We start from the raw sequence: 69,677 nt of genomic DNA on the forward strand, positions 1-69,677 counted from the left end.
CGCAGTGCGTGAAACAGAATTGGAGGGTCGGAGGATAACTTCCCGAAGATTCAGTCCTCGTGCTCTCGAGCGTACGCCAGAGAATGCAGACCCGCGAGGATCTGTCCATCGACGGGGTCAAGGAGGGCGCGCCGTCGGGCGCCCGTCTGGAGCAGATTTCGTTTCTTGTCCCTTGTGTCTCGGGTCCTGCTTTCGTATGCACATTCATGTCTGCGTACGCGGGTGTGCATGCGTATGGCTATCCGTAGATAGCTCGACATGTGAGAGCTGCTGCCCCAGAGTATGCCCGATCTGATAACTGGTTTTGTGTGGAAAACACTGGTAACCCAAGGCCGTCTCATCGCAGTCTGTTTCCTGCGAAAATCCGTTTTATCCATTTTCCCAGCGGCGCGATTGCGAATGTTTTTTGCTGGTCGCTGTCCTATCGTTTGCAGAGGGAGCGGGAGAAGTTGCTTGTCCCGTCAACGCCTTGTCCTTCCATCCGCAGTAGGCTCCTAATTCTAGTTGCTTCGCGTCTCTGCTTCGGGCCAGAATTCTCTCGTTGCCTCTCGGTCGTGCGTGCACAAGAACCACCCTTTCTGCGGGCTCGAAAGACTAGGAGCTGAAGTCCAAACGTTTGCCGAAAGATGCACAGGCGCCGCGGGGTCTGAGCAATCCGCGCCGTGTGTATGCGTGTCTGAAAAAGATAAACAGCGACACAGAGGAAAGCGATGAGATAATCTGGCGTGCAAACAGGGGCTGGTTGTGAAGAGAACCTTTGGGGAAGGTAGATAGCAACCGTGGACCGGAGAGTGGACGGTGAGAAGCGTGGCGCAGTCCTGTGTGGTTTCAAACAAATGGATTTTCGTTTTTTATGTGGGTTGCAGCCTTTCTCGCGTTTTTCTGTCTGCTCTTTCAGCGGGGACACCTCGTGGAAATCAAGTGGAGATTCCCGTTGCAGTGGTGTGGTTCCTCGTGGTGCTTCCCCTCTGGTGAAGCAAGGAATGGTGCTCGTCCATCATGAGTGTCTCCTTGTTCTGTGTTTGTTGCTTCAAGGTATGGCACGTTCGCCACGGGAGGGTCTGATGGAGGCGTCTCCGTGTGGGACGGCCAAAGCAAAAAGCGACTCTGGCGTCTCCCTGCTTTCCCCACAAGGTAGGACAAGCACGGCGAGTTCCAGCATTCTAGTTTTCCAAAGGCTCTTTTTTCAACTGGCCCGAAGCTCCTTTGTTTGCTATCAAGTGAACATTTCGAGTTGTGTCTGAGGGGACATACGAATGGGTATATGCACGTTCTAGGTTTCCTGTCCTGATCTCTCTGTCTATGCAGTCTGAAACCATCCCCAGGTGCCGTGTCTGTCCACACCTATAGGGCCGTTTGCACAGACTCCCTCAGGGAACAGGGACCAGCCAACGTACATATAAATAAAGCATGCAGTTTTTACGCATGTCAAGCATATGGGTTGTCACAGTTACACTTCTGTGTGAGTGCGCGACGACTCTCTCTGGGGCTTCAACGAGGCAGGTGCGCTACTTTCTTCCGTCAAACCTGTTGCGTGTGTCGCAGTGTGGCAGCGTTGTCGTTCAACCCCAGCGGCAACCAGCTGGCGATCGGCATTTCGTATCTCTACGAGAAGGGCCCTGTCCCCACAGCGCCTGCGCCTCAGATTGTTGTTCGCCTGGTTAAAGATGAAGACGTAAGACCCAAGGCACTGCAGGCATAATGAGGGTACACTTTTTCTCTGCTAGGTTCTAGAGCGCTTCGAGGTAGAAAACGGCATATTGTCTCTCCCCCCGCCCCTCCCAAGGGACAGAGGAACAGATAGACAACTTAAGTTCAAGCGGATTCGAGAAGCACGGAAAGGCATGGGGGCGAACGGTGATTTCCGTGCGACACAGTGAGAAAGGGGGACCGTCACGTTTTCTAGGGCATACAGGAAGAAAGAAATGATATGCATTTTTATGAAGACATGACTGGAGCGCGTAATTGTATGCCTCTCTCGCATTCGAGTCACTTCTTCTCTGTCTCTTCCTTCCTAGTTGTGCTTTTCCATCGCTACAATGAGAGTGTTCCGGAATATTTGCTTTTCAAATCTCCATTGTTTTCGCGGACTTTAAAGGTATAGAATAAACAAACGCTTTCGGGGTCCGGCTTTGCCATATCAAAAGCAAAGCACAAATGTCAATTTTCTGAAGCAAATACCCACGCCAGTGTCTCTCGAACGCGATCTACAGTTGCGGGCTTGATGTCCTTTTTCACTTGCGTATCGCTCATAGTATGGCGCAGAACTGGTACACCCTGGACTATTACGGTATATAGTTGAATAGATATTTGTTTGAGATAGCTAGAGAGAACCTGTGTGTACTCTACCGCAGGAAATACCGCATTTTCTGCACGAGCTAAATGTGGCTGCTCTTTGTATCCTGAATAGTTGTATGTAGTGGCGCATGCGTGTGTGCTGCTCACAACGCCACAGCCGCGATGCCCTAATAAGAGAGTCATCTCTACGAATTCCTTGAACAGATCATCCCCTTCCTATTCTTACACACACTAATTTGAAACCATTAGCCGACACTCTAGTGATGTTGACACCTCTGAGGGGTCATCTGCTCCACAACAGTTGTGCAGTGCTCTCGTGGATCAGGGAGGCGCGCTGCAAGGGAACTCGTATACACTCAGACGACGCTAGCACTACTTTCGGCGTTGCACTGCATTGAAGGCCTTCGCAGTTGGAGAATGGGCAATCAAAAAGACCGGACAAACTACGAGAATAGAGAGCAGTGAAGCAGTCTGCAGCTGCCGGGCTACCCCAGAAGCATATTTCCGTGCAGCTCGGCAAGACAGAAGAAAAGACATATTAGGTTGGATGCGGTCAAACTTTCGTACAGGAGAAGCTCACTCATCATGCACCCTGCAACAACAGAAGCTCCTGTGTCTTTTTTGTTTCTTAGTAGTTTCATCTTTCTTGGCAGCGGGAGTTGGCGCAATGACACCACCAGAAGAATGCAACATGTGCTTGCTGCTTGGCGCAAAGTCCTGGAGCTGCACGGCAGAAACACAGGAGAGGCACGAGCAGGCGCATTGCCACGGCTTTTGGCAGCGGAGGCCACATGCCACGTGCCTAGCCTCATTTGAATAGGGTCTGCTGCCAGGTAACAGAAAAAATGTGCACTGTCTAGTGGTGATACCAGGGGTGGATCACAGTCTCCCGACGGAAAGGGATGACGTAATATATGGATTACTGTTACCACTCGTATTGAAAGCAAGAGAAAACTGCTTCTGAGATGCTCGTATTTATCAGTCTGTGTACTTCACTGCCACCATACGAGGTGTGGCGCCTTGACAAGGCACACAGCACAAGAAGAGCCGTCTGACTTCTCCCGAAGACCAGAAACGAGCTAGAGAGGGCGGCAGCCCAGGGGTCTGGTGGACACACACCAACCGGCGGCCGCATGAGGAACACGACTGCTGACACCGTGAGAATGGGCACGGACAGAGTTCGGAAATGCGCATTAAAACAGAAAAAATACATGTGATAAAAGCCGTCTCCGTACGGTTACAAGTATACCTGCAGTGAGGAAGCCTCGGAATCCAAGCCAGCGCTCTGCAGGTATGCCTGAAGGGGCTGTTTAAGGTGAAGATATGACTCTAATTCTTCCGCAGTGATGAGGCTCGCACGAGGACGGGTAGGTGTTGTGAAGGCTCTTGGCACATATTGAGAAAGAATTGTAGCAGGTTCCAACGGTTTTTCCGCGTTATTCATCGTCGCTTGGTGTGACGTGGTCAACACATTCCCGTACGCATAGTAAGGACCATCCATCGTCTTCAGATTTCAAAAACAAAATGAAGAACAATGCCGATACACGGTTGAGTAGAAACAAAGAGGTCTCGAGTGCAGGCGTCCTGCTACCTACAGTCGAGCTGGCCTCTGGAGCGCACCATCCGAGAGATTTGGCGATAAATGCCCATCACTAATCCACAGGTCATGCGCCGCAAATCCCAGGCTTCAGAGAAAAGAAGGATTTGAACGGTGATTTCTTCCGCCAGTTTTCGTATTCACCGTGGGCCACAGAGACAATTAGGACGGGTGTACCACAGGGTTGTTCTTTCGAAATGGGAAGCCCAATAAAATGACACGCCGGTAATGCGGTTGTCTGCGATTGAATGCCCATGATCCACCGCAACAGAAAAGTTGCAACATCAGCGGCGTCCACGGAAGCTGAGGTCGTATTTCGAAACGCGAAACTCCTCTGGATCCCCAACACAAGGAAAGTGTTTCGTGACAATTTTCTCCACCGACTTTTTAGAATGCACGTGCTGGCCTCCGAGCGGTACTCAGATGCACATGCTTAAGCGTGGAAAAGAAACGAAAAAGAGACGTCGCATTATGATGGTCCAAACATGTTGCTAAGTCATCCCTTCAGTATATGCTTATTAGGAACAATCGATAGACAGACCAGAAAAAATGTAGATCGTTCGCGTAAATGCAAACTCAATGAAGCTCCCCCCGGGGAATTCGACCCCGGCCACGGCTAGCGAAGCTAACAAAGCGGAATCCGCCTGCAGCCAGGAAGACGTGACAATCTTGGCATGACGCCGGTCATGAGTTTCAGCATGAATCTGTAAAGTACAGAAAACGGACTGATACAAAGCATGCAGGAACTACGAAAACCATGAGTCTGTTGCAGGGACGTGCAGGAAAAAACAAGACACCCACGCCCAGTGAGACTGGCAGGTTGCGCGCAATCAGTTTGCCACGTGGTTCCCGGCCCACTGGTCCGCTACAGCAGTACGAGACGGTCGCGCAAGGGCAATTGCCCCGAACATTTTCCATCCTGGGAAAAAGCACAGATACTTCTCGTGCGTGTCTGCCGAGTGGACTGTGGAAACAAGTGTGAGTCCTCGTCAGAGGGCATGACGAGCAGTATCATGTGTCTGTCTAAGATACGGTGCTGCCTCGCGGCAGGTATGTGCCATTCGATCCTGCAGCATCGGCGATGAGTACATGCCTGCATTTTATCTCATCAGATGTTGTGGACGCTGCTTTGTAGTTGGATGCCCATGCGCAAAACGGCGCCGCCGCTTAGAACGTCCGGTAGTCCTCCTTCGTGCGAATATTTTACTTTTGTGCAGCGGTTCTGCGCTGGAGGGTATGCTCTGGTATGCTCTCTCTTGTCAGAGCCTGGACGAAATTGCCCGAGTTGTGCTTTGCGGAAACACCTTCAGTCAAAAGGGGCTTCAGGCACACCTTTGAAGAGCTCATCGCATGCCTCAGTCCGTGGTCATTGCGCTAAGAAATGGTATCGGACGGCTCCTTGATGGCACGAAGTACAGAACCGTAAACTTAAGCAAGCAGGACAATGGGGCCGCGGCACACTGCCACAGAATTTGCAACGGAAGGAGCGTTGAAAGGATCAACTAGAAACAGAAACACTTTTCTCATGGAAAAGCCCCCTGCTCTACATGCTCAGGAACTCTTGCCGTAGGGCAGCAACGAACAGAAGCATTCGCTGCTCTCATACAGCAGAGGTGGACGTTCTTGTTGCGGGAGCCTGCGATCGGTATGCGCCACGGAACGAGGAAGGGACTGAGGAACTGCTAGACACGAACAGAGAATTTGGAAACGCTCAGCGTCAGGTCAAAAGAAGCCCCAACAGACTGCAGGTGCCCTACAGGGGCCGTGATGTAATACAGGTCAAACTTAGTGACACCTACTGCTTTCGCGTCCAGATGATGAAGAAAGTGGTGGGTAGTAACTTCCGGTTGGAGCGGGCGTGGCGAGTTTCCTACGAATGACAGCGAGGTTATGTCAGGATGACTCCGTGACGACGCACCCAAGAATGTATATCTGTTTTGCCTTCAACTAGCCTCCTCAGCACTAGTCGATGAGGTCCATGCGCAGCACGTTTCAAACCCTCCTTGGACAGAGTCGGACTGCTTTCCGTGACAACCGCCAAAACTTGAAGTCCCACGTTCAGTGTGTAAACGTCTGATGGGCATTTTGTCGAACCAGGAACGTTCACCTTCAGCCGGTGTCCGCTGCTAGAGATCATTATAAAGCCTTTCGTTGCAAAGCACATGCGGCTCTCCCAATGCAGCCTGGATCCTCCCATTGTTTCTCTCCGATCTCCGACGGGTGACGGCACTATTACCATGATACTCACTTTGGTAATCTCCCTGCTGCACGGTGGGGTAGTGCTTATGTCGCGATGCTAACTCGTTGACTGTAAAATTGGGGCTGGAGAGTGTAACCGTGCTCGTAACTCTGGTATGAATCGAAGCGTGCATGAGAGGGGGCAACTGTCCGTTACTGGGTCGTCATTGCAACCTCTATGAACCGCTACAATGCAGTTCTAACATGGTTTCCTCTGTACGGCTTTTGACCCGAACGTTTCTCTACGGATTTCGTTACCCCATCACACACGCCCCTATCGTCAGTCCCTGCTCCCAGCACCCTTACAGCAGCACATACTGGCACTGCAAGTAGCACTCCTTCCCGGTCAACAAGAATGCGAGTAAATCCGTTAGACTTCCACATAAGCACATTGACACTCATGGAGAGAGGCAGATGGATTCGAAAAGGGCCACGGTTTTGTGTAGTACATTCTCCTGTTCATTCTTACGAAGTGGGGACTTCCTGCCGTCTGCATAGCAACAGAGTATACTCCTCAATTCGCAAGGGCTCTCTGTACGGCCAGCTCCCTGCAGTTTCCTCAGATGCTGAGGAAGGGACTAGAGAAGACGTGGCATTATTGCTGAAAGGTGACTCGAGGCACATTGAGAATGGTCTCGGAAAGGTGTATGGCTTCGGTATACACAGAAGAATATGTAGACACTCGCATCCGCCGCTGGCGTACTGCAACCGCTTGTTGTGCGTTCCTACCTCCCCGACCGATGAAACCCGTGTGTCCCCAAGCGCACCTTTTCTTCATTTTCAAGGAAAATCTAGACTCTCGAAGATATGAGGAACGCCAGTCGTGAATTCCTCTCCCTGTGGATGCAGTCCACTCGACAATGCCGTGACCGACAACAGGGGCCGTGCCTGTGGACAACGGTGTCTGTTCCACGATGACACAACGGGGGGGGTGCGTTGTTCGAAGTCCATCTTCTGGATCAAGCGGAAGAACAACCTATTCCTTCATTTTTACTCGCGCGCTATGGCTACCCGGGCGTTAACCTTCATTTTAGTTGCAATGGAACTATGCCCGTAGTACGGGCCGGAAAGTGTGTCTTGCCGCTCTCGCCGAGGGGCGTGCGGACGGCGCGGCCGGCCTCGTACGGAGAGCGGCAGGGTCGTAGGAGACCCGTATCGAAGTATACGCCATCAAGAACTGCAGTCCCACCTCCTCCTGTGCCCCCCGTGACAGAAGTGAGCACAATTAAAACTACCACGTAGACCCGCGTTTCTGATCGGTGCTGACCAGAACTTTTTCTTTCCCTGTGAGCAGCCTAATTGCGCACCACGGTGCGTAGATACGAGAGTTTCGATACACGCTACTGGCTGCCGGCGCAGTGCCGTATCGAGGCGCTGTCCTGCCAACAGAGTGTCCGTGTCTCGGCGGAGACCCCCGCGCGTCAACACGACTCGTGGCGGTGCCTGCTGCAGCTGTCCACCGGGTTGTGTGCTAAACACGGTACAGGTCTTCGGAGTAATGACGGCCTTCGCTAGGCACGATATATACGGATAGCGAGTATCTTGCTCTACCAGTAGTCCTCCCGTCCTCTCTTCCTTTCCATCGAAAAACTATGTTCCCGTCCACGAAGAAAAGGAATTTGTCCGCAGTCGGTTCTGTTGTGCTCCCGAATGCTGTGTGGAGACTCGAGCCTTCCGTTGCCTCCCCGGGGACTTGGCTTAGAACGTACGCGGTGTCTTCTGGTTGCTTCGCCAGCGCGAAAGCTTCCATCCCTACAACCGTTATAAAGTTCTAGAAGGACGGAGCACAGTGGATGGCTGGACGCCACACGAAACTCTCGGGGGCGGTGCCAATCGTTCCCGCTGCGAGAACCAGCCAGAGGGCCATCATGTGCGGCGCATGCTGTGTGCCTATCGGGTGTTCGAGAAACGCCATTGTCTGGAGGAAAGGTAGGGAGCTGGTAATTATGGATCGGCTCCGCAGTGACGGGCGGGTCAGATATCGTCATGCCCACTTGGGTCCCCTCCTCGCTTTTATCTCTCTTACGCAGGCGTTGGCTCTGCTGGCTTCGGCACTCAACATTGCGCCCTTCGAACTGTCACTTCGCTCACTAGAGCCTACAGGTAACCGTGAAAAGGCGGTGCTATCAGCTGGAGAACACGATGAGCCTGGAGAGCAGGCGACAGCGCACGATGGTCCGAAAACCGCAGTCACTACGAACAACGGTTCCGCGGCAGATGCTGATGGGTCTGCGCTGGCACCTGCAACGACACCAAAGACAGAATCGGAGCAGACATCTTCCTCTCAGACGAATCCGTTGACGTGCAAATTCGTTAACCTCGGCGAGACATGCGGATATAGCGAGAAGTCAGGGGTTCCACTGTACTGTCTCCCGGGTCAGTGCTGCGTACAAAGCCCTGACAGCGCGTCTCCTCTTTGCTCAACTGACTGCAACGGATATGAAAAACCGTTGATCGGTTTCGAAATCCCAACCTGTACCTGTGAAGACCAACACTACTACTGTGACGAGCATGCATCGTGTGTGGACAGCGCTACTGCCGGCAGTGGTGTTTACTGCAGGTGTGCCAAGGGGTTCAAGGGCAATGGACTAACTTGCGCGCCTACTTATTGTGAGGGAGAAAACCCGTGCGGAACTCACGGGACATGTGTTCCTGATCGAGAAACCACTGTTGGATACACATGCACGTGTGACCCCGGCTACCTCCTCATTACTTCGCCGGCCCCCAGGTGCGACAAATGTGAAGGGGAGCCCTGTGGGCCTGAAACGGCAGTAAAAGAATGCCGCCCCGGTACTAACGGTTCTTACTCATGCTTGTGCCAAGAAGGCTATAGCCTCTCCGAACTTAATGGACGCAAGCTATGCCACAAATTCTCATCACGATGTTCTACTTCTCCCTGTGGCCCGGAAGAGGCTGTACAGGCATGCAGAGATACTGGTGAATCGTACGAGTGTCTTTGCAACGTCGGCTACAAGTTCACTCGGGAGTCCGGCGAACCGAAGTGTGTCGAACACAGCATCTGTGACACAGAACCTTGTGGGGCTGCCCACTTGGTCAAGGAATGCAGACCAACGGACTCTGGGTATACATGCACCTGCCAAGATGGCGCCGTTCTTGTCGGAACAATTCATCAGCCGCATTGCATCAACAGAAACCCTGTGCCATGGATAATCGCCATAAGCTCAGTGCTCGGGGTCATCGTTCTTTCAATTCTAAGTTTGTATGTGTATCACCAATGGCAACGGAGGGTTGCAGCAGCGAGAGGAAGAAGAAGCCAGGAACAGCCTGAAGATTGAACACTCCGGTTTAGTGCCCGTCCTACCGAGTGTGCAATTGCTTTTTCCCGAAGAGGTTCTGGGGAGGAATTGATTGTCTGACAAAAAGGGTAAACGCTTGATTTAATTTTACGCCTGTTGTGCCTGGTTTCCTCTGGATATAAGAAATTGACGGAGTCCCACAGATCACAACAAAGGGGTGGGATGAAAAGGACCAAGTACCGCTACAAGCTGGTCGACGCTTGAACGCCTCAACCAATGAGTGATGGCGCAATGCCAGTGGAGGTCCGAAGGCATGCAAGTACTCGGGAGTGGCACTATAATGCTGTCTATTGAGCTCGCGTGCTTGGACATATTGTCGGAGGAGGAATCAACCCTGACGGGCCAAAACCGGTTTCGGAAGAGACTAGCAGTGGCCAGACTGAAGGGAGAGGCAAAGAGTTTAAACCCAAGGTTGGCCTCAATGCCTCGAGACGACATCGCTGACCATCATTCGCGCCTATCAAACTGGTCAACTGTGATGCGTTGTTGAAATTCGGAGTGGCTCCTCAGGCGCCCTCTCATCCATAAATGAAGTGTGCGCGACGCGTGTGTCAGTCGCCTCAGCTCGAGCATACCAATCTTCCTTCCCTCGCGGTCTTCCAATGTCAGTCTCTTTTTTTCCTGTCAGGGAAGTGATTAACTGTGCGCGGGCGGTAAAACGACCTGCCTGTCACCACCGTCTCGGGTGTGGGGCTCAACTCAGTTTCATACGTGTATGTGAGCCTCGATATCCCAGCTGCGACGCGTGCAGTTCCGTACTTCTACGTTTTAATGAGGACATCACTGGGCAACGCTCTCAAGTGTAACATCCACACCTGGACGGATAAGATACTTTCTACGTGGATCGTACCCATGGCAACGGCGAGCTGGCCTACTAGTTTTGATCTTGGATGTCTCTTTTTCCCCGATTCAAGTTTTATTGAGGTAGCATGGTTTCGAGAACGGGTCCAAATCCACTGCCGTTTACGCAGGTAAACCCAAGTATTCCGTACAGACCAAAATCAGCAAGGAGACCACAATAGTGAACATCGTCACGTTCGCTCAAAATTGCAACATTTGCGTACCTTTGCCTTGAAGTTGTATCAGCACTGACATGTGGCCACTATTGCTCCCTCGTCCCTAGCTGGAACACCGCATATGCGGGTTTTTATTCAAAACTCGGCAAGTCACTGTGTCCGCTGCGTCGCCTGGTTTGTGTGTACAATATACAGCCGGTCAACAGCACCAGCAGAACGGCGACCCTTCCAGCTGTTTCTGTAGTCTCGGGTGGTTTGTTGCTCTTTTTACCTGCGAACTTGTGTAAGCGCTACTATGAAAAATTAACTTCTCATTCTTCCAAAGACACGGCACAGGGGGCGCCTACCTGTGGAACGTAAGACACCTAGCAAAGAATTCTACCGCAACGAGCAGGTACAGACAAACGGCACGTTTTCCAGTTGTACAGCTGGCGGAGCCGCTGGTCGGCGACGGCGGTTGCGTTGTGCCGGAAGCTACCAGCCGAAACTGTCTGGTAACCTCCCAGGGACAACCAAAAGCCGCCAGATCATGGCACAGAACTTCTCAAAAGAAAAACGCGTACCGGATAATATAATAAAGGGACGCTTCTGTTTCCTGAAAGGACGTATTCGATCGTCGGCGTCGTTCGTTCCTTGCGATGACGAGCGACGGCGTCCGGCCTGCTCACCAACTTCGCGTGAGGGCATCAGCTCTGTTCCGCAGCGCAAGCAATCGGCGTTCCGCGTGTGTCGGGCAAACCAACGACCTGCTTGATTCGGCCGCATGCGCAGCAACAATAACGCCTCAAAAAGGACATCCCGTCATTTGGCACCAGGACACGTTTCGAATCAATGAGATGTAGTACTTTTGTCCCGATTTCTGCGTAGCTTACTCGTCCATGCTGTGGCCGTGGGATCTATCGATGCTACACCTGCCGGCTGTCGCTTGAACTACCGCCGCCTAGCGGTGACGGCGAGCGATGCACAACATGTGTTGCGCTGTTTGAAATGAGGCGACGGTGGCTAATGTGTCGAGTCAATTCTCCTAGCAATGAGGGTTTCCTTTGGCCTCCCGCTTCATCGAGCTAGTTTCGGCCTTGTTGGTGTCATTGTCTCTCTGTACGGGTGCGTAGTGCCTGCTCCAGAGGGTGTGTTCCCAGCCACGGGTCTTGGACCCGCTGCTTGGAATCACCAGGGATCCCTCGCTCAGATAAAGGCAGAGTCGAAGGGCGCCCTTTCTATTTCACTCTGCAACGGAAACCCATGCGGACCCCATGGCAACTGCATCCCAAATGCTAGTTCGTACACTTACAGTTGTTCGTGTGAAGGAGGTTACGTGGAAGTAACAACTGGCAACAAAGCAACGTGCCAAAGAAAAGATGCCTGTGACACCAGCCCATGTGGAACCAAGGATGCGGTGAAAGAATGCAGGCCTAACGGGCAGTATTACGCGTGCATTTGTCAGACTGGGTATCAGTCAGTCACAACAAATGCAGGCCCAAGATGCCAGCGAATCAAATCGACAACTACGCCATGTTCTTCTAACCCATGTGGCGGAACAGAGGCAGTGGCTGCTTGTCTCGTGACGGGAGCAACAACATATTCGTGCACATGTCAGCCAGGCTATGAACCGGTAACTACGGACCAGGGAGAAACGTGCCAGAAAACAGATCCCTGTGTAAGCAATCCCTGCGGATCGTCGAAGTATGTGCTATCATGTACTGCCACTGACGCCGGCTACACTTGCGAGTGTGCACAGGGAGCGCAGAAGACTGGTTCCGAATCAGCACCGACGTGCGTCGCTAGTGACACAGATATGACCCAGTGGTACGTGATCGGTGGCATCGGCGGATGCCTTTGCCTGTTTGCTGTGGTTTATTTGGTGAAGTCCAAGCCATCACCAAACCCCAACGATCCATTGTATGCCCACGATTTCGAAGGTATGTATTGACTGGAGCGTGGTGCCATGCTCAGTATCTGGGGACAATCTGGGCGTAGGGCTGACAATGCACGGTTGAATAGGCGGGTGGCTGCCGCCGTTGCCCGGTGCCGGATTACGGGCCACGGCAGCCGACGCTCCAGAAAGAATTGCCGACTGCAACTCTTTGGAAGATCATCCAACACCATATGAGTTCCTTATCGTGGGTCGAAAGCAAATCGTGCGTCTTCACCTTCCGTGAGTACAACGTTCCTCCGTAGGGATATCTTCTTTTCTGTGCAAATGTTGAGGGCAGTGTAATCTCCCTCACCCCCCGCCAACACACACATGGCTCGGTGAGCACATTCTGACCGATGAGGCAAAACAATGACAGTCGAATGTGTGTTAACGAGACTGACTGAAACACGTGTTCCACTGAACGGGTCAACATCATCGTCATCCGTTTCCCTACTGATCTGCGGCATAACCCACATGTACTGGGAACTTTTAGACGCCTGTACTTAAAACTTCCACATCTTGAGGAGAGGCCCAGGCACAAATCTGCCAGAGAAACACGTCACGAGTGTGAGGGCATGACAAATATGTTTAAAGTCTCGCCTATTGTTGAATGAATGACTTCAAACACGATGTTGTCTATTGCTTGGCGATTCTCGCCATCCACACAACCGGTCCTTTGTCTCCTCCGCGGCCAGTGCAAGCTGATGGGTTGTAGCCCTCGTAGCAATGGTAGTCTTTGGCCACGGGCCATCCCCGCTTCTGCTGTGCAAGCCGAGGACTCATTCAGCACGCACTGTGGAGACACATTGCGCAGTATGGCTGCATCCCGAGCTTCCGGTAAACCAAGGACCACTTTTGGCGGCTCTTTACACTTCTGCTGGATGAAAACGTTGCTTGCCATTGCAGTGGTCATCCTAGCAATACAGTATCACGGCCTTCTATGGCACATGGCCTTTAATTGGCCTCTTTTCTGGGGCGGGCCCCTACTGGAAGCGGCCAGCTCTTCGTAGCGTTGAATATTAGCGCATGTAACACTGGCGCAGCTCCGCTTCAGCACGAATTCAGAGATAGCAGAAAGTGACGGGTATTACCTTCTTTACAGTGCCCCTTTTTATCCACGTATTGTTCGTCGTGCCTCAAGTATCGTACAACGCGACCCGTTCGACAGTAGTAGAGGCACAGTACACATACACCGGCATGGAAGATGTGACGAACTCTTAAGATTGTGATTGAAGACGGCCAGTGCCTGCACCGGTCCCCATAGGAAGCGTTAGCTACAAAATGAAAAAATTGGAAACCCTTGTTTCTCGACGGAAAGAGCTCGCTGCCGTAGCGAATGGCCAACAATTCCTTTCCGACATCAAGCTTTCAGTTACTGGGAGAAAAGGGCCATCGTAAGCCAATCTCTGTGTTCGCCGATATTGCTGGTCCGCGTCGCAAACATTCCTACAGATATCGATACGCGTAAAGAAAATACAACAAGATATTGCGCGACACCAACGGTAAACTGAGTGACCACGAAACGTAGGGCAGCGTCCCAACCAGCATATATCCTGCTTGCATGGTCTGGGATTGTTTATTCCCCTCGCCAAGCAGCGGTAGTGGATGTGCTGCAGTTCAGTTGCTGTTACAAGCGAAGAACAGTCCGTGGAGTGTACCGAGGCTTGACGCTGCGCCCAGAGACTGATGTGAACAGCAGCGAGTTGCAAGTTGTGACTGGAGCGACAGACCGTTTTCTTCTTAGGTGCCCACCGGCTAGCTACGTCGAAACTGTAGGCGGCCCAGTTGTTTGATGGTAAAGAATTGTTTCCGTTTGTATACTCCAGGAATGATAACGGTTAATCACCCGAGTGGTGTTTGGCTGTTTCGAACTCCATCGGACTGATCCGAGGGCGAACCGTGACCCCAACCGATTCGTAGTGATGAGCAGCGACGCCACGAGCGCATATCTGTGGCGACTCCGCTGAGAACCGCCGATTTGCTTGTTTCATCTGTTTCATATGCCGTTTTTGTGGCCACGGTTTTATGCGAACAAGGGGAAGGGCTTTTTTCCCCTTCCATGCAGTGCAGCCCAATAATGCAGCTGTTGTGACAAATGCAGGATTTCCTCATCTGTTTCATGGGCGGGAGGCTTCGCACACTTCAGTCAGATCCGTTTCTTTCATCATCTGATAGCGATCTCTCTCGTTCCGTGACTTTTTTCGAGACAGAATGAAGGTTAGCCGTATATGGTGTTTTTTTGCGTGGCATATGGTTGTGCAGGTCTCCGTCCTCAAAGAGACGGGCCGCATTTTGGTCTCTGCGATCCGACAGGATCTCCAGCATACCCATGCTGCCCTTCTTAACGGTGTCGGTGAGCCTGCAGGCCCAGAAGATGAGAATTCGTGGCTGTGTCGGATATCTAGAGGCTTTGAAGCATGTGGTAGCAGGAAGTATTCGGAGAATGAACGCACAGGGATGTATTGTCCGGAGGGATTCTGCTGTAGCAAGACGGCATGTTTTTACGGCTCGTGTGGGAGTTGGTGCCACGACAACTGGGCTTTGTGCAGCTCAAATCTAATCTACCACATAGAGTACAGCTACGGGAAATGCAATTGTAAGCGATTCCAAGAAAAATGTGATGTGAACGCCAGTTGTGTAGATGCAAACAGAGACGATGGAGGTGCGTATTGCCAGTGCAACGACGGATATTGGGGTGATGGTAAATCGTGTAAGATTGACTTTTGCAAATATAAGCCCTGCGGCGCAGGGACTTGTACCAGAACGGATGATGGATACACGTGTGAGTGCCCAGAAACTCACAACCTCGTTGTCATTGAAGACAAACAGACGTGCAAGGAGAAGCCAGACTTTTGCTTGGCAGAGCCTTGCGGACCACCGTTCATGGTTGAGAAGTGCGTGAACCACGATGAGGAGTACGAATGTGTTTGCAAGCAAGGGTATGCAGCCCGGAATGGCAGGTGTGAGGAAATAGATCTGTGCGCGGAATCACCATGTGGCTCCGAAGAAGCCGTGCATGAGTGCATAACAGAGAAGGAGCCGAAATTAAGGTATAGATGCACCTGCAAGGCAGGATTTGATTTGTCAACCCTGTCAGATGGTATTTCCCAAAAGTGCGTGAAGAACTGGTGTTACGACGATCCCTGTGGACCCCGGGACCAAGTCGAAAGTTGCAAGTCAAAGGAAGACGGATACTCTTGCTTGTGTGCGGAAGGTTCTGAGGTTCAAGAAACTCATGGCAAGGAAAAGTGCGTCAGATCTGACTTGTGCCGCAATAACCCGTGTGGTTCAGAGGAGGCAGTGAAGCAATGCTACTCTCATGGCACGAGTTACGGGTGTTTGTGCAATACGGGTTACACTGAAGTGCCTGTAGACGGAAAGAACATGTGTCAGAGGGGAGACCCCTGCACTCTGCAGATGTGTGGCAGTAGCGAGGCGGTTGACGAGTGCACAACTGATGGTTCGTCATATGCGTGTACTTGCAAACCACGATACACGATTGCCGTTAAAAATGGCAAGAAGTTGTGCATCCCAGAAAAGGAGTGTATTTCTCAGTGCGGCCCGCCAGAAGCAGTGAAAAGCTGCGAAATCCTAGACTCTGGCGCATATCATTGTAGCTGCAACCCAGGATACGTTATGAGATACAGCGGGAGTGTAAAAGGATGTGCCGCGGGAGATCAGTGTTCTACTAATCCTTGTGGGGCAGAGGACGCCGTGCGCAGTTGCATTCCTGATGGACAAGGCTATGATTGCGAGTGCAATACGGGGTTCGTCAAAAGAGTGTTGCCTGATGGGAAACCGATCTGTGCCGATCCAGCGAGCTGCGTGGGAAATCCATGCGGGAGCTCGGATATGGTGGAGGCTTGCGTCGCCGGGACTACTACTTACACCTGTAGATGCAAAGAAGGATACACAGTTCAGTTAATCCGGGCAAACTCCCAATGTTTTCCAGTGGGTGGGACTGACAAGCAAAAAGCGGATGAGCAGGAAAGACAAGAGAGCACCGGTGGATACTCGACTGCCGCTATTGCAGGGGGAGTTGTGGGGGGTTTGGCCCTTCTCGGTATTGTCGCCGCAGGAATTTCTAACTCAAGGAACAGAGGATATGCAAACGATGACGACTCGCAACTACCCCCGCATCTCGCACGACCAGGAATGCGCCCATCGTTGGAAGCAATGGACGATCGCGCATGGGCATCTTCTCCAAGTCTGGTTCCGCCTCCGGGTGCGCGGCCACCATCAAACAGTATCTGGGGCTAATCAGCAGAGGCTTTGTAGTCTTGCTTGCTCTTTGCCTGCTAGTGACCGGCAGAATAAGTGAGCAGGTGTTGACGAACGGACGGGTAATGTAATGTCAATGTATAGCCGAAGCAGGCCCAAACACGAGACACGCTTTTCTGCCCCGCACTTGGTGGTCACTGATGTTCGGCAAGCTCTACCGCACAATAATATATCTCCGTCTTCGCGTCCCCTGTTTGAGATGTATGGAAGAAACAACAGAAACAGGAAATACTTTCCTCCATTATAAGTTTCCAAGTTTTGTGCCTATCTGCACTACACACTCTCAAAGAGGAGCGAAACTTGTCCTCACATATATTCAGCCATACAGGCATTGATGTGATGGTTGGCGTCTATGTTTCAAGAAGCTCTTGGGGTGGTACATCGAGTCCCCAAACATCATAATGTAGACACTTTCTTTGAGACTTCTGCCGTCAATGAGGACTGTCGTTGTGCGCCTGTGGGCTACTCGAAAACTGCGCTATCTACAGAGTGTCAAGAAGCGAGTCGTTTTCGGTACTGCAACACTATGTTGTCACGTGTACTGATGTTTCGTGGAGTCCTTGTTCTTTCTCGGTTTCATACCCACTGACCATCTTGTTGCTTTCCTTATTGACTGAGTCTGTAGAGGTATTGCCAAGATGAACCATTGAAACAGTCTTAATCGTCAAGGGGGTGTGCGCATCCGGAAGTTAGCAATGCTTGGTTGAGCATGTTCGTGTTTTTTCGTTTTATGGGGATGAGCGAATTTCTAACGGATTGCGCTAGGTGGAGGTTTCATCAGCCAGAGTGTCGCTACTGTAATGCTCTATGAGGATAGTGGGCAGCGGAAGAGACCTGTGGTGAAAGATAGTTGCTTAGTGGCGTCGGCAGACGATTGCCAGGGAGACTAACAACGGCTGTAAAAAATACTAACGAGACCCAAAGAAATGATGGACTTTGGTTTGCCACTGTCGTATGAATGCATATATATATATATATATATATATATATAATTATGTAGATGTACCTGTATCTATACATATGTACGTGTGCCTTGATTGCTGCACCATGCCGTTTTGTGGCCTGTTTTACGAAGGAGAAGGGATTCCCCTTTCATTTCATTTGCAGAAAATTGACAAGAGCTGCAGCCTCACCATTGCCATGTGGTTGTCTTGCTACGATGTCCGTAGATGTCGGATGATGTAATTCCTTGGAAGCAAGGCTTGAACCAGAAATCGCGCAAATGCGATGCTATGGCGACCATTTCTGAACTTGTAAACAGATAGACTCGAGAGGAATGTACTTCGGCAGAGGAAGAAGAAAGGAGAGGTAGTTCTGCCTTCGGAACCATAATCATTTGATGCATTTCCCAACCGTATGATGCTGTGTATCGTCTGCATAAATTTCTTCCTGGCATCACTCCATCCGGCACCACGTGCTGCATGAGGGCACAGCGTCGTCAGCACAAAAGCGGAGCATACTACTGCCTGCTTAAGACAAAAGATTTTGATGACAGGTTGACACCTACGCCGAGATAGTGACCCAAAACGAAACCATCGAAACACTCGTGCGTCAGAGCATGGTCTGCGGTACAGGTTCCGGTCCACAACATCGGATCAACACAGACAGAAGACTCCTTCGTTTACAGAGCACTACTGAATATTTTGTACGTTCGAAGAGTGTTATAGCGGGAAAGGAGCAAGCGAGTTTTTTTCAGTGGGCAGAAGAATGTCGTGTTCATGAGTACGGGGGGTGGACACGCATTCGAAGCAACCTACGAATCGGCTGCGTCGACTGAAGAGGCACGGATACAGAAAACGTTCAGGAACAAAGGTAGAAGAAGAGGAACGGCTAGCTAACTTAGAGAAGACGGCCTTCGGGGGAGACTACAGAAAGGAAAGGAGGAAACATGCAAACCTCCGGTTTATATAAGGGCTACACTAGCAAACTGCTTACGCACACGAAGAATGGCAGTTTTGACCTAGATGCACGACGTTGGGATGAGCTCGAGACGATTTGTTAGCAAGACACCTAGGACCACTCTTGAATACTAAACTCAGGGTCAGCCCCTTCGATTTCCGACTGCGACGGAGTTGATAATTAATCCAGGGGACTCTTGGGTTACGACAAGACCACGTGAATAATGCAGTCGTGAACGTAGACGATTTCGGAGGACAATTTGCGGCGACACAGAATTTGTGATCGACTTCTCGTCTTACCCGAGCCATGTTCGGTAGGACATTCTCCAAATATATTGCCGCACTCGTGGTTTTCGACTCCCACGCTGTCATTTTGGTGAAATAGTCCTGGTATGTGTCGTTCGAGGGCAATCGGCTCACCACGAATTCCACGCAGCTCCCCGGCAGACAGCAATTCGATGCGCGGACGCTTCCACCGTCCACAAGGGAATGCAGTTTAGCACTAGCATTCTGTGCAGAGTCAATCTTCGAACAGCGCAAGTCCCTTCGCGGAACTCTCAAGAGCTCCTTGTGGTTGACAGCGCAACCACAGTGTACATATTTCTGCATGTGGTGAGTCTGCAGATCGCGACTCGTCTCGTCGGGTGTCTCACCTTCTCCACGTCCCACCGCGAAGATTTTCCTGTGCGTAGTTATTGCACTACATGAATGTGTAGGAATTTTCCTTTTGCGTTTTGCGATTTCGTGCCTACTTTTTGCTCCGACAGTTTCGGGCCAGAAGGTTACACAAGCCTTTGTTCTATTTCACGGTGGACAGGATTTAATTTTCCTCAGATCTCCTCAGAAAAAATCACAGGTTGTGTTCTGCACACACCGAAACCTTCCACAGTTGTTATGTAGTCCCCCCTTAATCAGAAATGCTTACGTTTGTCGAGCACCCTTCTCTACTCCTACAGCCAAGAACAATACCGAAACCGACGAAGCCACGACTCCGAAATGCGGTTGCGACATCTGTTCCTGGGTTGTCCTTTGCACCCGCGTGCACCAGGTCGGCCTTCGCTGATTCACTCCGTCCTCGCTGTATTTTTGTGCTCCATCGTAACTCCGTATATATATATATATATATACATACATACATCTTTCTGACACACGCAAGCACATGGCGAAGCGGACGGCACTGATAATACGAAAAGCAGAAAGCAGATCTACATCCATGGGTAAGTAGATGCACACATGCATCTGTAGTCATATATATATATATATATATATCTACGTGTGCCGTAAATACAAATTTGCCAATTTGAATACGCAGATGCTTTCTGAGGGCAGTTAACCCCCCTGTGACTGATGATCCGGAAGTTGATGGCGGGGACTGAGAGTCTGGCACTTTTATTCCTTGACGACCGGTGCCTTGTTTGCCGCGAAAAGAACAGCAGCGTCTTCTCAAGCGTTGTTTCCCAACCTCTTCTTTCGTCTGAGTACACGACATCTCAATTGAATCATTCACTTCGTGAATAAACACTCTCCTTATCATCTTCCACACCTCGCGACGTTGTCAACGGATCGATAGGAGTGTTGGTCGAAAAAAAGCTTACACGAACGCTTATACGTATGTGTATGTATGCAGTGGTACATCGATGCAAATGCTGACATTCGTAGAAATATAGCGATGCATGAATGCATATAGATGTATTCACGCATGGTGAGTGCTGGAATACGCACGAAAGTGCCGACATTTATGCACGCAGACGTGCTTGTGCCAAATACATACACGCATATTTACACAATAAAAACATAATTATACGTTTGCTTGTATCCACAAACATCTGTAAATGACCCGTTCCCAAAATGGCACGCTACAAATGTGTATGTTTCCTTAGTTGCCCATTGATGGGCGTTCCTTTTCGTACCCCGCCTTCATACCGGTTTCCCTGCCTAGTGTGACCTTACACATGTGTATTCTTGTATGCAACCAAACACACGGTAAGCACACGTAAGGCCGAGATTTCCATTCGCCTGTAGGCATCGTCGTCGAGCACATGTTTATCTGCCGCTTTCCCCCAGGGGTATCACCTCTCCTTCATTGCATCTCCATTGCACACCTCTGCAGCCTTGTCTCTCCTCTTCCCTCACGCCTTCAAGCAACTGTTCCGTCGGCGTATGCAGCGGCTTCTCGCTGCCCCCCTTTCCCTGCTCCCTTCTGTCCCCCTGTCTTTTTCGCAACGCTTGCTCCTCTGTCTCCCAAAACACCGAGGGCTGGGGCTGCCCTGGGTGCGCTTTCCGAATCCAAACCGGAGGCACCCGGAAGCGAGGGCGCATTTGTCGAAACACGTGACGCGCTCCTACGCTGCTGCCTGGGCCACTGCGGCCTCAAATGTGCGGGGAGCAAATGCTTGGCAAAAAAGAGATGCAGCTTTTGGACAAAAAAGCGCCGTTCAGTCGGAATACTCGGTCCGTGACGGGACTGTGGAAGGCAGACGAAATCCGCGGGGAGCTGTGCAGACAAGAGAGACAGGGAGAAAGGACAGAGAAAGATGCTCGAGATGGCCGACACGCAGTAAACGTGGGACGGAACAGGGAGTGAAGGACGACGAAGGAGCACGAAAGGCAAGGAAAGGAGTGAACAGACAAACAGCAGGCGAGGATACTAGGGAATTCCACCTCACACAAGAGCGCTGACGGAAACACGCTGCCCACTCCAGAACGATGTGCACGGGTTTGCTCTCTCCTCTTCTTGCTTTTTCAGCTGCCGCCTCGCCACTCTGCATGCACATTCGCGCCCCACATCCACCTCCGCTCCTCGATTTCCTTGTTCTTCGCCGATTGTCTCTTCCCCCAGTTTCCGCGGTGCGCCACTCCACCGACACGTATCTTTACATTCATAATGTACCTTGGTACACCTACATCCCTTACTGGGCCTATTTGTACGGCCGCACATTCTTTAGATGCAAGCATGCATGCACTTGTGATCTCACCTGATGCCGTATCATCTTATCGAGGAGGATGAGACTATGTTGCATGTGCACATTTTCGTCGAGATATCCATGAAGAAGTTTAAGTCGATTGGTTTGCGGTTCCAAGAACTTGACATGGTTCAAGACGCTGCTTTGTTTGTAGCCTTCGGAGTTCAGACGCGGAAGCGACAGATATCTCTCCGTGTAGTGTGTGCTGTACAGCTGCAACGAACGAACGGCAACGAACACGCAGAGTTTCGAGCGAGACGTGGCAGACCTCGTGGTTTCCTCCTGCGGCGACAGTTTCGAAAAGACAAGCTTTCCTTGGTGCCCGAGGCATAAGACTCCGACGAAACAAACGGAGAGCCCAACAGCGCAGCCCTCCAGCTTCAGCTAGGTTCCGGCATGTGCGTTTTCATGCAAACACAGGTGTACGTACATGATGAGGGTGCCAGTCAAACGGATGCAAGAACCTGGGGGATTTCCCACCTAACTACACTGAAAATCCACATCTCCATGTGGCTGTCTATGCATAATTGAGTCAAGAGATTCCAAGCTCCACGTGCGTACGTCCGTCTGCAAATGAATAGCTCGTCCCACTTGTGTAATCCGAAGGCGTTCATCTTCCGTTCCCCCGAATATTCAAAATTCTGCTCCCTCTCCCGGAAGAACGACGCAAATCTGTCTCTCTTGGATTCTGCTCGTATTCTTTGGAGCATTCCCTCCACCACACATACATGCTTACATGGCCTATATATACGGTGCATCTTTAGATCCATTGATCCAAATATATATATATATATATATATAGATATATACGCATGCTCGGTGACGTTTCTCTACATTTCTGACCACGTGTAGGCTCTGTTCGCTGTAATAGCTGAGACCTCCATTTTGTTTCTCTGCGATCCGTACCTCCCAGGCAGTCACGGGGGCGGCGCTCCAGCAACAGGTGAAGAAATCGGGGTGCGTGAAGTGGGCCATGGCGGCCAGATATCCTCCGTAAGAAATTCCGTAGATGCCGACGCCGTACTTGACAAGACTGTCTCCTCCAATGGCTCCTATGTCTGCCGATCGTTTCCTTGCCTCTCTTTCAAGGCCCTCTGCTGCTTTCTCTGACCGCCCGTCTCGCTCGTTCTCTTGTCCTGTCTCGGCTACCTCGTCAAATGGGACTTCCGCCGGTGTCCTCTCCGCGTTGCAGTCCAGGCCCAAGATGCCTTCTGTTTTCGCTCTCTTCCGTCCCCGAGGCGAAGCTCTCTCAACTCCCCCTCTCTCGCTTGCCGCGACTGTACACTGAGACGCATCCCTCTCTTCTGCCTCGCCTGCCTTCCCCCTCGCTCCGGCATTGCCTTGAGGCGCCGCAGCTTCTCGGCCTCTCTTCTGCCTGAGTGCATGCGCGCGAGCCTGCTGCGTCTCTTTGGGCTCTGCGGCCGTGTCCAACGCACACCCGGGGACCGCGCAAGGCTCAGAAGCGAGGCCAGACGGAGACACGTGAGATACGCGAGCAGCCTCGTCTGCGTGAAGAGCGACAAGACCTACGCGGTAGAGATGCATGACTGCAGCTCTCTGGTCGGAAAGCTCGGCAACGCCCAAGCGCCGATGAATCGCCGCCTTCTCAAAGGCGATGGACCTTCCATACGACCCACGATTGTCCACTTTTACAACGATCAATCCTGAACACCCACGGAAGACAAAAAGAGCGCAAACGCACCTCAGACACGGCAACAACATCGCCCGCGACACCGCCACAACTATGCGTACATTTTCTGCTGATATACGTACATCCACATGCACACAGACAAGTAGGCGACAGTTCTCTCTGCTCCACTGAGATAGTCCCATGTGAACGTTTTTCCTTAGACGGAGATCTATCTATCTCGTTTTATACGCGTAGGGGGGATATGCACGTAGAATCACTATAGCCTGACACGGATGCCTCTGTTTGGTGTGTGCAAGAGTTAAAAATCGCTGTTTTTCGAGTGTTCGACGCAGCTATTCGTGTACCGAGTTTCGCCAGAGCTTGGGCTCGCATGTCCGTAAGCAGGTCGAACGCGTCGGGGACAAACTGCAGCGTGGGTCCTCCATAGAGAGACACAACAGCGCGGTACGGGCCTGGACACACACGCGCGCAGACAAACAAAAGAAAGTGCTTCGCATCGGAGAATCGACGAAACGGGAAGAAAGCCAAAGAGGGAAAGCCGTGAAAAAGCAACTACAGAAAGGATCTCCTGAGATAAACAGAAACGACTCTTTGCACACACGTCCCCTTTCCCGTGTCGTGTGAGAGGCCCCCGGCGAATATGTACAATCACTCAAAAATAGACCGCATGATCACCCTAATCTCTAGATAAGGATAAATGGATTATATATATATATATATATATATATATGTCGACCCCAACACATATGGACAGACATATACGGTCACATCTGTCCTCCGCACCTATATGTATATAATTATATATATATATATATATCTAGGTATATATGGAGAGGGACCGCATGTCACACCTGGTCCATGAACCTCCACATTTGGGCGATAGTAGCACCCAAACAATTTTTCTCCTTCGTTCTCCAACTCGAAAGGAACGGGAGGCACCAGAGAACGGACGACGCGAAGATACACGCGCTGGACCTGCTGGAATTCGTAGAGAACCTGAAACAGCGGAAAAGGGGAACCACACTTTACAAATTGCTTGATGAAAACCACCCGGGACTGCTCTGATACATCAAAAAATACATATATACAAACGTACATAAATATATATAACTATATATATATATACATAGGGATGGCGTTAGATCTAGAGAAAACTAGCCGAGTGCGACTTCCTCACCATACTCGCACCAAGCACAGAAACTCAAGCGTACATAGATCTCTGTCTCCGCGTCGCCAGAGTGAGAGTTCCTCTGAAAGTGAATGTTGAATCAGCTTGAGTTCCCTTTCGAAGACAGCTGCGTTCTGGAGGCTTCACTTTTGCGAGCAAACGCTCAAATGTGCGTCGCGACTCTGGGTCCTCACCTGTCCAGCTGCAGCGGTGTCTCCATACGCGTAGCTCAGGTGCTCACATCCCTTCAGGAGTTGCAGGTCGGCTTCTTGGGGTGAAAGCCTTTGTTCGCGTTCGTGCCCTTCCTTAGCGCAGGTTTCCTTCGTCTTCTCTCCCGTTCCCGTCTCTGCGCACGACTGCTCAGCCTGTGCGCGTCCGCTCTTCTCTGTTTTGTCCGGAAAAAGCTCCAGCTGTTCGCCGAAGACAGCACGCCCCCGTGACACTGCAGCCGCGAGGGAATAGTGCAGCTGGGCACCGGGCGAGGCCGGAGAGACGTGCGCGTGGCGAAGCACCGCGTCCCAATCGGGGATGTAGCGAATCCTGGGGACGGAACAGGACACACAGAGCGAAGTGAAAAGGAAACAGGCACTGAACGCGAGAGGCCCGCGAGCGACGGAAGAAAAGGAAGAGGCAGCGGACTCCTGAACCGCGAACCGGGGGGAGCGAGGTCGCTGGCAAGGAGACGGCATATCGCAAGGAAAGGGGAAAACGACAGAGAGACGCAGGACACAGAGAAGAGACAAAAACGTGAACATGCAAGCAACGCGGATGAGAACAAACGCACACCGATCGCTCTTCTGGGGCCTTTCCAGTCTCCCCTGTTCTCTCTCGCGCTGGGGACGACTCCCCAATCGTCCCTGCGGGACTTCCGCCTCTCATCGATTGACACAAGGAAACGCCCCTCGTTACTTCAGCCGCCCAAGTTCCCGCCCCTTCGATTCACGCTTACATCACACTTCTCCCAATCGTTACACACACAAATGAATCGGGTTTATTATCCATATATATATATGCACATGCGCATATATGTAATTGCTGCTGCGTTTCACTAGTTAGACAACGCATGTGTTGCCGTTCCTCAACTCGGCGCGTGGGCCTCTATAACTCCCGCTATGAGATTTCTGGCTTTCCGCGTGTTTGCATTTGTTTTTGCGCTTCGCGCTGTCTTTCAGTTCCCGCCTTCTCTGTGTACGAACCAAATCTGTCTGGGAGAGAGACGCGCGTGGTGCTGGTGCACGACGAGAGGCGCCTTTTCCGAGACGACGAACGAGTGCGTGCCCTCGACGGTTGGATTTGTCACGAACGCCCACGGTTGAAGCAGATCTCGAATCTGCAGAGAGACCAGCGAAAGAGCAAGTGCGCAGCGACAACGGACCGGGAAAAGATAAACGGTGACAGCGACAGGCGAGAGCGGAGACGGAACTCCGGGCGAACAGGGGACTCGAGAACCCCCGAGAGGAAGTAGAAGGGCGAAAACGTGCGCAGGAAATCAGACACAAAGAGCGTAAGGCAGGGACATGAAAGAGGCGAAAGTGCCAAGATCAGGCTGCTTACCTCAATTTTCCATGTCCCGCGTTGGCCCCAGAATTTGCCGCGCTTCCGCCCGGCTTTTCCGTGGTCCTCCGGCTCCATCGCGCCGTCCCCAGACCGCTTTTCCGCCTGGCCCTCGCTCTCGTGTCCACATTTCCGGCACCAAAGTTGAAGAGCTCTCAGTTCACTGTCTTTGGGCAGCCGAGCGAGACAGACAGAAGCCGAAGCTGGCGAGGCTTCGCTCTGGAGATTCGCAGAGAACAGAACGTAGCGATGGCCCGACGAAGAGAACAGCGGAGACGTGGGTGGTGCAAGGACGGAGAGGAGGCGAACGCGGGGGGCGCATGCGCATACGCGGAAGGATAGCCCTGGGAGAGCCAGATTCTAACAGGAGAGGAGACAGAAGAGACTCAGCGCCTGTTCAACGAAGCATCTCTGGGCAGAAAACAACCGCGAGAACGCCTTTGCACCACGACACAGACGCGAGGCAGGGGAGAAGAGCCGAGACACTTCGGACGTGTGTCGCCACGCAAGGCAAAAAGACACGAAACAAGGGGACGAGAGACGCGAGAGACGCTTGTTGGTCGCGACCTAGATAGAACTGAAGCTCTATTTGGTAGAAAGGTAAAAGATTCCTTTGGGTGAGTTGAGACTGCTGTTTGTCTGCCGCTTCGCACTTCCTCACTTGCAAGTAGAGCTCGTTCATCGTCTTCCTTTCCGCAGTCCACAAGTACCAAAGGGATTTGCCCAGCTGATGCAAATCGTCGTGGAGATTGATCCAGTAGTGCGACCTCTCCGTGAAGCAGACGACGCAGCGGAGCTTCTCGTCCTCCGGTTTCGCGCGTGGCGTCTCCAAAAAGTCCGAGGGCAGCCAAGGCAAAGCCGCGCAGATTCGCAGTTCTTGTTGAAGCCGGTCCTGGAGTTGAAGAAGAAGCACTGGCGGCGGCGATACTTGGCTGCAATCCAGACCCGCTGCGTCCTCTCCAGAGGGACCACGGCCGCGTGCCTGGGTGGAGTTCGCAGTGCCACGCCACAGGAACACAGAAACCGCGTCAGGCAATCAAAGACGAAAAACCCCAAAAGACGGCCCCGATCTTCTGTGCAGGACGCATTGAGTATCAAATCGAGACAAAGGCGAGGTAAAAACACACCGGTTGACGCTACCTAAGCGGGTCGCTGTCTCGATGCGTACACAAGGCAACACGCACAGGCAGCGGCGGAGAGAAACGGTTCTATCCGCGGCATCGTCTCTTCATAAAAACGTGGCGAATTCGACAGGTTTCACATGTCCTTTCTTCTTCCTGTCACGGCCTGTTCCGCCCTCGCTCCACGTGTCTCTATGTGGCGCAAAACAGGCAATGCTGGCCTCCGAGAGCGGGGTCACTGGGGCAGCCTGTACTCCCTTCATCGCCTAGCCTGGCCTCACGACAGACCGCAGAGCTTACCTCGTCGTAGCCTGCGGCGTTTGCAGCTTCGTTCCGTTCGCGTTCGCGGCGGCGAATGCCCGCCTGCATGATTTCGACTTCTTCACGTGTAAGGAGCTTGAGAGCCACGAGGTCGCTCCACTCCGCGATCGAGATCCACTGCGCGCGAGCAACGTAAAAGTCTTTGTTCCAGTCGTGGACGGGCAGATCAATGAACCGTTCTCGAGTTCCCCGACGATGAGAACAAGCGAGAGAAGGACACGGAGAAGAGGAAGCGTTGGAACGCCTCTGGAGGGAACCCGCAGAAGCGTGGTCTTCAGCGCGCGCCGCAGGCAGAGAAGGGGAAGAACACAGCTGAGAGCTAGCCGGATTTCCCGTGGCGGACACGCATGCACAGCAGGCAGTGCACCTTTCACAAGCTTCCAGAGGGTGGTCAAGAGAATACCCCGGCAGGGAAGCGGAGGAGAGGCGGCAAACCGACAGCGTAGACGAGTCTCCATTGGCAACGCGCTCGTCGCAGGACGCGAGGCTCGTCTGAGAAGACGACTCTTGCGCTTCGCCCGACACAGCGCAAGCTGCCGCTCGTCTCAGTTCACTGGCCGAAGGCACCTGAACAGAATCGGGACACAGATGACACAAGACACTGCGAACGCGCGAAAAGACAAAAGTAAGGCGGGATATCACGCGGAGGCACGTGGCACAGGGGTGACCGGGACACTCTCATGAACTCGTTTTTCTTCAGTCACGAAGAAAAAAAAAACACGGCGCCGTTCTCTTTGCCGCTTGCCGACCTCTCAAAGAACAAAACAAGGACGGCCCTCTTGTTTTCGCGGACCAAGAAACAGTAGATCAAGAGAAGCCGTCTCGCAGCACTAGGTGGCCTTGCGTAGGTTGGAAATCTTCTGTTTCTTCCCATGGAACAGGGAGGCAAAGGAAAAGAAAGGGAAACGTAACTCCAGGGACTTCAGAAAGGCCAGTCGCCACAGTCTCTCCTACTGACTCGATCAGGTATTTCTAACGATCCAGTTCATCGCTGTTTGTTCGGGCGTCTGCTCCTGTGCTGCTCGCGAAATTTCAGCTAGTCTTCACCCATGTGCCCGTTCTCGCTTGGAAGACGCCGGGGGATGTGCCCTACTATCTGTCTCCGTTAGCAAAAAGGGACTCTTCCTCTTCGCTGCAAAGCGAAGGCGCGACTGACCTGGAGAATGCCGACGCGAATGCGGACATTTTCCATGCCAGCAAAGGGGAAATGGTGCTCCTCCTGAACCAACAGGTCCTCAGGTTCTTCTGAGTGTTTTTGCTTTCCGTCTCGAATCGACGTTTTGTCTTGCGCCTTCGCCTTCTCGCCGGGACGACTATGGCCATTCCTTTCCTCTCCGACAGCGCCCGGAGCCTCACAGCCTCTACTGGAGAGCTCATCTTCACTCCACTCTTCTTCCTCGGATTGCCTCACTCCCCCATTCGCTTCCTCACCCAGTGCCGAACCGACGCCCGCTGCGCCGCCGCGTCGGCGGTCTCCAACGCGCTCCGTCCCTTTTTTCAGTGCGTTTTCCCCCTGAACACCTTCCCCGGCCATCTCAGCGTCCTCGGCCGTTTCTGCATGCGACAACTGCGTCTCTGCAGAGCCCTGTTCGTTTTCTGAAGAGGGGACTTGTTTTCTGCCTGCCGACTGCCCCGGAGACGCCTCAGTCTGTTCCTTCCTGGCCTCGGCGGCAACCCCTGCAGGGACAGTCCCCCTGTCAGAAGCTTCGCACGCCTGGTATTGCGGGAGCCTGACGCGCTGCAGACAGAGCGGCTTGATGTGGTCTTCCGTGAACCGGCAGAAAGCAATAAAGTCTCCACAGGGCGACCTGAATGGGGCAAGAGTGAGCACAGACCACTGCCACGCTCCAGACAGGAGGCATCGGGAAAATGTAGGCGCAGGCAACGAAGGATTCCAGAGTTCGCGCCTTCGTAAAAAGCCCGCGACACTGAACAGTCGAGTTTCAAGCAAAGCGGATGAGCAGACGCTTGCCCGCCCCGAGGGTCGACGGCAAAACCGACGCGTTCCCGACGGACGCTGGGCGCGCCCGCGCGTGCCGGAAAACCGGGACGGCGGATGAGCTCCAACCCGGCATGACGCCACTGAATTCGCTTAGACACTACATAGAAAACCGGTGAAAACCAAAAAGTGCGGCAGTGCGATACGGGCGTTTTTGCGATGCGGAGACACAACAGACCCTCTGCACACGCGACAAAAGGGCTGGGCGGCTTCTGAGAGCCTACGGAGAAGACACTCGAGATTCGAGGGTCGCCTCTTGGCAATTTTAAAAGAAGGAAAAGACAGATGCCTTTGTGAGGAAAGGGACCCACCCACTACGTCGCGAGTCAAGCTTGTCTGGACCAATGCGCGGCTTACCACCAGTAGCCTCGAGTGCGGTACATTTCCTCCTGGGCCACGTACTCCGCCAGACCGTTCACGACCTTGCCACTCCTTCCGCTCGTTGTGAGCATGCAGAGACCGTCGTTCAGTGCTTGCCCTCTGCTGCCTTTTGCCCCGGACACTTCGTCTGACGTCGCTGGACCAGTTTGAACTGTGTCTCCCTCCGGAAGCCTCTTATTTTCCGAGGTCTGAGGCAGTGCGACGACATGGATATCTGACTCGTGGACGAATGCCACACGAGTGGCGTCAGGCGAGAAAGTACAGTCCAAGATGGATCTTCCTCCTTCCTTCTTCCGAGGCACGAGAAGCCGCGCAGTCCCAAATGCGTGGCTGCGACCAGAAGGATGGATCGCGACGCGAGGCCGCGAAGCAGGATCCGTTGAGGAGCTTTGATTTCTCGCGAAAGATGGCGGGTTCCGGTTAGAGAAATGCTCATCCAGCGCAGATACCATTGCTTCCGCATCCAAACGGCCATCCAGTTCTCTAAAAGTTGTTTCCACTAAAGAAGTTTCCGTTTTCGCAGGAGACGGACCCGAAACACCACCGGAGCGCCCGGAGCCGGAATCGGTCGCCGGCACCATGTAGGCGGCCGGTGATAACCGGTTCGTCGCAAAGAACGTGGCCACGTTGCTCGATGCAGGGGCTGATTTCTTTCCCGTGTGTCCTGTGGCACTCACGGCGCCGGGTTTAGTACCGACGTCCAGTGACGAAGAAGCGGAGCAGGGATACGGCAGCGGCAGTGTTCGCGGGGCCTCTTTGGCGAGAAGAGATTCAATAGCTGAGCAGCCATCATAGATCCAAACTCCGGAGGAATTTGAAAGCATAATCATCTTCCCCTGTTTACTCCAAACATAGCGGCTGATGCCGAGGCATCGGCGCCTTTGCCGCTCGTTCAAAAGTTCCTCCTCGAGACTCTGCTTTGGCGGTCGCTTTTCTCGCTGAGAGCCACCTGCGGTGGGAGCCGTGACTCCACCGCCTGTTCCACACACATCAGCCCGGCCTGAAGCTGCACTGTGCTTCGCGTTTCCCTTGCACTCCCCGGGGACCGGACCACTTCTCGCTTCAGAGGTGAACTGATCCTCGCGAGACCGACTTTGCTGGGACTGCCGACCTGGGACTGAGGACTCCGCCGAGTTCGTGTGCGAATCAGCCTCGTTGCCTGAACCTGTTGGAGACGAGCACCCTCCCGCTCCGCCTTCAGCATTCATTCGTTGAGCGGAAGACCAAGCAATTTCCGCTTGCCTGTACAGCTCCATGGAATGGGGATGGAGGTCGTCTGGATGAACGAGGAGACAACCACCGTTGTTGAAATAGAACACATCCGGAGAAGCGGGTTCAAACCTAGGAGGAGTCGTTGACAAGGCAAGAGCGGAAACGGGGCGCGAACAGGGATAAGCTGGCGGGGCATCAGCTTGAGTGTATTCTATGGGGAGAGGGAAAATGGGGGACTTTGCCTTCCACTGGAGATCCAGGGGCAACCGCATCGAATGAGAGGGTGACGGCAGCGACGCAGCATCGGCGGTGGCGAGGATCCCTGCATCTTTCGTCACTGTAGTTGACGAGACGTGCTTTGCGAATCTTGATATCAGATTGGCACAAGGAATTCGGACAGGCGCTCCGTAAAGACGCTTGTAGCCTCGCTCTGCGCAATCAAGCCAGGAGATCCAGACACACAGCGCTGAGTCGGAGGGGAATTTGTCGCAGTTTTGCGACAATCCAGGGGCCGACACTCCCTCGCTGAGAGACTCGAGCCGATCAATATCTGCGCCATTAACCCCGAATGCAAAACTGTCAATAGCAGAGGAGCAACCGCCTTCGCCGGTAAACGCCCAGAACGAATCTGTTTGCCGATCATCCATCGCGCCGACACGGTTTCCTCGTCAGTGACAAGGTATCGAAGCCGAATTACTACTTGAGGAGGCGAGGAACCTAGTCTGGAAGACAAGTTCACCAGAAACACATATGTCCACCTGTCGTTTCGACGGTTGGGGCCGTACTGTCACTAAAAGCCGAATAAGACCCTTGCGGCGACAGGGGTTCACGCGCCGGACGGCAGACTTGCGAACTATCTGGCTGTTCCTTAGATCAGTGCAGACGTGCAACAGCTTATCCGGGCCACAGACATACTGACGTCAAAGCGCGGACAATATGCACCGAATTCAACAGAATAGAGTAACAAAAATGAGGGTGCCGACCTGAGGTCAACTTTATCGCGTCTGGTGTGTAGATACACTGGCAGGGTCGGGCCGGCGCCCCTACCCAGGTCAAACGAGAGAGGAAAAAATATGCCCTATCGAGTAGTACACATACAAGACTCATGCTTCTTTCTGGCAACAAAGTATGCTGAAACATCAAATAAGAGACTTTTTCGGAACGATGTGGATGTTCACGCCCCGCCGTTCCATTTGAAAATTTTTGCATGCCACCAGGTAAGCTGCTGGGAGACACGACAAGCGCTTTTGCAAGTCCCAGATGAAGAGCGCCACTGCATGTGCAAGAATTCGGGAGCCGATTACGTCCATGTCAGGCCTGCCCTGACATTTTTGCTTTCTAAGGAAAAATTGTGGGAGGGGGTTGCGAATCGCATTCTTTTTCCGAGTAGACGGCTTCTTATCCTGGCCGCCGTCGCGTTGTCTTGCCGCCGTGATCTATGCTGTGCGCTGCCGTTAGGACTCTCAGGGGGATGCCTGTCAACTCACAACGAAACCTAGGCTCTCTACCAGGCCTCGACGAAACGAGCCTGATGCTTCAATGGGATCTTCTGTTCGGGGCCAGATGGTTTTTGCGACGTTGTTTCTTATCGAACACGGATCACTTCGAGGCGGGTAACACATCCTCAGTGGTAGATCTGTTGAGTGATCCCTCATTCATGCGTCTTGGCAGTCCTGTGTCATCTCCAGGACACACACACACACGCTGCGATGATCCAAGTGCCGCGCCATGTCATCATGCTTCTGGTTGAAGCTCTCTGTGTCTCTGGAGACTGCCAAGCGGCACCTTCTCGGTAACGGTTCGACAACGGAAACAGGTGAAGGACGCCCTCTCTCAGAGCGCCTGGTACCCTTCAGCTGATTCGTTGCACCTCCAGTAACCAAACATGAGTATGCGATGAAAGCCTCCTCGAGCTACGCCGAGCAACCGCGCGCGCGGGGCTCTTTGTTGGACCATCAGTGTCGTATTGACGACAGCATCCAGGCAGCATTGCGGATTGCTGTGGGCTACAGCTTTCGCTGGCAGGTTTGTCAGCGCATACGACTAGGAAACTCGACTATGAGATGGGTTTCGTTAAGAGAGACTGACCTCGATTTCTGCACTACCGCAGCAAGAATAAAGGTCCTTTTCGACGTGCGACGTGTCTCCGACAGTCACTTGTACAGAAATCCTGGGACGTTGATCCTCAAGCAGCATGCACGGACGGGAACCTTTCCCTCCCGAATTACGCGCTACCTTTTATTGTCGGCCCAACACGCCTGACAAAAAGGCGTAATGATACATGTTTCATTTTACACATTGAGCGCGAAGACTGGAGGGTAACTTCGGGATCGAGCACACCGATATATAGGATGTGTCCAGATCACAACCAAATAACTGTGTGTATGTGGAGACACGTACCCCGGGAGGAACTGTCAATATTCCTGTTTTTTTGCCGACACGGGAGGTACCATGTCTATCGTAGCCGGCCCCCGCATGATTTGAAAAGAAATCAGAGCCACGGCAACGGCCGAAGACACGATACAACTACAAGGCGAGACAAAATACAAGAGCGAAACAGAAAAGAAAATCCTGTCCACATGATTGACATGGGGCTATCCTGCCTCAGGATAACCAAAAAAGTTCATCGGGTTCTCTTTCCCGCTATACGAGCTCGGAAAAATACGAACACAGCAAACGAGGACACCCGCGTACGAGAACTGAAAAGAAGTGTTAGCAATCACGGTAAAAACACACGGATAAGGGGCAGATGTCCGTCAGAAAAGATCTTCGAACTTTGAAGGAAATGCAACAAACTGGTGTAGGAACAAAAAACATTTCAACGGCGCCTCCGCCTCACATCGAGTCTCAATCGGCATCACCAAGCCTGGCAGCGGCAAGCCCGACACACACCAAAGACGGAGTAGACAGTGTTTGGGTGCGGCAGAAAAAGCTACAGAAAGTTTTTCCCCGGCAAAGGAAGCACCTACGATGGAAGACTCGCTAGCATAAATCGTTGCTTGTCACTCCCATTTCGCTACGATATCAAGAAACGTTCCGGAAGAACGCTGGAAACTTTCAGCCTCCTTCCAGGCATGAGAAAAGGATGGCACTGAAACTGGAACCGACACACGTGAGCCGGCAAGTTCTTCCTGTTCATCAGTTTTATGAAACAACGTCTGTACGAGAGCTATCCTTTTCCAGAGTCGGGATCTGACGGGACGGAAACAGGGTTACCCTAAAGATGGAAAGCAAGATGCAAGCGAGGGAAATCCCAGCATAGTCCCTCTTAACACCCTTGCTCTTCTTTCCACTAGCATTCGTTTCCCCGGTTGCCTTCCAGATTTATCTACAGTAGTTTGCTGACTATCCCACCACCAATCCAGACATTCGAGCAAGGCACATCGCGACCGTTTGTTTCCTTGTCGGAAAAATCGCGCATCGATTCTCCTATTCATCGGGTCGATTTCCGCTTCGATACACAAAAGGAATATCGATGACTGAGCAACACTGCTACCCTTACACCTGTGCGCCGATTCGAATGCTCCACCGGACTATCCCAACCTGGCGACGACAAAAGTGAGGTGTTCTAGCATTTACAAATGGAACAGAAAACCGTATATCCTTTTTTCCCTCTACCATTGCTCATGTTTTGCTGGCGCCTTTCCAAAACCTTCCGTCCACATCGCATCTTCGACGACCGGAGGGCTCCCAGGGGCATACATCAGCATGCGCACAACCCCCAAAACTTGTCCATGACACCTCTCCGGCCTCCGTTCAAGTCAGATGCTCCGTCTACATGCACCAAGACGCCTGGGCACATTTCCCCCGTAGATGAGCATCTGCAAAGATGGAAAACCGTTTGTGCACACCAGCAGAGAGAGGCAGACGCGCACGGCTCTATTGGGAGATCCCCCCCGGTAGCGTCACCCCGCGGACGAATTTCCCCTTGCACAGGTCACACATGTATTTATACGCTGTTTCGAAAAAGATCGCGCGTTTCTCGGTCGTCTCCGTTCTCCTTTCTTTTTCTGCGAATGCTGGTTCAGCGCTTCCACCGACTCCTTTGTCCTCGGTTTCTCACCACACTGGGAAAGACGAAGAGGCTGACGAAAGTCTCAGAAAGGATACAGATCGGTTGGGCCAGAAGTGTTTCGTTCTGAGTGCCTTTTTTGTCCCTTCTGTGAACGCCAGCTTCTCTGCCTTTCTGCCTGCGTCCTCTTTTACTGTTCAGTTTTCAATCCGTTCCGTTGCCTCCTCACTGCGCCCCATCTGAACCAGGCCTCGCGTCGTTTGCGGCGATGGGACGCGCGGACGGATTGGCGAGACTCTCGCCCGTCACGGCGCCGCTTGGCGCGCCGTCGAGTTCTTCCTTTCCGCTTTGCTTCTCCTCCTTTTCGCACTCCGCTCCCTGGCCAGAAGTACCGAGCGAGCGCGTGCCCATGCCCGAAAACCGCCGCGCCAAGCTGCGCTGTTCGAGCGGCGCGGCGCTGCCCGATCCCACGTCCCGCCCGTCTGCGAGGCGTCCGAGAGGGGAGTTGTCGGCGGCGCTTTCAGGAAGCACGGAGGAGTACAGACGGTTCGACAGAGAAGGATTCACCTCTGAGGCTTCAGGCAGGAAGCTCTGGCTCGGCTGCCCCTCCAGGACAGCTCGCATGGAGCGTCGGTGCTGGCCCCAGCGCGTGTGGTCCTGCAAAGTTTGCAGAGGAAAGAACAGGAACAAGAGGAACACGGTGAGTGGGGAATGCGCGAGGGACGAAGCCGGGTAATTCACCGCGACTTGGCTCCAAAGACATCGGCCACCGGAACGAGAACATAGCAGAACGGAAGCGAGGCAGCGCCGTTGTTTCCCTCTTTTGCCATTTGTTTCTGCTTGCAAACACACACACACGCGCGCGTGCGTCTTTACTGCGCCTCTTGGGGACGGCGACGGACCTGCTCGGCGAAGGCGAAGCCTCTCCATTCATTGGAGACTTTCTTGGGCACCACAACGGCCATCTTTTGCCCTCCCCGAGGTGCAATGACAACGTCGAAAACGCCCTTGGCGATGCGCTCGCGAATCACGCACGGCGCTGACGGCCGGAAAGCGACCTAGGAACAAAGGGAAGAAACGGGAGTGACAAAAGCGCGCCTCGGGCAAGACAGATTGGCAGCATGCGCACGGGTCCCCCTCCGCGGGATCCCGTCAGATTCGACACCTGAATCCCGTCAGATTCGACACCTGAATCCCGTCAGATTCGACACCTGAGGTCGGTGAACAGAAGAGACACAGGCGCAGCGATGCCCCTTCCTCCAGAAAGGATAGACACACAGATGCAGGGCATTCGGACCAGAGCATGCAGACGAGCATATGTGTGTTTACGTCGACACTTGCGTGTCGACGCCTGCGAATGCCTAGGCCGCTCTGTAGACAGCTGTGTGGCTTGGCGGAGTTACCTTGAAGAACCAAATCAGATACTGGGGGAAGAGTGCGACAAAGACGGCGATGATGCAGGCGAAATAGTAGCGAGGATCTTGGTGAATCGCCTCGACGCTTCCAGCTAAATCCGTGCAGAAAGTATCCGACATTCGCGGGCAAATCTCCAGCGACAACCACCAGAACCCAAAGTCGACGAAGATGCCCAGCCAGATGAACCAGAACCAGGTGTGTAAGAAGGGGACCATCACGAGGTTGCAGACCTGAAAACGGCAGCGCAGACGCCACCCGATAGAGTAATGCCGCCAGCCCAGCTGTCTCCGAGGCGAACGCCCGGCCCCGAACCGACTGTAAAAAGCTTGCCACAGAGCCCCCGGATAAAAACGCGACGGCAGGATTCACACTCGGCGGCCAACGGCATCCTAAAGATAAATCTCGACCGTCTCTGCTACTCGACTGAAGACGAACCACCGGAAACAAAGTTGACACAGCTGTACGCTCCGATGAATACATATATACATACACATTTTTGTACTCATACACACCATACATTTATTTAGGGATGTTGCCTGTGCATGCTCGGAAGACTGGAGCGGTGCGGCGTTCACTTACCAGAATGATACACCAGAAGACAACCGCGCCATAGAAGGCCAGAGGGAAGGTAATGATCCCTTCATGACCGGTATACGCGAAACCCCACCCCATTCCGTAGAGAGGGAAGTAAACGAGAGCGGCGGAGACGTAGAAGCCAAAGAGCAACCATTTCCAGAACGTGCGCGTTCCCGCAAACATATTGACGCCGAGCTCTGCAAAAAGAGAAGCGGAAAACCAACGAAACAGTACGTCTTCCGGTCACCGGCAATCCCTTGGCCTCGAAAGGGTCGTTTCACTGGACAGGCCGCGCGAAGGCAGAACCGACACAAAAAGCTCTTATGCCCGGGAGACGCTTCTTGTGACGGGTTCCCATGTTGCTCTCCGGCGCCCGCTTAACAAAACCGGAAACCGCGCGCCGGAGAGAAAAGCGAACCACTCACCTGTACCCCATCGTAACAAAAACGAGAAAACACGGCACGCTTCATCCGCCCCCGCTGTGCAGATGGAACTCAAGTCCTGCCTTCTGCCCGGAAGAAACAGACAGCTTGCCTCCATCTTCTCCGGTCTTTCGACATGGGGTCTGTCCACGCGCACTCGTCAGCGGAAACCGCACGATCGTGTGCCTCGACCAGGCAGAACGGAGGTGTACAGACACGCCAGCAAGTGGCCACGATCAGTCGCCCGTTTCCTTCTCCTCTTTTGTCGAGCACGCACACGTTTTCCGGTCGCCCATCTCGCTTCAGTGGAATACGGAATCTTGACCGCACAGCGAATGCAGAGAGAAGCACGGCTGTTACGTTTTCGCCCTTACTGCTGAATGCTGGATAGAGGACAGGGGTTTGCAGGAGGACGTCGTAGGGGAGTTGGCGATCAAAGACGGTGAAAAGCATGACCGGGATGCATGTGTAGAGCACGTTGTACAGCTGCTTCAGCCAGGGGTTGAACATATCGGAGGCAGCAAAGACCGAGACGAAGGCGAAAAACAGATCTGCGAGGCCGAAAACGACGTTCTTGAAGATTGTTTGGTACATCTGGAAGGCGTTGCGGCGCAGCGCTTCCCGACCGTGACAGAACATCAGATTTCGCACGAATCTGCGCCACAAACAAAAACCCAGCGGACACCCGGACGCAACGTAGGGGACTGTGGACCCCACAAACACTGGCTTCGCGACCGATTGAATTTGGTGACTCGCCTCTCTGGTGAAGTTACATCCCAATCTGGCGTCGGTGCCCCCTGGAGTTCTGCATCTGCGTGTCTCCTTTTTTCCCCCCGACTCTCGAACGCCCCGTCGACACACGTGCCGGCATCTGTGTCGTTCCCGTTCCTTGCATCGCACCGAAAAGAAACAGCTAGCCGCTGCATCCTGCCCTCGTTCTCAGCACTGAACCGTCATCGGGGCGGGAGTCCAACCCCTACATGCGTTTCGTCCTTCTCAAGCCACGCCTAGACTCTCCCTCTTTTCACCACGGCCATCCATGCAGATCTGTTGCGCTCGTCTCCAAACGAAAACAGAAAGTATCTTCGCTCTGGAGGCGACACCCGGTGGGCCGCGCGCATTTCGTTCCTCCCTCTTACTCTCCTCGATTGCTCGCAATCTACCTGTCTCTATCTTCGCTCTCCCTGCCTCTCTGTTCTCTCTGGAGCAGGTGGCGACGGATACGATAGAGCAGAAGAAGCCATGGGCCTGTTTACGCCTGTCGCTTACTTGAACTCGCCGATCGCGAAGTCGGCGGCTCTGACGGCTTGCAGGCCTTCCTTGCCTCGGATTCCGACGCCGACGTTTGCAGCAACAAGCATCCCCACGTCGTTGGCGCCGTCCCCGATGCCGAGGGAGACAGTTCCGCTCTGGTACCTCTTGCACTGCATGACGACATCGCTCTTCTGCTTCGGACTGACTCGGCACGCGATGACGGTCGAGCACAAGTTCGCGAGACCGAAAAAGTATCGGCGATTCTCGGCTGTGGACAGCGCGTGCGTCAGGGCTTCTCCCGTGATCGTGATGGCGCAACTGAGAAAAAACAGGCAGAAAATTCGCAAACCCGAGCGTGCGCCAGAAAAAGAATGCCGGGACGACTCCCCACACACAGTTGTCTCTGTGGCGACACTAGAGCCCTCGCTCGCGTTTTCGCTCTGCCTGTTCGACGGGCCGCGCGCTGTGGATGGTTTTTCGCTCTTGCCTCTCCCATGTTCCAAAAACACCGACCTTTTTGGTGATGCATAGCCGAGGTGAACCTTTCCCCTCTTCCTGAGCGGTCTCCTGGACTCGGTCAGCTAGGATCTCTGCTAGCACCTCAGGCCCAGCCCCTGTCACCCTCGTAGCTCTCTCCGCGGTCGTCTCTACACCTCCTCGGCCCCGCCATGCTTCTCCACCTCCCTCCTCGATCTCCGCGTCTCTCTCTCGGCTTTCCTGCGCTGCCTCCCGTTCCGCCCCACACAAGCCAAAACTTACGCTTCGTAGCCTTCAACGGCGGCTTCGCGCATCACCGAGTTGGTGTCTGCGGAGCTGAGGGGATGCTTTGACGAGCGATTTTGATCGTCTCGTGCGAGCTTGTCTGATCGACTCGAGTCCAGTTCCCCCCACGCGCGACAGGACGACTCTTGCGGACTGAGCTCGCAGCTCGAAAACGCTTCGCTCGCGTGCGACGCCGCCTTGCCGAACGCTGCGTCTCCGCGCCCGAGGCCGTCCGGGTCTCGCTCCTCGCCCGCATGGTCTTCGCTCTCCTGCTCCTTTTCCGAGCCCTCCGGGACTTGCGGCGCCGGCAGACTCACGCTTCGCCCTGGCCGCCCGTCTCCGTTCTCCGCGTCGCGTTCAGACTCCCCGTCGGACTTGTCGGGTTTGCCGCGCTGGCCGCGCTCCTTCTCTCGCCCTTTGCTCGCCTGCTTGCGGTTCCCAAACCGCGAATACCCGGACGAGCATGCAGCGTTTTGCAGGGACGACACAGCCCCGCTGGAGGGTCGGCTCGTTTTCCCCGACGCGAACTTTCCGCGCTTCGACCGCTCCTTCTGGTTCTCTTCACTGCTCTTGTCAAAGTGCTCCAGATACTCCTGGACAATGTCCTCGACTTGCGCAGGTGACAAACGCTTGTTTTTCCGTCTGAAGGGCGCACAGGCCGCGAGGGGGTCAAATTGAACAGGGACACGCAGCCCCAACCACAAGCATGTGGACATCGCCGTCCCTCAAAAAGGTTGCCGTTGCCCGTCGATCGCCCTCACAGGTGCGGGACCGCGAACGTTTCTAATTCCTATGTGCATAGACCCACTTGCATGCATGCAAAAAGGTGCAATGGAACGCGCAAAAATATATATACGTAGAGAGACGGAGGGGAATCGAGGTAGACGGATACGTGACTAAGCCAAGAGAGAGAGATCACTCCAGACAGGAACATGAGCGGCCTTTGGTATCTGTCACGTTCGTAGACAGACTACTCGTGGAGGCATGGAAGGATGCGCAGAGAGGACAGCAGAGAGCACACGCCGGCGGACACAGACGCAAACGTTTCTCAGTGAGGTTTGACAGCACGCCCCGTCTCTTTGAGACTCACTGCTTCGGATCCGCTTTGACGACCTTCCTGTTCGCATTGAACGTCAAGATTTTCACAAACTCCTCCCAGGGCATCGAAGGGGGAGCGTGGCGAGCCCGTCGAGCTCGAACCGAGTCGGCTTCGCTGCGCGAGAGCGGGAAGGAGAGGCCAGGGGCAAGAACGCGGGGAGTGGCAAAAAAGAGAGACAGCCCGCGAAAAACGTTCGGGAAAGCGCTTGGCGCGAAAGCCTTGAAAGGCGCGGAGAAAAGACTTCTTCTCTGGGGAAAAACAACGGCGAGAGTCCTATTTGAAGTGGTCAACGGAGGACTCGCCACACGCTAGGAAAAAACGACAGTCCTGTTGACCTCGCTTGTCCCTTCACATTGACTCGAGTCATCTGTGTCGCCCCCTGTAGGTCAGCACTTTGTTCGCGTCTTTGACTCAACCGGTGGACGCATTCAAACGAAACAAAGACGTAACAGGCGTCGCGGAGGCCTCGTTCGCCGGCTGGCTGCGCTTACCTGTCTTCGTACGCCCTTCTGCCCACACATCTCGCCTTCTGCTTCACAGCGCCAGCCAAACAGTGGATGCACTGGCCGGGCGTTCTGACTCGAAGCGCCTTCTTCTGCGAGCCTCCCTTCTGAGACGAGAACTTCTCGCCGGGTCCTCGAGCGCCCGGGTCGGCGCCGCGCCGAACTGCAGAGCTCGAGACATCGGAAATTTCTGACGTTGCCCTGTCCACCTGGGAGGCCCACACAGCAGAAAAGGAGACAGGACTGAACGGCGGCGAAAGGTGCGGCGCGACTCGCGCCAAAATCGGCCGCGGCGCAGAAGGGACAGACGCGGAGCAGCCGAGCACGACGGGACAGAGGGAGGGGCGAGACAAAGGCGCCCAGAGGGCCGGAGCCGTGCGTGCCAGGAGACAGACACCAGGACGGGGCAAACGCAGAGGGACACCGGCAGCTGCACAGAGACGCAGATGTACGGATGAAAAAGGTCTCCAAACTCACAGATGAATTCTAAGCATGCAGTGGCAAATGCCTCGGGGCATGGGACCCAAAGACTCGAGGCGACTCCGACATGCAAATGGGCGACTGCGAAGTCGCCGTTTCCTTCTTTTCGAACACCCTTACCATGGACTTGAGGGCGATTTGTTCAAAGGCCTCACTCGCCAGTTGCGCAGCGACAATGTAACTCATGTACTGATGCAACTGTTCCTTGACCATCGCTTCGCTGGTTCCGTCCACAATCGCATTATATGTAGCATCCGTGAGAATCGAACACGAGTGGCCGATGGCGATCGCCGTCTCCATCTTGTCACCAGTCAACACCCACAGCTTCACACCTGCTTGCTTGATATCAGAAATCGTCTCGGCGACTTGATCTTGAAGCCTACGATGACAGCACAAGAACCAGACACCCAGGATTTCGACTCTCCTCTCACAGCCACAGCTCACACTGCCACGCAAACCTAACTAACTACCTACTTATCCGTATCTCTATCTATCTACCAATATCTATCTGTCTATCTACCTGTCACTATCTATCTATCCATATCTAGTTACGTTTCTAAACAGGTCCAGCTGTGCGTAGCCAGTCCACGGTCGGACGCCGTAGATAGGAGGCCGAAGTCGGCAGCTCCACCCCGTTTCACGGAGGTCTTCTTTGAAAGCAAGCTGCGTCGAGGGAGAAGGCGCGAAGGGCAAGAACGCATACACGCCTCCTCCACACGCTTTTCTCTGTCCGTATCAAGACAGAGAAGTGGCCGCATGGCAGAGGCAACCAGGATTCGCGCTATCCGCGTCGCTGCATGCAGCGCTGGTCACGCGCTTTCGTGTGTTGGAAAGCGTTTGCGTTTTCAGCGCGTACTTGTCGTCGATTCCGCTGGCTCCAAGCAGTTCGATGTTTCGTTCGATTTCCGAGAGCGCGACATTCATCGCCTCTTCCTTCCGGTCGCCAGTCCTCGCCTTCGCCTCGAGGAGCAAGGTGCGGTACCTGTCGAATTCCTGCTCCGACAAGTACCGCTGGCCCATCACCAGCGTTCGCAGCCCCTGACTCGCCATCTCCGCAAGCTGCGCCTTCAGCTCCTGCTTCATGTGCTCCTGGCCGGGAGCGGCGATGTCGAGCATGGACGAGTCGGCCCCTTTGACGAGGAGCCTGAGGCGCCCGGTTCTGTCGCGAATCACCACGGACATGCGCTTTCGAAAGTTGTCGAATTCGAGGACCTCCAGCACGTCAAATACAACGAGCGGCACGAGCGACGCCTGGTCTTGCTTCTCGGCGCCGCCCTCCGCGCCAGGCTTCTGCCAGCCTTCCCCGCTCGCCTCGCCCCCGCGGTCCGCCTTCAAAAACCTATGGCCCCACCCAGCAGCCCCGCCACGCTTCTTCTCTGCCTCGCTCGGCTGCTCTTGCCGCTCTTCGCTCGTCTCCGCACGCCCTTCGGCTGCCTCCTGCTCTGCGATCTTCTGCCGAAGCCTCTCCAAGTAGGCCTTGTCGGCTCGGGAGAGGAGACAGTCTTCCGCGAACCGAGACGTCAGGCACAGCTGGATGGTGCTCAGCGAGGGACGACAGAGGAACTCGGCACCCAGGTGCTTCGCCGCCGCCGTCAGAGCCAGTTCGTCCGGCGAAGACGCGTCGTACTCGGCCTCCTTCGTCAGTTTCACCGCCGCAAGCTGAACGGCCAAGGCGCCTCCAGGTCCGCCGTCTTCTCTGCGCTCCAGCGCACCTTCTCCGCACTGCCCAGCCGGCCTCCCGTTTCCGCCTGGAAATGGCGAACTCTCGGAAGGAAGCAGCACAGACGCCACGGGGACGGGCGTGCCGCGAGGCGCTGAAGACCCCGACGGCGAACGCCCGACGCTCGGGGAAGACATCCGGGGCGAGGAGCCAGGAACCGGCGAGGCCAAGGACAGAGACAGACTCGGCGAGCGCGCAGGAACGTCCACGCCGAGCAAATCTGCAGGCAGACAGGAAGGAGCAGGACGCAGACACGAGGCGAGTGGAGCGCAGAACGACCACACGGAACTGGAAGATACGGACGGAGAGATATAGGCCATGAGGCACGAGAAAGGCGAACGCCACGACAGGCGCGATGAGAGACAGAAGAAAGGTGAGCAGCCAGACAGAGGACGACGAACAGCGAGAGGATACACGCGAAGCTCAGAAACGCCGAGGGAACGCGGGAGGCGTGAGATCACGAAGGACACATCGACGTGGATGTGGCGCAGAGACCCATCCATGGCGGGTATGCATTCCGAGACAGAGACAGAGTGGAAGTCGATTCCAAGGCAGCCGGAGGCAATAGCCGACCGCTCGAAAACACCCGGTGCATGCAGGTCGAGAGGTCCACACGCCCACGTGTCGACTCAACATCCGTACACACTGTGAACAACTCTTGGTCGCCATTTCATATGGACCTTTACCAAAATGCTCTTTTCTTCCTTACCGCCATCCTGCTCTCTGGGATCGGAAGATCCGACACCAGGGCCGGTGACTGGCGCCTCGTGGCGCGGCTCTTCGCGAATGTACTTTGTGCGATTTTCTCCCTGTCGCAGCGTCACACAGTCTCTGTCCCGTTGGTCTTCCTCTCCAGATTCTCCCTCGTCTACCGCAAACGCCTCTGGCTTGCGAGGCGCATTTGGGTCAGAGCGACGCACGCAGGAGGGAGCGCAAGAATTCGCGCAGTGCTGGGCGGCTTCCTCGCTTTTCTCGTCTTCGCCGAGACGCGCCGACAAAGTGGAGCCGAACGGCGGTGACAACGACGGCCAGGAGACGTCCGAGAGGACCGGCACAGGGCGCGAGGGTGAGGCAGACGCCTCTGAAAGGAAGGAGCGCGGATCTTCTTCGTCGGAATCCAGTTCCAACGGCCGCATGCAGTTCGAGCAATACTGGCAAGTGCTTTCTTCCTCGTCCTCCACTTCCTCTGAGTGGAGTGACGAGTCGGGTGAAAAAAGCGAGGACGCATGCGAGGCCAGTCCGCCTTCTCGCTTCTCGCTTTCGCTACCGTCTTGCAGGATCTCCCAGTCCGCGCGCTCTCTCGCGCCTGCTGAAGACAGACGGCAACCCTTTGCCAGCAGGGGAGCCGGTGCGGCTGAGCCCGTGCGGGCGAACGGTGCGTCTGGGCACGAGTTCTCTCTCGGGGACGGTCGCTCGCTGGGTGCGTTTGATGACCCCGGCGAGGCGAGCGGAAGCGAGAGAAACAGACCCCCCGATGAAGCACCCGATCGCCGAACGCTCATTGTTCCCTCGAAATAGTGTCCTTGCTCTTCTTCCATTCCTTTCCGGTTCTCTCGTCGCGCCTCCTCTGCCCACTCCGCTTCGAGCTCGAGACGCCCTGCCAGAATCGAGGCAGGCGGCGCGGCTGCTACCCGTGCACTGGCCGAGAGAGGCTTTTCCCTTTGTCCTTCTTCTTCCTCGTCCTTTCCCGAGACAAGAGACGCGCTTCTCAGCACGCCGCCGCGGCCGTCCCTCTTCGCCGGCTGTCGCTCGCTTCGCGAGGCAACTTCCTCTCCCACTGGCAGCAGACCTCCCTGAGGCTTCGCGTCTGCAGTAGACTCCCCGTTTTCTCCCGGCGCGTTCGGCGCCTGCGAAGGCAGACGGAAAAAAGATTCGTGCTTTGATCCAACCGACGGGACAGATGGCCCCTCGCCGGGGCCAGGGCGCCTGCTGTCAGGCTCCCCTGAGAGATGCCGGCACACTGAGGAAGACCGGCGCGACCGATCGCCTGCGCCCTCCATCGGCATCCGCTCGGCTGCGAGGGGATTCGTCCCCGGCGTTGGCGAGTCTTGCTTCGGCAGCACCGAATGGCACAGGGCCATCACCATCAAGATATCCGCCGCCTGGAAACCGTGTGCAGACGGAACAACGGGAAACCCGCACCATGCAGAAACGCGTGAACCCCAAAACGCGCAGCGAATTGGCCCTTCCCTGTTTCCTAAACCCCTCATCACAAGCAAACACGGGTGAACTACCAAACGCATATACAGATCGTCCGTACACCGAAGCCGCAGATAGGCACAGACATACACTAACTTCCGATAAAAACAGCAGCACAAACATGCGCAGAGGCATAACCATATATATATATATATATATATATATATATATATATATATATATATGGTTGTCTATGGAGTGTTACGGGCTGCTCGAAACGAAACGCTTTACAGAGACGCGAGAGACAAACATCTGGCGAGGGGACTCTCACCTTTTGTTGATTCGTTTTCGACGCCCGCAGCATGCGGTTCGCGAAGAGTCGGGCATTGAAATGGACGTATTTGTTTGGAGAGACGGTCTCATCGCCTTTTGCGTCTGCGTCATATCTGCCTTTTGCGTCGTGCCGCCGAGGATTGCGGAACGTCGCAGAAGAGTGCCCGGAATCCAGTCGCGTTCCCGCACACTCGAAAGCGTCCATCGAGCTGACGACGCTGCTGTGACTCACAAACGATTTCTGCAAGGGGAAGGGAGCGCGGACACATGCGGCGCCAAGCAATCATCACGAACTGGCCAGCCCCCTCCCCCCACTGTCAAAAAACACGCGGAACACGCCTACACCGCGTGCGGCGTCAAAAAAGACAACAAAACTCCTAACTCTGGGCGTAGCATCGATGTGGAACGGTATCGATAAGACGCAGCCTCGTCGCGGTGCCTCCTGGCACAAGGGTTTTTTTACAGTTTTGCGCTCTGGATCTTTCACAGGAATCGCTTACCATCTCCTGATACTCGTCGAATCCGTGCAGCGTGTCGCCGACGGCGAGACACCTGAACTGCATCAGGTTCTGCGTCAGGGTGCCCGTTTTGTCGCTGAAGACGTGAGTTATGCTCCCGAGCTCCTCCATGAGAGCCACGGACTGCGCAGACGCCTTCTGCCCGGTCGCCGGACAGAACATGCGGTCGTCCACGGAGAGGAAACCCGCTTGGCAGGCTCGGCACATCTCCAGTTGGACCAAGAGCGTGATGGGGACAAAGTAGCTGAGGAGGAGGACGTACTGGCCGAAGGACTGGGCGCACACACGGAGATCAGGCAGAAAAACCAGTGCGCGCCAGGGAGACAGCCGAAACGCCGGCACGCCCCCAGACACCGAAAACACTTCAAGACGGAGGCGCGAAAAGGAAGAGACGCTCGACCAAAATGCAAGGTTAAAAAGGGTCGCCCGGAAAGACCGAAACTTACCACTCCGAGGGAGGCGAAAAAGTTTCCGACGCCCGACTCCCACAAGCTCTCCAGGTACCACGCGTTGTCGCTCATGTTTTGATTATGCGACGCGAATGCGAGAGCCGCAATCAGGCACAGCAAAAACTGAAAAGAGACAAACACCGAGACGCGACATACGAGCATACCAAGCAGCCAGTCAAGACGCATCCGTAGACATAACTATGACGTGTTTCCGCGGCTCCTCGCTCGACAGTAAGCATATATCCACGTATGTCCATATACACGAGCATAGGCGCGAGTAATGCTGCATGCGCTGTTTCTCTCGTCATCTACAGATGCGGGCACGACAGGGTCTTGTTGAAATTCGCTCGGGGGAAGAACGCGCGGTCTGGTTTTCTTGAAGCCGGTGAAGACGTGTGCGTAAGGGATATATATATATATATATATATATATGGACGTAGGGATACAACAACCCCGGACGCGGACTCATACATCTATATCGTGGGTAGTTGCACTCGGTCGGTGCACAGAAACCTGTTTGACAACTCACCTGCGCAATGGCCAGAAGCAGAGCATGTTGGTTGTAGTAGACTTGTAACCTGCTGTATTTGAGTTCTCGAGTGCGTGTGTTCTTCATGATGCGCGTGTGCTGTCCCGTATACAGGACGACGCCGTACGCCCACGCGGTGTTTCGCACGGTGGAGCCTCTCCACAGAAACTGAGAGATGTCAACAGAGAACCTTTGAGGCGAAGGCGGACGCATGGTCTCTGCCCGGGGCACCGCCAGAGCAGAGCGGCTGACTGCCGCAGGAGCCGCTTTTTTGCATCCCAGAGAATTGGATGACTGTCTCGACAGCAGCCCCGACAGAGACACGTTGAGCGTCCTGGTCGGATGGAGAAGCGACATTTTGCCTCCGCCGCCCCTCACCTCTTCCTTCTTCTCAGCCTCGAGTTCTTCCCCCGCGGGGTCCTCCCAGTCGACGCCTTGCGTGTAGCGACGAGACGCGTGAGCGGGAGAGAGTCCAGTCTTCCCTTCTACCGACTTGGATGGCCATCGTGGAGTCTGCGAATTCGCCCGAACTGACCCCGCTGCGCTTCCGCCTGGCGTCGCCGACTGCGGAGTCGCCGACTGCGGAGTCGCCGCCCGCGGACTCAGCCGGGTGTTGCCCGTGTGCAGATGCGCCAAGCTCGCGCGTCCCCAGCTGAGCACCGACTGCCGGCCGTGCACGCTCGTTGGCGGATTCAGAGTCACCACGCCCGAGAACTTGTACAACTCTGCGGACGGCGGCTCGTAGCTGATTTCCACTGCGAAAAAAGAGGACACGCAGAGAACTCCTCTACCGAGTTTGATGCACATCGTTTGCCCCACGGCACCGGAAAGACGTGGAGACGTGCCGGCCTAGGCAGCAAGAACGAAAGGAGCGGCACGCACCCCCCGCGGAGACACACACGAGGAACAGGAGACAAAGATAGAACAGCGCAGTGCAAAGGGAGCAAAACAAGTGCAGGAACGTGCAGAAAAAAACAAACGGAGAACGTCACAGCCTAGTCCCAGGAACGGAACGCGAAAACCAAGAACACGTACACGAGGGGAACGAGCGACGAACAGCCCCTGCCGCTTGCTTTTCTCTGTGGGAGGTGCCGTCCACTCCAGAAAAGCGTTAGAACCCCCTGCAAATCAAAGAAGGTGGACTAAGGGGATCACTGGGCCCTATTGTTGTGCTTGGGCAGCGTCCACTGTCGTTCGCATACAGTCTATGCCCTCACGCCTCGCTTGTGCAGGCGCACGGCGCGAGCGTCTGAGCCCCCTTGCTCCCGCTTTGTTCTTGCGCACACAGACTGCGCCGGCTTACGTGAGAGGACGGAGGCATCGTGGTCTTTGCGAACCATGTCGGCTATTTCGGGGATGCACATTTTGTGTTTCAGGTTTGTTTCTCCGTCCAATTGCACCGTCTCAACGTACGCGACGCCGTACTCATCCGCGCAGTTGAGCAGCAGGATATCCGCCGGCACGGCCTCGTCGCACTGGAGCTTGACGATGTTTCCCGGTCGCAGATGTTTCCAAGGCACGAGGTCGACTTCGCCCGAGGCATTCACGACTCGGCAGAGGCGGTTGTTTTCTTCTTGGTCGGCTCGAGTGCGCTTCACGTTTTCGTACGCGTCCTTCGCCGCCGTGATCACCATCACCAAGGTGAGCGGAAAGAGGAAGGTGGGGAGGCCGTCCGAGTCGGAGATCTGCGGAACCATTTGCATGACAGCCATGACGAGGAAGTAAAAGTTTGCGGGCTGACTGATTTGGGACCAGAGGTTCTTCGGCAAGAAGTTCCACCAGGTGTACTGCGTCGTCCGAATCACGTTTGTCCATTTCGCCACGTGGAAGTGCGAGTTCCCCGGCGACTCCGGCTGAGCCGAACTGGGGGTGTGCGTGCGTACACACAACGTCCCGACATGTTTCTGGAGGGCTTCTTCCTCGTCGCCCTGTCGCTTCTGCCCCTTCGCTTTGAAGCAGGGACGCAGGCACGGCAGACACCGCGGAAGGAAGCGGACAACCGCGGAACGCGAGGGGAGGACTGACCACAGCCACTCCATCCCCCAGAAGCAGAGGGGACAGATGTCCCCCCAGAGCCCCATCTTGGTTGCGGGGAAACGCGGACACCAGCGAGAAGAGCGCGAAAAAAACAAGCAGGATGGGCGGCGCGCAGAACGACTTCGGCATTCTCCTCCGGACCGAAAAAACACGGGACACGCGGCAGTCACACGCGTGAGAGTGCCCGAGAGAGAAGGAGAGCACGGAAACAGGGGTGGCGGAAGAAAGGAGAGAGAGATACGATGGGGACAAAAACAGACGGCTGCGAGGACGCAGAGGAGGCGGACGGGCGCAGTTGGACGAGACTGCGAGGACGGGCCGGGAGCAAGAAAGAAGATCCAGGTGAAAAGGGGAAGGAAAAAGGCACGTGGAGGTCGACGACCGTCTCCACAAGCAAACATCCATGACCCTCGTTACTGGGCCCTTTTTGCCCCTCCCCAACGCCTCTCCGGCGAACCTCGCAGGTCGCCAAAGCCCTTTGGCGCCAGAAAAAACGTCAGACTAAAAGAAAACGAACTTTCCACGGTCGAACACGTGTCCTCGTGGCGAACGCAATCTAACGTCGTCGCGCGTTCTACAGAAAAACGCACTGCTGACGGGCGGTAGGGGCGACGAGGAATAAGAACAGGACGGATGGTTCTTGTCCCGTTGACGCGCCCCTGGACATCTAGCAGCTCGTTCTTTCCTTCTCCTTCATCCCCTGAATTTCTCTATGAAAACGCGTCTGGAAGCTACGTTTTCACGCCCGCCGAGATGGCGCTTCGGACAAGCGTGAGGCCAGCGCACTCACACCGTCCTGAGGGAAGAAAACTCCCGGAAGACCAAAGCACAGGGCGGGGGACAATAGGCGAAAGCCACAGCGGAGGCACATACGAGGAAAATTCGGACATATAAAGCCGCATGAACCGTCTAAGGCAGAGAGGGGGGCGAGAGGCACAGCCGGCGATACGAGACAACGCCCCAGACGGAGGGCGGTGTTGCCGGTATCAGAAGTCCTCCGGATGCACAGCAGTCGCATAGACTCTAAAAGGTCGGGGAAAACCAGATAATTCTGGAGGCTTTGTGGGAGGGGGAAAGATCTCCGTCGAAATTCCGACGAGAAAAAATGGGCAAGGGCAGGCGGCAAACCGAGAATGTGCAGCCGTCTACCGTGCCGGGTTTTCCGGAAACGGGTCTATCTTGCAGTGGGACTCGACACCGAGTGCTGTCGCGACACTCGAAGCTTTCACCCGGAAAGATCAGGAAAGCTGTCGAAAGGGGAAAACAAATAAGGGCGTCATCACGTCCGATTTCCGCGGTTTTGCTGGCCTCACGTGCACTCACATGCGTTTTTGACGAGGCCGGGCAAGACGCATTACGCGGTTCGGGCGAGAAACTCAAAGACGCCAGCTTCTGTCTTGTGACACAGAAGAAACTAACGGAGGTTTCCGAAAATTAACCCTAACATTAAAAGAGCCAGCGTTTGTCCTGTTGCTCCGTTCGACGAAGTGAGTTTGTCCATCAGTCCCCGATGCACAGAAATTAGGAAATCAGGACGGAGACGGAGGTACCACAACTCGGCCGGGGAACATAAAGAGACGATGAGGGCTCATGTACGAATACGAACAAAAGAAGACGAAACCCGTCAACTACGCAGACGGAGAAAAGGTACACCACCTAAGGAGAAGGCAAAATATGGGCGGCGCGCCGCCGGGTATCGAGAGACGGTTGTGCGTGCAGTCGGCGCACATCTGAATCCCACTGCGAAGCCATCTGTCCCTTGTGCACTCGCTTGCACATTGCATGATGAGAGCTGGAGGGCGAGAAGGAAACATACGGTGTCCTCCGGTAGCGAGGAAGGGGGGAACGTGAAGAGGGGGAACAGGAATCCACAAACAGTGAGACTCTCGCCAGAAAAAAGATAACGGAGAAAACCCAGTCCAGAACGGAACGCCTGCCGCACCTATACAAGGCGGGCGCACGCCAACCGACTGCATGGCGGGACGCCATTTCTTGCCGTCAGTCAACGGTTTGACACAGTCCGCAGTTTTTCTCGTTGAATGTGGTTATTTCATCACAACAGATCTCCTGCTTCACTTTACAGTTCGGTGCTTTGAAAAGGAAGTAGATTCTCTGGCCACGTGTCTCCTGCTCATCGGGCAGGAGTGGTCAACAGGGGGGAGGCTGGCTGCTTCGGAGGCGCTCTACCTGCCTATACCAGCCGTGACGTCGTCCATTTGCGTCGAGACCCTGCCGCGCAGAAACAAATCGCAAAACACGGGTATCAATCGGTTCGCGACCTCAGTGTTGAGTAAAAGAGCCCAATAGCACTCTCCTATTGCAGTGTGCCGGTGGTGAGAGAAGGAAAGACTTGAATTTGTCCATCGATCAGTATCTCACGCTACATCGACAGCAGAGCCCAGGCATGAAACGAGTGCCTGAGCCGCGTCTAGCATGTGCGACATGCTAGCTCGATCCGACCAAACACACATACACGACGAAAGAAGCGACATATCAATATCAAAGCATGGCGGGAATGTACCCAATGTCATTCGGCATCACGGGGAAATTCCCAGCCTCAGCGCCGGCTCCCGCGGCTGTCTAAGCCGCCTCCGACGCGCATGGTTTCAACGTAGGAATGAGACACCCCACACTTGACGAGGATAAACGCCTAACTTCGATTCTTCACTGCATTACTTCCGACGGTTGGCAATCGGGGTGTCGACTAGAAGCTCCTTTTAATGACACGGTGCGCTCCGTTATGTTGGCGGCAGCTTCGCCCAAAACGCTGTTAATTCCGTATTACCCATCGCACGTCAACAGTCTAGCAGCGCAAGCAATACTTGGAGTCCTTTTCAATTTTTACGTCAGCAGCGTATACGGAATGTGGAATGAGGTCCTTTGGTGAGAAAAACGTGGCACCAGATTGACTCTCAGTCAGAGTGGATTGCCTGCTGCAAAGTGATGCTGACACCACAAGGGAATTTGCTGAGATGCCCGGTTCCACCTCTTGTTTCATTACCCCATGTTTCTAGACAGCCGAGGTTAGCCGCCTGGTCCCCATCAGAAGGTTTTCCTGAAGGCCTCGCGACACAGGGTGGATGCCCTATAGTGCTTCTTCCATTTCGAGATTTCAACCGTTTTCGTGGGGAGCTAGCAACGGTAAAACAACGGGGAACAACCGGTGCAGCGTTGTATAAAAATGCAGCGTTGTATAAAAAAGTGGTGGGAGCAGAAAGTTAGTGTATGCCAAGCCGCACCGGAATTCGGCTAGACCACCAGCGAGCAACGGGTGTTGCAAGGGAACCGGTCAGATAAGAGGGACTGAGGTCGTGACTGACCGAGCAAGATTTGTTATGAAGATGCTTCGAGAAAGATATCCAAATGGAATGTTAGCGAGTAGCTGTTGGCCTGCAGGCTCATCGGGAGCTGAGGAAACTATACTCGTCGTGCGGGGGGGAGGAGCAACATGCATGTATGTCGAAAGAAACTGAGATACAGGGGTGTATTTCAACCGCTGTGAGCTTCTCTGCCGTTGCCGCACTCTGAAGAAAGCCAGCCAGCGTAGCATGCCGCCGTTTCCCGGTGCTTGCTTCGCACCAGAAAAGTAGGATGGCCAGCTTCTCTGCGCAACTGAGACATCTCCGCGAATCAACCGAAGAGTGCGGACCACTCCTTCGTTTTCGAGCGCCTCAACGATGTTGTGGCCACCGCCGGTTTATTTGTCTATGGACAATACTACGGGTACATGTGTGACACATATAGAAACACGCCTCCATGTCGGGTTGCCCGTCGCCTTCAGCGCCCCAACAGCATTCTGACTCCCTGCTATCAAGACATCATATTTCTTCTACAGCTCCACGGTTCGTGATCTTGCAGCTCACGGGCGCAACTCCTCGCTAGTCAATCGTTTCCTTACCAAAAAAAACATGCACTCCTGATAAGGGTTTGTCGTGGTGCGACTAGCCGGAGTGTTCAAGGCGTGTGCCAGAAAAATTTAACGAATAAAGCATCCTGCCATTCGCAGCCAGACGGCTGACGCGAGCTTTGGCGCTTGCCGTGTTCCACGATAAAGCTGTGTGCCACCGAGTTCTGACCACAGTTCCGAAATAAATCGTTTGCTGGTCGGCAGCGCACCATCTGTTTTTTTAAAAGATACGGAAAGCATCTATGCTGTAGTTCCAGTCGATGACGTATGTGAGTGAATGTCGCATTAAGGTGGTGGTTCATGTCGAGAGAAGAGATCATGTGCCGGTTCCGTTTGCCCAAAAGACAGACGACCGAGACTCGCTTCCAATGTATCAAGATTCCAGCTCGAAGAATTTCGTTCACAGTATCAGGAGTGTGACGGCAACCTGAGTCTTTCAGACGCCAGTGTTTTTGATTGTGTCTCCGCCTCCTGACAAAGAGAGGATTCAAAGGAGATCGGAGGGGTGAGAGGCGGGGTGGGAATTAAAGCCTCCGGTTTTATCAAGAAGGTTAGCTAGCCGTCAGATAGATTGTCATCAGGCGGACCTCTGCACCCCACCCTTCGCCCGCACAAGCTGATACACCTGCACGCAAACCGGACTTCAACGGCACACACCCAAGAGGCTACCGGCACACGGAAATGGACTGCATTGTGAAGTCATACCTCCTTTGTGTGAAACCCAGTTCCTACGTTGATAGGATCTACGGTGCCAATGCATCTCTTCAAGTGTAGTTGCACGACAGTTAGAGCTGGACACGATACGCTATAAAGTTAGCTCCTGCCGCTGCAGATGGCTTGGTCTGCATGCAATTCAGTCAGCACACCGCGAGACTCACTTCGCAGTCAAAGATGCGAACCCCGTCTTTGGCTTCTGGTACGCCCGCATGCAAGTTATTGTCTGCAATCGGCTGCCAACAAAATATACTGCAGTTTCTTTCTGTCCTCTTGGAACGGCATAAGTCCTTTAACGTGTAGTGCACGCTACGCAGCAGAGTTGAAAGCCCGAGCAAGAGCAGCACCCTGGTGAAAAACGGCAAATTCCGGGAAGAGGTGGAACTTCAATCTGGGCATGAATGAAGGCATCGGCTTTGTGTTTGCTGCGAAGTACCGATGATTCAGTGGTTTTTCTAATTCCCATCTGCTGCCATTTATGACTTGCACGTGCGTGACAGCCGTCGTTCCTGCCGCAGCTGCATGCAGCGACTGTGTGATGCATCCGCACAGCACTCATTTTCGCGTAATCCGCGTATGTTCCTTGGGAAATGCTTGCTCGAAACTTCCTTTTGGTGTTGTATGGAGCAGCGAGGAGAATGAACAGTCTGTACATATAATCACGGATCCTGTAGCTTGTTACTGCTAGTTCTAGTTCACATTGCATGTGCATAGCTTTCAACCGTGTCTCCGACACGTGGGGGGCAGAAAGTCACTCCTTCTATCTCTTGACTAAGAGGCTTCGGCCACTCGGTATTATGGCATGCTCTCTGTCCCTTCCGGATGCAGCAAGTTTTCCTGCATTGGCAGCAACCTCGATGAATCCTACCAATGCGGAACCAGAGAGGTCCTTGACCTTTTCACGGAAAAACCGCCGTCAAGAAAAGCCGACAGTGAACACGGTTCTGGAGGTTTCTAGAGCGTCGCCAACGACACGAGCTGTAGCGGCCTCCGCTTTGTCATTGACAAAAAGTCCCTTGGCACGACCTGCGCTACGGCCCTACGAGATTCTTGTCACCAGGCGTCTTCCCCTGGTTGTCTACTTTAAGCGGTGCATGCGGCTGTTGCACGCTGGCCTCGAACCATCGCAACAAAAGCGCACAAGCACCTTCCTTAATGGAACAAAGGATGCGCAGTTTCAGAAACAACTCGTTCCGCAGTTCCCTTTCATCATTATCCGAGGTGCCGGAGGATGCATGCGAACAGCCATCTGGCTCGCTCAGGACGTTGTAAAAGCTCTAGGGGGCTTGGTGCGTTCTGCTGAAGAGCGAACTTCATGCCGCGACGGCGCCTCCACAGCCAGCAGTTACTCACCTTCTCTCGAAGTCGAAACGCATACGGTGGAATGCACAGATACAGCGTGGACGTTTGCTGAAGACGATGACTGTTCTGTCGTTGGCGCATTCGATGTAAGCAAGCTGAGCTCTGATAGTAGCTGTGTCGTGTCTGCGGAGGTATCTGCGCTGACTGAGACCGTAGCAGATTAAGACCTGCAACTTATCCCCAATCAACAAGCCGGTTTTGTTGCTGTTTACGAAGCAGCGGAGTGACACAGGGGAGGAGGGGCTTCCCTTTCCAGCTCAGATGCAACGCCGTGTACGCGACTCTTTACGTGCGCGGTCCTCACGCCCACCAACTAGTTATCGTAGGTCGCGGGTGATGACCAGGCTTCACTCCGGACTTGGTGGCCAGTCCTGCCTTTTCCACATCAGGATATGTTTGCTGTGCTGTCTGTACGTCTCCTGTCAGCTTGCCGTCAGGCGGCGTTCCATCAGCGCGATCTCCATCAAAGTATACAGGCCTCTACTGCAGGAACTGTCCTGAAGATAAATACACACTGTATTTTCCGTTTGACGCCCACTGTGTCTCCTACAATGCCGTGTGGTTGGGGCACCAGACAGCCTGCCTGGCGTGAGTAACGTCGGTCAGCTGTCAAGGGAGCTCCCCCTCCTAACCGCAATCGGCATGTATCGTCTTTTTGCAAAGAACGATTCGATACAGCAGTGTATCAGTAATTCGACTGAGGGCCAATGCCGCTTCCCCGCATCTGATGGTGGAGTTGTCCGTTTGTGGCTGTCCAGTCATTCTTTTTTGTGTGGCCATCGCACAATGCTGCTGGACTCACCCTGAGTGTTTCCAGTGGTGGTACTTGTTGTCCAGGTTCTCTTGCCATAGGTTCTTGACCATTGTCTATTGTGTTATATGAAGGTTCGGTTGTGTGGCGTTTTTGTGGCAGATTCTACTCAGAAATGAGTAACACTGATGCCTGCACACCACTGACTTGAGGCACTCTGACAGGCAGGTGAACGCGAATGTCTCCCCCACTAACGAAGGGATTGAGATGCGACACGTTGAGCCGAGTTCAGGGGTTCTCTCTGCTCAGAACGCAAGCACTGGAAGGCGAAACTTACGGGAACTCCAAGCCGGAAAAGGGTAGTAGTTAGAGAATTACCATATTCGACTACAGTCCTCTGCGTGCATACATCAATGTGGGTGGCAATGCTCCACAACGGTCTTACGGCAGCACGCCTACACGCACAGTCATTGTAGCGCCGGAGTGGCTGAAGTCCGATGATGACAGGCGAACGATAGCGTCTTAGCAAATAATGGGAGCCAGAGAATGCTGTGGCGGAAGCTGCTTTTGTTTGCGGTGGTTCCAAGGTTTCGTTTTGACGCATCGCACGAAAGGTTTCCTGTAAGCGGTTTTCTTGGTAACAGGGGAAGATATGTAAATACTGTCGATAAGTCCAGCAGCACATCTGATTCTCTGCAGCTTCACCGCAACGCGACTTCTTCCTTTGTACGAGACCTGTTGCAAGCTGTGTGATGCTTGCCAAACAGCTTTTAATCTCAACGAGTGGCTCTCGCGATCTTCTGTTGTCCGGTTGACGCGACAAAACGCGACCGAAGCTCCATGGAGGCAAAACTGTTGCCCACGTGGTCAACAGTGAAGGGGCAGATTGTCGGCGCAGCAGGAACAGCCACCTCACCTGTTTTCCTGCAAACTCATCCACGACGCGCTGTTACAAAGCGACAGTTGGTAGAGCAGCGCGGAAGGGGGTTTCGCCTTAACGTAGAAACCCCTGCATTCTACCCTCACTATGATACGATGTAGAACCACGTCGACGCTTTCCTATGAACCACATCTCACGAAGAGTGATTCTACCCGAAAGGTACTGCTGCACGCCGCTCTGGGAGAGAGCTAGAATTCGGAGGGGTTACCGTGCCGTGGTGTCTGTAATCACGCCGTCCCTCCGGTACGACTCTCACAGTGGAGCACCCCTCCATATTAGTTCATCTGTTTGTTGAATTTGGTTCCTAGATAATTTCGCGTGACGCAGGGCGACCTCTGGTCGCATTACCCGGTCACGAAATTGCACGCTAACAGCACAGTTGTGACACACCAGCCTGGGTGTATTGTTGGTATCCCCCGCATCGTCCACACATGAAGCGAAAGCACTCGACCACAGCCCGTTTGATTAGGGGGTGCCACCTACCGAGCCTGTTTTCCAGAGAGGCGAGGGTAATCTCCCTCGGGGTTCCGATGGGGCTGCACGTGGTGGTCTGCAACGCTGGTCTGAACGGGGATCGGTCCTTTATACGGGCACCAAATAGGAGGGAACCGTTTACTGGTCCATTGGTACGTTAACGGATTCCGGTCACCAACCGTGTGACAGGCAGCGGTAGCTCTACAAGCGCTTTGTCTGGGGATTTTGTGTCTACACAATTAGTGCAGTCCAAGTGTTGGGTCGCAAGTTTCTCGGTTCGCCGAGGTCAACGCAAACCGTACCGTACATCCATTGCCAGCGACTCGCGCTCACTTGCATTTTCCGGGGGTACGTCTCTGTCTTTTTCCGGTTCCGTTCTCACTGTGGCGTCTTAGCGGTAGGATACGGACGAAGAGCCACCTTCCGTGATGTTTTGCGATCCCTAGATTTTTTGGACCAAACGTCCGCTAGACTGGAACTGCAGTAGTTTGTGGATTTTCGACAAGTGCGGAACAATGCCTTGGCGTCACCACTTTCCGTGGATGAGCGTGAAAGTGTGCCACATCGCTCCATTCACACGAGCGTTGTCTTGACGCGAATACAAACTGTATAGAATCCTGTCTAATGGCGTCGCCCGGTGGCACCTAGAGATCTGAGAAGTTTTCCTTTCATGAGCGGTACGTGTTTTCTGCTTGGTTTATACTGGAAGACGGCCTGTGGAAACGGCAGAGGATCGTGTGAACGCTGCGGTCGACGGAGCGGATGTGCTGCGGTGAAGTTCTCGTACCGTGGCGGGTCAAGAAACGTTCGTGGTACCTTGCCGTCTGGCGGACGTTTGTATACTCTCGCCTTCGTGGATCAGAGCTAGTTTCTGGTGCGTCACCCAAGTTTTGATATTTGCGTACATACTCATGGCGGACAGGATACTCCACTCGCATCAGCCTCCGCTGCGAGTTTTGCCACGCCGACCCTCGGTGGTGCTGGAAGGCAGGAACGCCGATGCTCCTCTGCCGGAGGGTAGGCCTGCACCCGAATCTACAACGCCAATCCCTTGCTGTAGGCGCGGATATTTTCCTCCCTTTCCGGTGGATGTCACCGGCTGGCTTCGATTCGCGAGGTCGGCCCTTCCCCAAAGCCTCCGGTTCCAACTGTGGCTTTTACGTCTTGCGTTTCTTTGCCAGGCACTACTAGTATTAGGTCTCACTTGTTGTTCCATAAGACTCAACAAAGGGACTGTACTCCTCCTCCTGTTGACGGTGTTAGTTTGGCTTGCTGTGGAGCGAGGACTGCACCTAGCACAGTCTACTTCTTTCAAGGGAAGCGCCGGCCTTCGAGGGCGTCAGCATGCTGAGGACGTCACTCTTCAGCCATGCGTTACAGTCGCTCTCCTATGCGAGCTGATTACTCCTCAGGTGGCTGTCTGGTAAGTTGGATGCGTGATTGATCGAGTAAGCCTGTTGGGGCAGGCTGCCACGTAGCAGTGGCGCCCTGCCTCACGAGTGACTGTCTAATGGGCGGAAGACCCTTCCTAGTGGAAAGTTGTGTCTTAGAGCTGATGCACAGACTCACTGATGTTGAATTCTTTTGCATGAACTGGTCAGGCTGGCAGGCGTGTCGGTTTAGCAGAACTGGCAGCAAAGGGAAGGTGACTCTCGTTACCAACCCGTGCATGTTATGCGGGGTCATTACGCAGGATCCTGGACTTGCCAGCAAAAACCGTCTTGACGTCACGCCTTCTTTCATCCTCCATCTGCAGGCTTCTTTCTATCTTCGCGAGACTGTCTGTAAGCGAAAACTGCACAGGAAACTCCGACGCATCCTTGCAGGAACATTTCTCTCTGTAGTGCCTATCATTTCGGCTGCCGCCGACACCTGTGTGTCCCAGGTGAACAGTACTGGATGAAATATCAGGTTTTGTTCACACTTTCAATGGCATCCTCTCACTCCCAGAATGTCACAAACGATTGGCACGGCGATATCTAGCGTATCGTGTGTGTGTTTGTATTTGCAGCCCGCGGACTTGTTTCTAGTATCGACTGTGGACGTAGGCCTTAGCATTGGCGCTGTAACTTCCTTGCGACGATGGGCCAGTTTCTCCGAGGATGTCACTCTTTTGGCGGCTGCTTCAGCAGCCCTTCTTTTTTCAGGAATCGCGAACGGTCTGTCTAACCGCGTTACAGCTGGGCTACCCACAGGATTATTCTTCCCCTTTTCAGAAGTGTCATCCCGTTGGAGTGAACCGGATAGTACTGAGGGGAATCGTCGCTATTGTGCAATCCCTCCGGAACACGATGGGAACGCTGCAAAGAGGGCATTTTGTGGACCCGGCTACACTGGAGTATTTTATGTGGAGGAACGCAGACGTTTCCCACATATTGTCAGCCAAGACAAGAGTCGGAATCTTCAAAGTGAGAACTGTTTCCCCGTGGCGTCGGTGGGCCAGCATGGAGATGGAGATGGGCATCCTTTTCCTGTGAGAGTTAACGGTGGGGTGGACTCCGAAATGTCTTCTCATACCACAACAACGCATTTTTCTTCCCACCAGCAGACTTCGGTTCCGGCGGTGCGGCCATCGGTGCTGAGCATGAATGAGCTGCTGTCGGACCATCTGGATCCGGGCGTCACTCACTCATTACTGTCCCCAAGAGGAGCCGGTAACAGTGGGTCTCCGGTTTGCCGCTGCCCACTAAGGAAAGTGCTCCCATCCCTGCACAACGGGGAGCTGCATGACGCACGTTCATGGACATCCCCGTACTTGACAGGACCAAAGCATTACGCCATGCCGCAGAAGCATCGCCAAGAGGATTTGTGGTCAAGCAAGCACTATGCTAACAAACAGCAAACTGCATCAAGGACAGCAACCGACGTTGCAGGGTAAGTGTTTCAGACACTTGCCGGTTACAATATTGATAACTTTTCCCGTTCGTTTCTTCGTTCTTCATGGAGTGCCCTTGCTTGTGAAAGACGATGCACTAGCAGAATCAGTACCATTGCTTGCCCGGCACAGTGTTTCTGTTAAGAGGCTACTGCGAGTGTGTGTGTGCCCTCTGCCGTCAAGAGAGCTCAAGTCGGGCCGGAGGTTGAGGGCTCGCAGGGCGGGCAGGCCAGACTGACAGCTAAATGTTTTCGGGGGAGGGGCGAAGCCTCACGAGTTGCAGCATCTTCACTTTTCGGCAAGAGACTCTTCTACGTTTGCTGTACATCTCAGATGAAACTGTATCCCGTCGGTAGCACTACCGTCTGGAGCTGTGTGGCGTGAAACAGCAACGATGGTACCATTTATGAGGGTCCCCCCTGTTCATTCAGTAGTAAAACATGTTCATGGAGCTAGTGTAAAACATTTTATCGATAATCTATGTTTTGGCTTTTCTGCGTTCTGGTTACGTGTGCTTCCGTCCAGCATAGTACTGCGTGCATCAGACGTCTTGATCCTCTCGTCTCTCGAGCGTTGTGGACACACAATTCAAACGCTCGCCACGCGTTCGGTTCCTAGAGTCCAAGGAAGTGGAGACGGTTCGTCGTCCGAGGTAGATTGCCGTCTCTTATCCGAAGGCATGCTTGTCGAGTGCCACCATCTGGCTGACGAACTCGAGCTAATCCATAAAAACCTTGTTGGAATACTTCGTTTGCTGGGACGATGTAGCCCGGGTTGTCCCGTCTCGTCCGAAAAGATGTCGAACCACCCAACGGTGGACCAGAAGAACTATCCAATCCCCAAGCAGCAGAATCCTGACCTTTGGAAGGACCGCCAAGTTGGTCGTCCGTTGAATCGGTGTCGGCGTGGTGTAAGGAATATTCAAGCGACTTGCCCTGCCTGTGGTTCATCAGATTTATTGCGCTGCGTGTGCGTTGCGATCGATCAAGCGTGTCCGTTTGAGCTATATCACTGTATGGACCTTCTTAAACGAGCAACTGCTGTCATTTCTGAGGCCACGTCCGTGGTAGTGCAAGTGTCAATCGGTGATGATGTGGACAGCCTAGCGTCGGACCGCTATGGAGGGAGCTCTGGAAATACAGGGATCGATTACAGTACCCAGGACAAGTTGGGTTCTGCAGGTCGACTGACTCTAGAGCGTAACGCGAATCAGGGACGGACGAGTCAACCCGGAGAAACATCCGCGGATCGAACTGACGAAGTTGCGGCGATTGCAACCACGACCCAAGGTGTGTGCGAACCAGGGAGTTCGTCGTGCGAACGTGACGTCAACGACCGTTTACCCAGTGTTAGAATGGTAAGGAGCCAGAAGGAACTCTGGTTGGAGGGTCACGAGAAGGAGCTTCTTGTTGTTTTACAGTCTCTAATTGCGGCAGTGTCAGCAGCAGCTTCTCCTGGAGACGAAGTAACTGTCTCAGTTGGCGTGGATACGGAGAGAGTGCGCGGATGCCGAGAACACGCTGACGATTGTTCGGGGGACTCTTTCACAGGGTACACACACTTGGGGACAGAAGATGGAGGCAGGGACGAGCCACTTCGTGGACAGGAATTCGACATCCCAAAAGGTCGATCTTCCCGAAAGGCAAACCCGTTCTTCGTCGCTTTGGAAGAACAGACGGAGCCACCCCGGCTCGCATTCTGTTTCACAATCAATCTCCACTCTGTTGCCAGAGGCGTTTCCCGTGATAAAACAGGTATGAATAAGGCTACCCTTTATAAATGCTACCCACTCATGTGAGCTGCGAATAAAGACCAGGTGTGAGCATCCACATAACTAGGGCCAATTGAGGCATGACATGGGCGAAGTCACAATTGGTGGATGTAACATGTGCTGGAGCCAGTAGATTCAACAGCCGAGTTAACATGCAGGGATTACAGGTGTGTGGGTGTATTCTGCATAAGGATCAATAGTCGCCAACAAGGTAGAACCTGATGTACTGTAGTTGTTTCCCCTGTACTCGTGGTACACGCTCTTGTCCGACTTATGTGCTTACCACTGAAAACGGTGTGGGCTCGCGGCTACCGACGAGCAGCTGTGGTTTTGTTCCCCCTCCCAACCCCGTTTTCGATTTTATCTTGCTTTTCTGAACCGTGCCTCCCCCTTCGATTCTCAGGTGTTACGGAAAACACGAACGGCGACAGGTACGAGATGGCACCGCACCTCCTGGCGACCGTCGTCCAAGAATGTCTTCACTCCCCCAGATGCGTTCATCCGCTCCGTGTGTATGACACTGACAATCACTACAACTTCCATCAGATGCAACTTTGCGGCACCAGAGGACATCAGGAAGGAACAACAGACGGCCGCACATGCGGTGCTGTTCAGCGAGGCATGGACTGGATGTCTAGAGAAGAGCACGAAAATCGTGGCCTCCGATCCAGGAGACAGGGAGAGGAGCTAAGATTCACGAAAGTGCCGGGATCCGGGGCCCCTGGTGGCCTGGTGGCACAGGGAAGATGGCACTGTCGATGCGATGGATGGGTCGGTGACAAAGCTGCGGCACAGCAGGAAAAGCTTGATTCTCTCTCATCTGTAATACGGTTTTGCCACTCTGTAATTGAGAGGCGATTTGGAGGCCATTTAGGTAAGCGAGCCAGTCAGCAAGGTTCGGCTGCTGCGGGTGAGACTGGCATCAGGGTCTTACAGGTCGTGTGCCGGATAGACACAGCTAGGTTCACTCAGTCGGGCTGGCGGAGAGCGGTAAGTGCGGACAAGCAGCTGGAAGGGTTTTGTACGTTCCGGTCCTGAGAGCCCCTTCACTGCGAGTGCATGTTTGGTCTCTTCTGTCATTGTCAGGCACATCTTGCTCCAGTGGTCCACCAACAGATCTTCAGACACCAAAACGAGTCCAAGAGAAGACCCATGTCGCTGGAGGAAATAGTGTTGAGGCGATGGGACCAGAAATACACCCTCAAATGCTCATGAATCTGCTTTCGGGGCGTAGGAGGTCTGAAGGCGACGCAAGAAAGCTCTCGGATCAGACGTTGCGGGTGGAGCAGAGGCCGTCTCAGGATGGGTTTTCTATTTTTTTCGTTTTACCTTTTCGACGGTGTCCACAAGCTCCCGGAGCCTCCAGCTCCTGTGACTGTCGGTTTGCTGAAACAGGTTATGGAGGTATCTCCGGGCGTGAGGGGAGTCAACCTCGGCTAGGTCAAACACTGCAACTGGATGTGAAGGGTATCCATAGTTGGACAGACAGTCCGAGGCAGGGCCAGTTGTGGCAGTCCAGGCGACCAGCCGCCGAGAAGGATTCGCGCCTTCAGACAAGAATCACAAAATGGCCGTGGACCCGGAGAGAAGCGGATAGTGAAACGCGCGCCGCGACTTCGGGAGCAGGATTTGGAAACTGCGCAGTTCTCTGTAATAGTGACGGTTCCCCCGTTCCCGTCTGTTTTTTTCCTTTGCCACAGGCCTCGAGATGTCCATCAGAGGCACATCCGGCCGTCTGCACCGGGACCAGAACTGCTGTACCTTCTGTGCACTTAGCTGACGTAGCCGAGCTGATAGGAAGCGAGATTAAAGGAAGCAGGCTGACGTGGAACACAGAGAGACCGCATGGGGCAGTGGGGCCGCTGGGGGACTCGGAAGGACAGGAGCAAAATGTGCAGGAGGCGGTTCGCGAGCACGATCCGTTTCGAGAGATGTTGAAGGAACGAGGACAGCACAGGACACGCGAGGATGGTGAGGAGACGGACGGATCAAGAAGTGGATTGTCGCGAGGAAACGAAAAAGGAGAGACCCCTGGCCGCGGATCAGCAGACAGCGACACTCCTACGGGGAGCACGTTGAACACTGGCAAATGCACTGCTACACGGGAGTTTCTTCTCGACCTTGCTCTTCGGCATACGTCGAAGAAGCGATCCAAGTATAGTTGTGGCCAAGATTCCGATAGGACCGGCAGCAACAACATTGATAAATTAGCAGAGCTCTCCTCTTCATTGTTACCGTTCGGTGATGCGCCGTCTTGGGTTCCATGTGTTTCTTCAGACCGCGATCTGTTTGCCGAGTTAGGACCCAAAAATGGGGCTGGGAATTATGTACGCGTTCCTTCAACTCAAGCGCCCGTGTCGTGTGGCAGTTCTAAAGGCGCCATGGCGTTGTCTGCGGTCACCCTATTGTCCCCTCAAACGACTAAGAAGCGCCAGATGCCCGATCAGGACACAGCAACGGTGGAAGTGAATAGTCCCTGGCGGGAAGTTCGGGCATCTGCGGCGCTGGGAGCAAACTGCCTGACAAGCGACAAATCAATTGAGAAAGCAACTCGGGCTGAGGAAGGAGATGCTAGTTATAATGCTCTCCTGGCAGCTGGTACAGGACCATGCGACGCAAGTAGTAACCACGCATGTTCGCAAACGAGAGATTCAAGGCAGGTTCATGTTCGAACGGCTCGAGACGAATCCACTCCTGATGTGCTGTCGTCGGCCTGTCGGTCCCACAAAAGGTCGCCTCAGGCCAGCACACGAGCACTGCGCCATAGTAGCTGTCTTGCCTTCTCTTCCAGTGATGATGAAGCAGCGTTTTCGGCAGCTGCTGATGCGCTCTTTGAAGGCAGCATGTGCATTGATAGGGGGGACAAGGATAATGCAAAGATGCTCTCTGTTGAAGGTAATGCGTCCCAAGACCGAGTTGAAGGAGTGGGAAAACATTCCAACGTGTCGTCGAAGCCCGGGGCCTTGTTACCGCGTTCACAGGCAGAGACGCGCCAGGCGAGGAGGTCCGAAGGGCACACTGAAGAGGTTCAAGGAAAACGAGCAGGCGCAGGCGTGGATAGAGAGACGAATAATAGTCATCGAGTGGTACAGTCGTGTCTTTCCGGAGGATCCAACTTACCGAACACTGTCGGGTTCACAGGATTACCGTCCCTTCAGCGGATATCGGGATCCGGTCATTGCGTGTCTACGCGACGAAAGTCGGACAGCAGCTTAGCGATTCCTTCCCGTTCCTTCATAGGAACAGGTAGGCCGCCTCTAGAAAGTTTACAAGAGGAGAGTGAGCCATGGAGTCCTCCAACCGGGTCAAACAAAGACCGGAGTTCGTGTTCAGAGGTTGCTGCGCCGTTCCAATCCGTAATGACTACCGTCGACTCTCAGGATGAGCCTGAGCTGCGACGGTCTGAAAAGGGAAAAGGAGGTCACAACAGAACTAACCGGATGGAAAGTGGAGCCGAAGGCGACCAGAAGAACCGCGAGTTTAAAGATGCCAGTCAGACAGGTTTGACTGGTCAAAGTGATGTGCAAAAAACGGCAGAGCCTGCTCCAGAGACTGACGTGACTACAGCCGTTGGTGACCCTCGTGCTTGTGCAGGCGAAGATGCCGTTAGGATGGGTCCTCAGCCGTCTCTAGCTCCACACACTCACGGCATGGGCGCACCCGCCGTGGTCCTAAGGAATAGTCAGCATGTTGGTGGCGTCCACAGCTATGTGACAAAGGGAACTCAGGCAATGCAGGGCGACGCGTTCGTTGACCAGTTGGTGGGCGACGGCACTAAAGATCGTGAGACACCAGCAAATGCGATTCATCATATACCTCTGTTGCGGCATTCAAATGCTAAATCTCGTTCCCTTCACGATGAACTTTTGTTGCTGACCGCGGAGAGTCGCCGGACGTGCTCTACCAGAGATAAGCCAGAAACTGGATGTGGCACAGCTGACCGCCTTGGGGCATCCTGTGGGTCTCTGGATAAAGTGCGGTACACCGAATCTACTTCGGGTGAGGGTTATGACCCGCAATGTAACTGGCCGCGCGGCCGCAGTGACGATTTGGATACTCATGCGATGGCAGACCTGCATCAAGGGGTACCCAATCGTTTGTTTTTGAAATCAGAAACCGAAGAACTAGGGACACGGTGCCAGCCTCTAGGAGATGCAGACGTCGATGGTGTCGGCCTAAGGGGCGACCTGTTCATGCCGGCGAGGAACCAGCTCGTCTTCCGGTGTGACGGTCATGATGCAGGTCAAGTGAAGCAGACGGCGCCATGTCGTAGAGGAGAGGTATATGAGGCAGAGTCCGACGTCCGTGGTGACAGGACGAAGCGAGAGAGGCCGAGGCCTTCAGTGGCGGCCTGCCAGCCAGAAGGGAGATCCTCACCTGATGTAGTGCCGCGTTGTGGATCTGCGCCCGCAAGGACCGGAGACGTGTCGTCTGCACTACTAGATCAAGACGAGAGCGAGTGGGATTGTGGCAATCGTGACAGTGTGCCAGAAGTAGTATTGACGCCTCTCTCAGTTATCTTTCCGGTCCCGTCGGAGGGTCTGGGAAGGAGAGAGAATCTCACAGGAGAGAATGGGACGCCTATGGGGGATCCACAGGACCAGGCTAGTGTGGCGAGGAGACGCCAGTCTCCAGGGCCTGCAGAGGAAGGTACCGAGGGAGATACCAGGACGATCCGCTTCGGGTCAATCCTCTCTTCTATGAGAACACCTGCGCCTAGCGCGAATCAAAGGGTCCCCTCGAGCCAGGTTGAGGGAACTAAGGAGACAACGACACATTCAGCCTTAACGAGCGACGTGACTGAAGAGCTGTCTGAAGAGGACCAGCAGGAACGAAGGTGGATGCAGCTCCAGCAGGAGGAGCAGCAGCTGCGGACGCAGTTGAACAGAACGAAGGGACTGCTTGAGTCTCTTGCGGCTCGTCGCAAAAAGACCCCTCACTCGGTGCAGGCAGAAACTGTAGAGACACCGCCACTAGTAGCTTTAGTCGTGCAGACCTCCGGCGCAGACTCGAATGCAAACATGGAGGGGAGCAAACAAGAAGGGGGAACGGGCGGGGAAATCGGTGAGGCTGGTCGAAGTGATGAGGAACGCGACGACGGGCGAGTGGAGACACCCTTCATCCTGACACGCTCTCTAGATGCAGAAGGGCACGACAAGGTTGTGCTTGCGGCCTCTCGAGGCTGGTCCCCACGTAGTTCAGCTCGCGACCGGACGCTTGCCTCGTCTCCTCGCCGAGACGCTCAGTCTTCTCCATCTAGCCAGGTGGAGTTCACTTGGGACCGGGCTCGTTATCGAGGTTTCTCTGGTTCAGAAGAAGAATTGTTCCCTTCAGTTCGCGCGAGAGCGAACTTTGGAATCCCCGGAGGGAAGGCGTTTCTGCACCAGCCCGTTGTCTGGGGTCGGCAAGGAGCGATCGGGGCCAATGGGACGCCTATGATTGTGCCCAGGAAGCTTCGTGGAAGTCCACAAGAGAACGGACAGGATCGCACTTACGACTCTTGTGGTTTTGTCAGAGCAAAACCTCAGGTTGGGCTAAGCATCTATGGTACACCCGTAACTGCGGCAAGAACTGTGGGCTCAGGGTTACAAGAGCTCGAGGAGGGGCGGTCGGGGCCGCCCGCGAGCACGTCACAGTGGAGATATCGTGATTCGGGTGGCACTGGACCGCAGGGTCACGAAAATAGGACAGGAAGCGTTTTGGGCTTCAGGACAGCGCAGATACCGATGGGTTTGCACGGAACCCCGATGACGGAACCTCGATTTGTCAGACCAAGAAATTCACACGGACACAGGAGGGAGTAGCAGGGACGACAGGGATGGACGATGCGCAGTTGGAGCGGAGAGAGGACGACAGGGGTCTCTAGTGATCGAAAGTTGCGGCTGTCCGGTTGACACCGATGAGGGTACGAACGAAGAGGGCGGCAGGGCAGAGATGAACTCACGGGAAAAGATGCAGAGACCATTACTCCACATTGACCGGCCCGGGCTCATGCGATGGTTCTTAGAAGGAGAGGGTACAGAGAGTGTCCTGGAGGCAGCAGGAGAGCACGGTCGAAGCAGCCTCGCTACGAAACGCGGATGCACGACCTCGGTGCCAAGCCAGAAATGGCACTGTTCTTTGCCGATGACGCAGGATCCGTTACGCGTCAAGCAAGGGTTCAGGGTTGCATGGTGAGGGCAGCAGGCATACATCGTATTTGATGACAGCAACAGTGTGTCTGCAAGTCTAGGCCTTTTCCGCGCAAGCACCGATCATCTTCGGACGATCACGGATGCCCACGCGAGCACTTGGTCCTCGATTACCATGTGTCCTGTCGTTGAGTTGTACCGATTGGGTCCACGGTTCGGGAGAGAGACTAACGACGAGGAAAGACGTGATACGTGTCGGGCCGGTCTCTGTGTGCGTATTCGTGTCGCACATTTGTTCTGTGACCAGCTTCGTTGTACCGGCACAGCGGCATTTGCCCATTTGGCGACAGACACTAGCGGGGAACGCGTGTGCACACGCGAGGCGTTGTCGCTTCACCTGGAACTGAACGGAAAAGGGCCATGCCTTGTCGCATGCCAGTCCACGAATGCCAGCGATGCAGCAGCCGGATGTTACTGCAAGAACAAAGGCAGCTACTTTCTTTTGAAGCCATTGATCCAATTTCTTGCTCGAAACGGAACAGGCACTGCGATCATTTTCGGGTGTCCAAACGTCCCTTCCGTTTGTACCTAATCACCATTCGCTGACCAGGAAGGGAGGTTAAGGGAGAAAGACGATTTTGCCGTCATGTACGGTGTCCTGTTGTCCTATGCATGTGTGCGTTTGCACTGGCCTGTACATACATGCACACCATGCATACCCGCCCTTTTTGCTTCGATAATGGGTTTTTTAGATGCGAAACAGAAATACCGAGTGTCGCGAGCTGCAATAGTGTATATGTGTCAGTCACGTTGCGCGGAGAACTTTTCCGGTCCAGACAGTGTTGGTGACGATGATTTGGTTACAGAACGCGGGTACGCAATAGGAAGAAGACTTAAAGGAGCAGCACACAACGTTTTCGAAGTTGCAATGAAGAAAACGCTCTCATCTTCTGTAGGCTTTTTTTCTGAAACAACACTGACGTACCAGCTGAGAAAAGAGACGCCTCCCTTCTCAGCTTCCGTGACACACGCAGTGCCAGTAAAAGGGCTACCACGTTTCCGTACGAAGACGCGTATCGCTGTCACATGCGGTTACGAATCGATTTTTAATGAAATCTCGAACATACGTTTCGGGAGAGGAGGCAGGCTACAGTCGCCCTGGTCCCTCACTCGAATTTAAAATCGAGAAAAAATATGGCTGAAACAGCCCGCTGAATCAGACTATACACAGCTGCCTACCGCACTTGCAGCTGCCTACCGCACTTGCAGCTGCCTTCCGCACTTGCAGCAGTCCGGCCCTGTCCCGCAATGACGATACTCGTGCGACACTTGCTTCGCCGGCAAAGGGCACACCCGGCAGCGGAGGCCGATGACATGTGGGAGACTGCACAGAGACGGCGTGAAACGCTTGCTGAGGCACTATTAGCACTCTGTTCTCAAGTGAGAAGCCTGTTGAATCGTACACGGCAACTGTTCACTTGCGTGAGATGTGTAATTGATCCCCTTCTTTCCCACACGTGCCATTGAGTGCTCAGTTCCTAGAAAACGTCTCGTTAGAATTGCTCTCGCAGAT

At 54.0% G+C, this 69,677-nt stretch overlaps 9 protein-coding genes across 9 annotated transcripts in view; 6 read left to right on the forward strand and 3 right to left on the reverse strand.

The window, feature by feature from the left end:
• Positions 1-1,702, forward strand: part of NCLIV_062730 (hypothetical protein) — a gene marked incomplete at both ends in the record, with an annotated part of 4,407 nt that extends 2,705 nt beyond the window's left edge. Inside the window, 3 exons of the mRNA XM_003885824.1 lie at positions 435-486; positions 1,036-1,134; positions 1,546-1,702. Of these exons, the coding sequence (XP_003885873.1) occupies positions 435-486; positions 1,036-1,134; positions 1,546-1,702 (308 nt within the window). The remainder of the gene's footprint in view (positions 1-434; positions 487-1,035; positions 1,135-1,545) is intronic.
• A 1,172-nt stretch (positions 1,703-2,874) lies between these two features.
• NCLIV_062740 (hypothetical protein) lies at positions 2,875-3,799 on the reverse strand (the record flags this gene model as incomplete). The annotated part of the gene is made up of 2 exons (XM_003885825.1): positions 2,875-3,021; positions 3,548-3,799. 2 exons carry the CDS (start codon positions 3,797-3,799, stop codon positions 2,875-2,877), a joined length of 399 nt encoding a protein of 132 aa, XP_003885874.1.
• A 4,127-nt stretch (positions 3,800-7,926) lies between these two features.
• Positions 7,927-9,429, forward strand: NCLIV_062750 (EGF-like domain-containing protein, related; the record flags this gene model as incomplete). Its single annotated transcript, XM_003885826.1, has 1 exon — positions 7,927-9,429. The coding sequence occupies one exon, from the start codon at positions 7,927-7,929 to the stop codon at positions 9,427-9,429; it is 1,503 nt and encodes a 500-aa protein (XP_003885875.1).
• Positions 9,430-11,496: 2,067 nt separating this feature from the next.
• On the forward strand, positions 11,497-12,396 carry NCLIV_062760 (uncharacterized protein; the record flags this gene model as incomplete). Its single annotated transcript, XM_003885827.1, has 1 exon — positions 11,497-12,396. The coding sequence occupies one exon, from the start codon at positions 11,497-11,499 to the stop codon at positions 12,394-12,396; it is 900 nt and encodes a 299-aa protein (XP_003885876.1).
• A 2,196-nt stretch (positions 12,397-14,592) lies between these two features.
• Positions 14,593-16,641, forward strand: NCLIV_062770 (uncharacterized protein; the record flags this gene model as incomplete). The annotated part of the gene is made up of 1 exon (XM_003885828.1): positions 14,593-16,641. The coding sequence occupies one exon, from the start codon at positions 14,593-14,595 to the stop codon at positions 16,639-16,641; it is 2,049 nt and encodes a 682-aa protein (XP_003885877.1).
• Positions 16,642-21,478: 4,837 nt separating this feature from the next.
• On the reverse strand, positions 21,479-31,577 carry NCLIV_062780 (putative dipeptidyl peptidase IV domain-containing protein; the record flags this gene model as incomplete). The annotated part of the gene is made up of 11 exons (XM_003885829.1): positions 21,479-21,736; positions 22,430-23,187; positions 23,519-23,626; positions 24,026-24,170; positions 24,537-24,882; positions 25,539-25,672; positions 25,897-26,115; positions 26,558-26,878; positions 27,318-27,905; positions 28,495-29,146; positions 29,695-31,577. The coding sequence occupies 11 exons, from the start codon at positions 31,575-31,577 to the stop codon at positions 21,479-21,481; spliced, it is 5,412 nt and encodes a 1,803-aa protein (XP_003885878.1).
• Positions 31,578-35,167: 3,590 nt separating this feature from the next.
• NCLIV_062790 (putative P-type ATPase) lies at positions 35,168-49,223 on the reverse strand (the record flags this gene model as incomplete). Its single annotated transcript, XM_003885830.1, has 17 exons — positions 35,168-35,599; positions 35,845-36,000; positions 36,346-36,588; positions 36,938-37,131; positions 37,731-38,011; positions 38,626-38,928; positions 39,370-40,014; positions 40,463-40,585; positions 40,963-41,183; positions 41,575-41,833; positions 42,311-43,394; positions 43,884-45,276; positions 45,645-45,887; positions 46,147-46,437; positions 46,611-46,736; positions 47,143-47,897; positions 48,446-49,223. 17 exons carry the CDS (start codon positions 49,221-49,223, stop codon positions 35,168-35,170), a joined length of 7,527 nt encoding a protein of 2,508 aa, XP_003885879.1.
• Positions 49,224-54,504: 5,281 nt separating this feature from the next.
• On the forward strand, positions 54,505-55,663 carry NCLIV_062800 (conserved hypothetical protein; the record flags this gene model as incomplete). The annotated part of the gene is made up of 2 exons (XM_003885831.1): positions 54,505-55,248; positions 55,589-55,663. 2 exons carry the CDS (start codon positions 54,505-54,507, stop codon positions 55,661-55,663), a joined length of 819 nt encoding a protein of 272 aa, XP_003885880.1.
• A 2,575-nt stretch (positions 55,664-58,238) lies between these two features.
• Positions 58,239-67,777, forward strand: NCLIV_062810 (conserved hypothetical protein; the record flags this gene model as incomplete). Its single annotated transcript, XM_003885832.1, has 6 exons — positions 58,239-58,750; positions 59,021-59,111; positions 59,339-60,201; positions 60,728-61,956; positions 62,377-62,847; positions 63,060-67,777. 6 exons carry the CDS (start codon positions 58,239-58,241, stop codon positions 67,775-67,777), a joined length of 7,884 nt encoding a protein of 2,627 aa, XP_003885881.1.
• Positions 67,778-69,677: the final 1,900 nt, after the last annotated feature.

The sequence above is a fragment of the Neospora caninum genome, chromosome XII (assembly GCF_000208865.1).
Source record: "Neospora caninum Liverpool complete genome, chromosome XII".
In the NCBI taxonomy this organism is placed as follows: Eukaryota; Apicomplexa; class Conoidasida; order Eucoccidiorida; family Sarcocystidae; genus Neospora; species Neospora caninum.